A 72,089-nucleotide genomic window follows, 5' to 3' on the forward strand; every position below is an offset into this window, starting at 1 on the left:
CGACTTCAAGACTCGTCCTTAAGTCGTAGTGTTTAAAAGTTCCCACACACTGATTTCTTTTATCTTGAGTGATTTAGTGATAGAAACTTTCGTGGTTGCTCGAGTTAACGAGGAAAGGAATAGAGACGTGCCGCAAGGGAGACGAACGTTGCAACCTTTTCCAAAAGCTTCTCAACGTTCAAGCTTCTAAAAAGGTTAGCAATCTTTTATGCTCATATTAGTTTTTATTTACATGTGCTTCCTCTTTGTCTAGGTTAGTAATGTTGTCGGTCGTTTTCGGAAAACCCGAGACGCCAAGAAGACATGCCGTTCAAAGGACCGATGGTCAGTCCGGAGGTCCTGAAAAGCGGCAAGCCTTCTGTCATGAGTTGAATGGCGAGTCCTCGTACCAAACTCTCACGCTCCTCGAGTCGAGCCTCGAGTCGTTCTCCTCGAGTCGAGCCTCGAGTCGCTCCTCGAGTCGAGCCTCGAGTCGTTCTCCTCGAGTCGAGCCTCGGGTCGTTCTCCTCGAGTCGAGCCTCGGGTCGTTCTCCTCGAGTCGAGCCTCGGGTCGTTCTCCTCGAGTCAAGCCTCAAGTCGCTCCTCGAGTCGTTCTCCTCGAGTCGAGCCTCGGGTCGTTCTCCTCGAGTCGAGCCTCGGGTCGTTCTCCTCGAGTCGAGCCTCGAGTCGTTCTCCTCGAGTCGAGCCTCGAGTCGTTCTCCTCGAGTCAAGCTTCGAGTCATTCTCCTCGAGTCGAGCCTCGAGTCGCTCCTCGAGTCGAGCCTCGAGTCGCACCTCGAGTCGAGCCTCGAGTCGTTCTCCTTGAGTCGAGCCTCGAGTCGCTCCTCGAGTCGAGCCTCGAGTCGCTCCTCGAGTCGAGCCTCGAGTCGCTCCTCGAGTCGAGCCTCGAGTCGTTCTCCTCGAGTCGAGCCTCGAGTTTTTCTCCTCGAGTCGTCCTCCTCGAGTCGAACCTCGAGTCGTCCTCCTCGAGTCGAGCCTCGAGTTGCTCCTCAAGTCGAGCCTCGAGTCATCCTCCTCGAGTCGTCCTCCTCGAGTCGAGCCTCGAGTCGCTCCTCGAGTCGAGTCACTCTCATCAAGTAGAAACCTTCACATTTCACATAGAAAGCATGATATCCAAAGACCCCTAAAGGCCCACAAGAGTCCGACGAGACGAACCATGCGTCGCGCGCGCAGCACGCCGTGCCGGCCGGCCACACAGCAAGCCGCGCGCCGCGCCAGCAGGATGCGCGCCGCGCCAGGCAGACCGCGCGCCGCGCGAAGACACGCCCGCGCCGCGCGCCCGTGCGCCGCGCATCCCGCGCCGCACTTTGTGCGCCGCGCGCGCCGTGCGCCTCCACTTGACGGCGCGCGCGCCGTGCGCCTCCACTTGACGGCGCGCGCGCCCCTAGTCCCACATGGACGAAAAAGAAGCCTCCTAAGGCCCTCAAACACCTATAAATACCCCCTCTCATTGAGGGGAAAGCCATCCCATTCATTCTCAAGGAACTTGAGACTTCTCTCTGCTTCTCAAGATGCCATCCTTGGCCTGAAGCAGATTCTCCTCGATTTCTCGTTCTCAGAGGTTCTGAAGCACTCTCGGGGACTTCCCGGACGTCGCTCCCTCTGATCGAACACCCTCCAGTGCTCAAGCACGCTCCTAGGGTTCTCGACTAGAGTCCTCCTGCGCGTCTAACACGCTAGACGCGCACGCGATCTCCGAAGTTCTAAGACGCCGCCGAGGACTCCTCCGCGCCTCGTCTCCTTCGTCGAGTACTCCTCTCCACCAAGGTTCTACGCCTCACACTGCGTTACATACACGCTTGAACTACGTTCTGACCTGATCCCACACACGGGTACGTAGGCAGCCGACACCCAAGGCACGGTCACTCCTCCTCCTCACCCCCTACCTCTCCCGAGTGGCGGGTTGATCGGAGAAAGCCTAGCTCGAGACTTTCGAGTTCACACTCTTGGCCCGGGTGCGATCACTTGGTCCGGCCTTGGATCGAACCGCCCGAGGTTTTCAATACTTGTTCATTTTCGTGCGACAACATTTTGGCGCTAGAAGGAGGGGACTTCCCGACCTGTTCAGCCCGAAATCCCTTCTGTTCATCTTCTTCTTTTCTTCTGCGAACTCAACTTTCTCGAACTTGAGAAGCAATGAGTAGCCAACCACCCGTACGTTCTGAGGGCGTTAACAACCCCGACAATGTCACTGGGACCAAAAAATATTTCTTGCGCTCCCGAGCGCATGGTGACGAAGAGTCGCTCCACGAAGAGAGCTCGACCCGCTCACCATCTCCATCTCCAGATAGCAGGGACGACCGCATCATGGAGTTGGAGGAGAATATCCGCCAACTAAAGGCGAAGAACGCGAGGTACCACAGCCGACTGGCTGCGAAGCAACCCGCGCATGACTCGATAATCCCCAACGGGGATCCTGAGAACCTCAACGAGGAAAGCCGCGATCGCGACCCTGATTACGAGGGTACTGGTGAGTCGGAGGATATCGAGACTTCTCTCACGAAGGACGGGGGACTCCCCGCCGTCTTTGAAGCCGGTCCATCGAATCCCTTACCCCATATGGGCGACGCGCCGGCAGCTTCTCAAGAGGGGAATTCCCGACGTTCAGCCCTCGACCGGCTAGGTCCGAGGGAGAATGCTGCGGAAAGTCAGGGCACGCGGAGAGCGTGCCGTCGCAGACGAAGCCTGCGCCTCCGTATGACCAGCCCTGATCTTAGGGATCACCTCACTGCTCAACGCATTGGGTGTGGCGATGACCTAAGAGAGCGACTAAGCTCTCGGCCAAACATCCCCGTGGCAGCCCCAACTAACGGGAACCGCCGCACGGGTCAAGGGTCAAATGAAAGGCGATAGGTGACTCCTCCCGAACAGGGAGTTACTCCGACTACCGGTCTCGATGTGATCACAATGATCCACAGTCTTCTAAATGAAGTACGAGATCTCCGAGAACACGGAATAGGCGGAAGTGCCTATGGGGTCGTTGAGGAGAATTCATCGCCTTTCACGGCTCAGATATCGGCCGAGGTATGCACGGGGAATTTCAAACTCCCGAATCTCGCCCCCTACAATGGAAAAGCGGATCCCGCTTACCATATCCAGCACTATGAAACCTGGATGACGATGCAGGGTGTCGCTCCCGGCGCTATGTGCCAAGCTTTTAGTCTTACCCTCGCCGGACCCGGCTTCGAGTGGTTCAAGAACTTAAGGCCGGGAAGCATCCGATCGTTCAAAGACCTGAAGGACATGTTCCTAGCACGCTTCGCTACATCTATGGTCCAAAAGAAGACCAAGATGTACCTGTGGTCAATCAGGCAAGAGAATTGCGAGTCTCTTAGAAGATACCTCGCCCGATTCACCGAAGAATCGAATAAGGTCGACCGCTTTGATGACAATGACGCAATCACTGCCATCATTGAAGGCTTGCGCACAAGTGACTTCCTTAAGTCCATTGTCGGCCGTGTCCCTTCTACCATGGCCGAGTTAATGACTCGAGCCAAGACCTTCATGGGAGTCGAAGATTACCTCGATGGCCGCAAGGGCAAGAATCAAAGCCCTAACCGCCGAGACGAGCCTAGCAACGAGCAAGGCAACTCCCGTAAAAGGCGAAACAGAGGGGGTTAGACTTCTAATAGCCGACCTCTGATGCCCCAAAAGCCGCGACTTGCGGAAGACTTTAAGGGCTACTCGTCGTTCACGCCGTTGAACACGACGCCGGAACAAATCCTAGCTTTGGCACGTGACAAATTCACTCCCCCGGCTCCAATGAACAAAGATCCCGCGACTCGCGATCGATCTAAATATTGCGAGTTCCATCAGGAATATGGTCACTTGACCTCCGAATGCTATAGTCTTAAAAGGCAGATCGAGGCACTGATCCAACGGGGTGAGTTAAAAGAGTTCGTGTTACGCATGATTAGCGTTGCGGCCCCCCCCCTCCAACAGACAACAGTCTGGCAAAGGAGGAGGAACAGCCGCTTCTGCTGACCGAACCGCGGCTACTGCCAACGCCAATCCACAACTCCACGTGGTGACCACCATATTGGGAGGTCCACAAGATGGAGATTCAGCCCGACAACGGAAGAAATTCCTTAGGACCGTGGCTCAAGAAGACGCTGTTATGCACGTCAACCTTACGTATGAAGAACCTCCGTCCGTGCCTCATGAGACGATGTACTTCACCAATGAAGAGGCCAAGCGAGTTGTGCATCCGCATAATGACGCAATTGTGCTCAAAGCCCAAGTGGCAAAATAACTTGGTGAAAAGAGTTCTCATCGACAACGGCAGTGCTGCCGACATAATTTTCAAGTCCACCCTAGAGCGCATGAAGCTCGGGGGGCTACGCCCAACTCCGACCCAAACGCCTCTATTCGGGTTCACTGGGGAGAGAGTCATGACCGAAGGCATCATTGATCTGCCGGTCACCTTCAGACGCAATTGAAGTCGTTCACATGGTCTCATTCCTAGTGGTTGATCAAGAGTCGCCCTACAATGTAATCATTGGGCGACCCACGCTGAACCGACTAAGGGCCATTACTTCAACATACCACCTACTGGTGAAGTTCCCTACCGAGGATGGAATCGGCATCATGGCTGGAGATCAATCCCAAGCCAGAATATGCTACATCCAAGGAATCGATGGAAAAACCGCTAGAAAGACGGTTAACACGATCTCCCGAATAAGAGATAACGTCGAGTCGACCAAGGTCCTCCGCGAAGTCCACAAAGACATCTGCGCGACACCCAAGTGCAAGGCGCCGACGTCTTCATCCCAAACAGGGAGGGACCCCACAAAGTCTGCCAAGTCATACATGACGAGACACGCTACATCAAATATACGGACACCGATCCGTCGCCTGTGGAATGCGGAACACTTGAAAAAGTACTACCAGTAGCCAGCGCTTCCCCCCATTTTATTTATTTGCTTTCCAACATTCAATAAGGCCTACGGGCCAATGTTTTAGGATTTCATATTTTTGCAATATTAATAAAGTTTGAGGTATTTCTTTCAAAATCCGCTTTATCAAAGTTTTTCGATAACGTTTATAAACCCAAAAACTCGGGGGGCTAGTGACATAGGCAACGGTAAATACACTCAAAATCCTCAAGAAAGTACGCTCCACAAAAAGAAAGCACGCTCCACCAAAACAAAACACCCGAACATAAACGGGACGAGCGTGCACTTAAGACGCCTCCACGGTGCGCCGTAAGACATCCATGAGATGCAGGCTGAAGACGCATCTGCGGCGCTCCATAAGACATCCCAGAGATGCAGGCTGAAGACGCCTCCGTGGCGCGCCATAAGACATCCAAGAGATGCAGGCTGAAGACGCCTCCGCGGCGCGCCATAAGACATCCTAGAGATGCAGGCAAAGACGCCTCCGCGGCGCGCCGTAAGACATCCCCGAGATGCAGGCTAAGACGCCTTCGCGACACGGCATAAGACATCCCAGAGATGCAGGCTAAAGCCGTCCCTCGCGACGCACCAAAGACGCCTACATGGCGCACCCAAGACGCCTACATGGCGCACCTAAGACGCCTACATGGCGCACCAAAGTCGTCCCTCGCGACGCACCAAAGTCGTCCCTCGCGACGCACCAAAGACGCCTACATGGCGCACCAAAGCCGCCTACATGGTGCACCTAAGACGCCTACATGGCGCACCTATGACGCCTACATGGCGCACCTAAGATGCCTACATGGCGCACCAAAGCCGTCCCTCACGACGCACCAAAGACGCCTACATGGCGCACGTAAGACGCCTACATGGCGCACCCAAGACGCCTACATGGCGCACCAAAGCCGTCCCTCACGACGCACCAAAGACGCCTACATGGCGCACGTAAGACGCCTACATGGCGCACCCAAGACGCCTACATGGCGCACTTGAGACGCCTACATGGCGCACGTAAGACGCCTACATGGCGCAACCAAGTCGTCCCTCGCGACGCACCTAAATAGCCTTCGTGGCGCATCTAGGCCATCCCTCGCCATGTGCCTATGACGCCTAAACGACGCACAAAACCGTCTCTCACGATGCCCTCTGAGTCGCACCAAGGCGTTGTATGTGATGACTAATCGCAATGCACTTGAACCGCCACAAGGCGCACCTAAACCGCCGTACAAGGCGTAAGTCCTACCATCATTCGCCACCGTCAGCTGAGCGGGATCACACTCGCCTTGGGAGACTCCCCATTCCATGCGAGCTAATGGAAGCTGCTCGCAAAGACTTGCGAACTCCGCCTCTGAGCAAGAACCTCGCCTGGCCCGAGCTAGCTGAGACCTCGCTCGAGCAAGCACCTCCTGAGAGAGTCCCAGGCAACGAATGAGGTCGTGTAGAATCTCCTCGAGTCGAGCTTCGCTCCCCGAGTCGAGTCGTCCTCCTCGAGTCGAGCTTCGCTCCCCGAGTCGAGTCATCCTCCTCGAGTCAAGCCTTGCTCCTCGAGTCGAGTCACTCTCCTCGAGTCGAGCCTCGCTCCTCGAGTCGAGTCATTCTCCTCGAGTCAAGCCTTGCTTCTCGAGTCGAGTCATTCTCCTCGAGTCGAGCCCCGCTCCTCGACTCGAGTCATCGTCCTCGAGTCGAGCTTCGCTCCCCGAGTTGAGTCATTCTCCTCGAGTCGAGCTTTGCTCCCCGAGTCGAGTCACTCTCCTCGAGTCGAGCTTCGCTCCCCGAGTTGAGTCATTCTCCTCGAGTTGAGCTTCGCTCCCCGAGTCGAGTCATTTTCCTCGAGTCGAGCTTCGCTCCCCGAGTCGAGTCATTCTCCTCGAGTCGAGTCTCCTCCTCGAGTCGAGTCATTTTCCTCGAGTCGAGCCTTACTCCTCAGGTCGAGTCGTTCTCCTCGTATCGAGCCTTGCTCCTCGAGTCGAGTCACTCTCCTTGAGTCGAGCCTTGCTCTTCGAGTCAAGCCATTCTCCTCGAGTCGAGTTCCGCTCCTCGAGCAAACACCCGGAGCGACCTGAAGAACATGTCAGCCAAAGTAGAGACCCGCGCTCGCGTCTGGGGAATAAGGGCCGATCTTCCGAACACAGACGAAGAAGCGTCACCAGGGCGGGAATGGCGGATGCCCCGTGAGACCGACTTATGCTTGATGCGTGGCCAAACTTTTAGCGTTGATCCCCGAGCAGTCGAAGCCCTCCGGTGCGGCAGAGCCTTTCACCAGGTGCCACTCCGTCTTCTCGAAGCATCGGCCCGCAGCATCAACCTCCGTCTTCGAGACCTCGGAATGAGCACGCCGTTGCAAAACGCAAAAGTGCAGTTGCCTTCCAAGCTGGCTGAGACGGATGCCATGATCTTCCCCTAACATGTCGCAATTAGAAAGTAATTGCCATGCTAATCACCATCAGGTCCCATGGACTCCGGGTTGATGATATCATCAAACAATATGCCATCGAAGAAAGACTTGGACATGACATCGCCCAAAGATCAACCAGCCATGACGCGTCGGTCCGCCTCTGCTCACGCGCACGCCCTACCTGCGCACGCATGTCCCTGTTGCTCCGGCGCTAGAGCGATGGATGTGACCGCGTCCCCCTCGCCCACGTTGAGCTACGCCTCCTATTCGCTTGGATCCTCCTCCACGTGCTGAACACACAATCGTGTTGTGAGAGACAGAAAAGCGGAAGAGAATACGTGCATTTGTGAGAATATTCTGTATAATCACAAAGCTTCGCGACAACGAAGCCCTGGGAGATAAATTTTCCTCAAACACCCGGCGGAAACAACTAAAAGTTCACCGCCCAGGGCCTCCCGAGCAATAAACTTGGGGGGCTAATGTTGTCGGTCGTTTTCGGAAAACCCGAGACGCCAAGAAGACATGTCGTTCAAAGGGCCGATGGTCAGTCCGGAGGTCCTGAAAAGCGGCAAGCCTTCTGTCACGAGTTGTCTGGCGAGTCCTCGTACCAAACTCTCACGCTCCTCGAGTCGAGCCTCGAGTCGTTCTCCTCGAATCGAGCCTCGAGTCGCTCCTCGAGTCGTTTTCCTCGAGTCGAGCCTCGGGTCGTTCTCCTCGAGTCGAGCCTCGGGTCGTTCTCCTCGAGTCGAGCCTCGGGTCGTTTTCCTCGAGTCGCTCCTCGAGTTGAGCCTCGAGTCGTTCTCCTCGAGTCGAGCCTCGAGTCGTTCTCCTCGAGTCGAGCCTCGGGTCTTTCTCCTCGAGTCGAGCCTCGAATCGTTCTCCTCGAGTCGAGCCTCGAGTCGTTCTCCTCAAGTCGAGCTTCGAGTCGTTCTCCTCGAGTCGCTCCTCGAGTCGAGCCTCGAGTCGCTCCTCGAGTCGAGCCTCGAGTCGTTCTCCTCGAGTCGAGCCTCGAGTCGCTCCTCGAGTCGATCCTCGAGTCGTTCTCCTCGAGTCGAGCCTCGAGTCGCTCCTCGAGTCGAGCCTCGAGTCGCTCCTCGAGTTGTTCTCCTCGAGTCGTCCTCCTCGAGTCGAACCTTGAGTCGTACTCCTCGAGTCGTCCTCCTCGAGTCGAACCTTGAGTCGTCCTCCTCGAGTCGAGCCTCGAGTTGCTCCTCAAGTCGAGCCTCGAGTCATCCTCCTCGAGTCGACCCTCGAGTCGTCCTCCTCGAGTCGAGCCTCGAGTCGCTCCTCGAGTCGAGTCACTCTCATCAAGTAGAGACCTTCACATTTCACATAGAAAGCATGATATCCAAAGACCCCTAAAAGCCCACAAGAGTCCGACGAGACGAGCCATGCGTCACGCGCGCAGCACGCCGTGCCGCGCCAGGCAGACCGCGCGCCGCGCGAAGACACGCCCGTGCCGCGCGCCCGTGCGCCGCGCGTTTTGCGCCGCACTTTGTGCGCCGCGCGCGCCGTTCGCCTCCACTTGACGGTGCGCGCGCCCCTAGTCCCACATGGACGAAAAAGAAGCCTCCTAAGGCCCTCTAACACCTATAAATACCCCCTCTCATTGAGGGGAAAGCCATCTCATTCATTCTCAAGGAACTTGAGACTTCTCTCTGCTTCTCAAGATGCCATCCTTGGCCTGAAGCAGATTCTCCTCGATTTCTCGTTCTCAGAGGTTCTGAAGCACTCTCGCGGACTTCCCGGACGTCGCTCCCTCTGATCTAACACCCTCCAGTGCTCAAGCACGCTCCTAGGGTTCTCGACTAGAGTCCCCCTGCGCGTCTAACACGCTAGACGCGCACGCAATCTCCGAAGTTCTAAGACGCCGCCGAGGACTCCTCCGCGCCTCGTCTCCTTCGTCGAGTACGCTTCTCCACCAAGGTTCTACGCCTCACATTGCGTTACATACACGCTTGAACTACGTTCTGACCTGATCCCACACACGGGTACGTAGGCAGCCGACACCCAAGGCACGGTCACTCCTCCTCCTCACCCCATACCTCTCCCGAGAGGCGGGTTGATCGGAGAAAGCCTAGCTCGAGACTTTTTTCGTTCACACTCTTGGCCCGGGTGCGATCACTTGGTCCGGCCTTGGATCGAACCTCCCGAGGTTTTCAATAGTTGTTCATTTTCGTGCGACAACAAGTAAAAACTGTTTTACTTGAAAAATAAATTTTTTAAAATTCCGCCGCTTACCGAAGTGTTAAACTTTTTCTTAAACCCTAGATCAATTCCAACAAATGGTATCAGAGCTATGGTCAAAGATATTCATGTACATGTATTTAAAAAAATGAGCTTGAAAATCGTTTTCGAAAGTTTACTAATTTTGTGACAAGTTAGAATTAATTTCTTAGATTTTTTTTAATTTAATGCTCTTTCCTTTAATTTAAAAATCATGTTGATTTTCTATGAGTTTGATATGTTATTAAAACACATTAGAATCAGTTCTAAAAGTTTTTAATTTTTTATATTGAAAAACGTGTTTTTAAGTTTGAGAAAATTTCGAGTAAATTTTGTGACTAGTTTTCTTGTCTTACTACTTTCTTATATTTACTTGAATCGTTTTATGCATGTTGTTTTTTCTTTTATACCATGTTATTACCTTGCTAATAAAACCCAAATAAAAGCTTTAACAACATCCTAAAACGTTCTATTACACTCGATTCTTTTTCGCACCTAAAAAAAGATCGAACTTTAATTATTTCTTTTTCTTTGAGCTGGAGTAAAACCCGCAGTAAAAGTGGCATAACTCTCTGCTCAGAAATCGAAATTTAATGATTCTTTAATCAAATTAAAGGTCTGTCTGTCTTCTTTTCAATTCCACCAGTTTTGGGTCAAAAGGACATAGGAGCCGCCAGTTATGGTGATTTTATTCCTAGGTGCGCGGCTGTTCCGAAAGTCCAGTTTTTTAGAATTCTGGATTTTCAGCCCCACTACCATGAGTTATAGAACTCTAATGAGAAAAATGTCTTGAGCAAAAATGTTTTTCATAAGATTATAAACATGATGTGTAAGATTAAAATGTTTTTGATTTTTGAAAGTTTAATTGAAATTGAATTTTTACAAAACTAGTTTGAATTTTGAAAAACCGTTTTCGTTTTCAAACTTGAAAATATTTTGTCATCCAAATCAAATAAGTTTTCAAAATGTTTTCAAAACTATATCTATATCACATATGTTCAAAATCTATATGCTCTTGAAAATTTGAGTGGGAGTTCTCCTTGTAGACGAGCCGAAAAATAAAAAGATGTGTAATCTCAAACTTTCAAGTGTTCGAGTGAGTTGAAGTTCACACTTCCCTCATGCACTTTCCCGAAATAGAAAATAGGAAAAGATCCGAGTATGTCCCTTGTGCCTTTATGCACTAACACTGCTCTGAACATGAATATCTAGGATTCTTTTCTAGTTTTCCGCTCTATCGCTCTATAACTAGGAAAACCGTTTCCGAACTTATAAGAGTCGATGTACCAACTCCAAAAACTAAGTGGGAGGGTTATATCTATTGTTTGTGACCCACGATCCCAAACACTAATGAAAATTGTAATTGTCGCTCGACTAAGAGTCACCCCCGTGGCCCTCTCTTAAATGAGAGTACTCAAGGGCGCTTTGCACTGATCATTGCTCAATGAGCTAAATCCGAAAGTGAGACAATGACACAAGACCTCCCCTCGGCGGATTGTTTTTCAAAGTATATCTTTTGGACTAAGTGGTTGGTTACACACTTAGACTCAATCCCTAGTAATCCTCCCTCGAGGCCCTGCGAAAGGATGTGAGTGATCAAACCAATTTAAAATGTGGCTAGTCAAAATTGGTGTATTGACATCTTGGCTAAGCATTAATGATGTGTCATTTACTTATAAATGGAGATTTTTTGCGGCCTTCCCTCGAAGGAGTAAATTATCGTTTGGTTTATAACACGTTTGGATTTTATCAAGTCTTAAATAGAACTTAAATCCTAAACCAAAGACTAATCATAAACTTGTTTCAACTTTATTAAGCAACATGTCTCGCAAACATCCCTCAATCATCCTTTCCTCGAACAAACTCGAAAACAAAAACTACGTTAATTAAAAACATAACCTTGACATAATACCTACCTTTAACAAGCACAAATGGGTACTCACCACCCCGTGTCCTCCACTGACGAATGATGATTCGACTCAAGAGGACAAAGGCGCCTTGGCGGCTTGGCTCTGCTCCGATGAGATTGTGAGGTGGTATATCTTAGCATCAATGAACAATGTGTTGCAACAACAACATCGTGACATCGAGACTGCCGCCGACATGCTCAACAATCTCCATGAGATGTTTGAATGGCAAAGGCCTCAAGCAAGGCAACAAGCAGTCCGACAGTTTATAAACTGTCACATGAAGGCTAGGACTCCTGTTGGAGACTTTATGATACTGATCATTAGTTATCTGAATAAAATGGAAATCCTAGGATCTGAGATTGATGGGAAGAATGTCATAGATATGATCTTAGAAACTCTCCCCGCATCTCTTGATACCTCCAAGATGAACTACTCCATAAACAAGCCAGAGTACACTGTTACCAAGCTTATGAAGGAACTTCACACTGCTGTAGGTCTCACTAAGAGAAAGACGAATCAAGGAGAGGCACATGCTACTGAGCAAAAAGCCTCCGCCTCTGGAACTAAGAAGAGACCTCACAAGGCCGATAAAAAGAACTGTCCTGCCTATCTCAAAGCAAAGGAACATAGTATTGTACTAGTTACCGAAGTATGCTTAGTAGCTGATAATGTATCAACGCGGATTCTTGACTCCGCTGCTACTAACCATATTTGTTGTTCCTTGAATGGTTTCAAGAAAACCAAAAGCTTAGAGGAAGGCGAGTTCTGTTGGGGTGATGGGAGCCTGGTGTCTGCGAAGGTTGTGGGATCCGTGACGCTGTCTTTTGAAGACCGCACTTTAAACTTGAATAATGTTTATTTCGTTCCTACCTTTGGGAAGAACTTAATATCCGTTGCTCGTCTTCTTGGGCAAGATTATTGTTTAAAGTTCATTAAGAATGGAATTCGTATTTTATTTCCTTATAATTTTTTTGTCACTTATGCATGTATGAAGAATGCTCTTTTTTTTACATTTATCCCACTCAACCTTCACTTTTAGACACCGAAATAGATAATGATCTAATTAGGGAGCCAAAGAGGATCAAACTTTCTGACTCCTCCGATCTAACAAACTCAACGTATCTCTGGCACTTACGACTTGGTCATATCAGTCTAGACAGGATTAAGAGACTTGTGAGGAACGGTCCACTCCAAGCCTCTGCAATAGGGTCACTACCTACTTGTGAATCTTGCATAGAAGGAAAAATGACTAAGCGACCTTTCTCCGATAAAGGTCGAAGAGCCACTGAGCTGCTAGAACTAGTACATTATGATGTATGTAGTCTGCTCAGTCAACAGGCCCGTGGTGGATACGAATACTTCGTCACATTCACCGACGATTACTCAAGATACGGTTTTGTCTATTTGCTCAAACACAAATCCGAGACCTTTAACGTATTTAAGGTCTTTAGGGCTTTAGTGGAAAAGCAAACTGGCAAAGTGATCAAAACCCTTCGATCTGATCGAGGTGGTGAGTATATGTCTGGAGAGTTCGATGACTTTCTTAAAGAAGAAGGTATCGCTTCTCAGCTTACCGCACCTGGCACACCTCAACAAAACGGAGTGTCAGAGAGAAGAAACCGAACTATTATGGAGATGGTTAGATCAATGATGAGTTACTCATCACTCACTCTTTCCTTTTGGGGATATGCCCTCGAAACAGCCGCTTATATTCTGAACCAAGTTCCGTCCAAGACGGTTCTTGGTACTCCTTATGAACGATGGACTGGCCATAAAGTGAATCTTGGCCGCATCCAAATTTGGGGTTGCCCCGCACACGCGCTAAGGCAAAAGACTAGCAAGTTGGCTAATAGGTCAGAATTGTGTCTATTCGTTGGATATCCAAAGGAAACCGAAGGTTTTACCTTCTATAGTCCAGAGGATGATAAGACTTTCGTCAGCACGAATGCTCGTTTCCTTGAGAAGGACTTTATGAAGGATGCAAAACCTAGAAGCAAAATTGTGCTTGAAAAAAAGTTGGGTGTGGAAGCTTCTACCTCATCCGTAAGAACTGTTCTTAACCCAACTGAAACACAACCTAACTCTTCAGAATCTCGTCAAGTAGTACTTCGACATAGTGGGAGGGCTACTCAAAAGCCTGACAGGTACATGTCTTATGGAGACTCTCTCGTAGCCGTCTCTGACATGGATGATCTTGTTTCCTATAGCCAAGCGATGGCTCGTTCTGAATCAAACCATTGGCTTGACGCCATGAAAGTTGAGATACACTCGATATATGTCAACAAAGTCTGGAAACTTGTAGACCTTCCTGAAGGGATTAAACCCGTAGGGTGTTAGTGGATATACAAGAAGAAAATGGGTCTCGATGGGAACGTCGAGACGTTCAAAGCACGACTAGTGGCTAAGGGTTATACCCAACAAGAAGGGATTGCCTATGAAGAAACCTTCTCGCCAGTCGCGATGCTTAAATTCATCCGCATACTCCTATCCATAGCTGCAGCAATCGACTATGAGATCTGGCAAATGGATGTCAAGACAGCCTTCCTGAATGGCAATCTTGACGAGCGCATTTACATGGCTCAACAAGACGGTTTCGTGGAAGAAGGTCAAGAGACCAAGGTTTGTGAGTTGCTTAAGTCCATTTATGGATTAAAGCAAGCATCTAGGTCATGGAATATTATATTCAATGAAACTGTGAAAAGCTTCGGCTTTGAAAAGTCAATAGATGAGCCTTGTGTTTACAAGTTAATACACGAAGGCAAAGTTGTGTTTCTGGTACTATATGTCGATGATATATTACTCATAGGTAACGATGTGGGTAAATTATCTGAGGTTAAGGTCTGGCTAGCAAAGCAATTCGACATGAAGGATCTAGGAGAAGCCGCGTACATTCTGGGGATCCAAATCTTTCGAGATAGGAAAAACCGGACCATGTCGCTCTCTCAAGCATCTTATATTGATAAGGTGATGGATCTCTTCTCGATGCAAGACTCCAAGAAGGGCCAAACACCCTTTAGGCATGGAGTCTCACTCTCTAAGGACAAGTCTCCCAAGACTGCACAAGAGATTGAAGACATGAGGAAAATTCCTTACGCCTCTGCCGTAGGAAGCCTCATGTGTGCTATGCTTTGCACTAGACCTGATATATGTTTCGCCGTTGGCGTAGTTAGCCGTTTCCAATCTAACCCTGGACCAGAGCACTGGATTGTTGTTAAGCATGTTCTTAAGTATCTTCGAAGAACTAGGAACTTGATGCTTACATACTCAGGTACTGACCTGACTATGACGGGATATACCGACTCCGATTTTCAAGCGGATAAGGATTCCAGGAAATCCACTTCGGGATCTGTGTTCATCCTTAATGGTGGAGCTGTTGTGTGGAGAAGTATTAAGCAATCTTGCATTGCTGACTCCACAATGGAAGCAGAATATGTGGCTGCTTGTGAAGCATCCAAAGAGGCTGTATGGCTTAGAAAATTCCTTAAGTATTTGGAAGTTGTTCCAAACGTCGACGAGCCCATGACCCTTTATTGTGATAATAGTGGGGCTTTCGCTAACTCAAAGGAACCTCGAAGCCATAAGCGCTCTAAACATATTGATAGGAAATACCATTTGATTCGAGAGATCGTGCAGCACGGAGACGTGGAAGTGAAGAAGATCTCAACGGTGGACAACCTAGCAGATCCATTCACAAAGGCCCTAGCGAACAAGGTCTTCGACCAACATCGAGAGGGATTAGGCATGAAGGATTACACACATCTTCTTTGAATCAAGTGGGAGTTTGTTGTCAATGGTGCCCACAAGAAGAGTTGTAATCTTTATATTGTACATTTGATGTAATAAAGTCTCATGAAGACTCTTGCTTGTAATTGCTTATTCATTAATAAAAAGTTGAAACGTTCATTCATTCTTCCGTGTCTGTTTGAAGCTTTATGATAAAAAAAATTAGTCTTTAGTCCATAAACAAACTAAACAACTTACGAAGAGACAAATGTAGATTTGCATGAACAAACTCTTCGTAGTTTGCTTAAAACGATGTACTCGCAATCTAAGGGTCAAAGGACTATTGACCTCGGTATGATTGTTAGAAGAATCTATGATGTCTGCTTATGAGGCATTGAGAGTTGGAGACTCTATAGTTCTTCTAGGTATCTTCCGAAGGTACTGAATTGACCAGTGCACTTCTAGAGACAAGACAAGAACAAACCATTTAACCTCTTATGTCTCGAAGTCACTAGGTATGAATTGCATCGTGCTTACCTTAATCATGAAATGAGACATGTCATTTCACACCTTACGTATTCTCATTTGAGAAAGTCAAAGTTCGGACTCACTATGTGATTTCGAACAAGGCCTATTGGTGAAATACTAAGTTGTGAGAATGTCATGAGTTACTTTGTGAAGTTCTCATAGATATGGAATTCATGTACAAGATTGCTGAAATGTAATGTATATCACCTCATGATTTGTTCCTTGGAGTGTGAATAAATGAACTGGCCAGTGTCCAAATTGAGTCCTGACTCTTTTGGATGAAATAATGTGACTTGTTAGCTCCTCATCAATACATTGTTTCTTACTTATTCACAAGCGACAAAGGAGTTGAGGAAATAACAGCTAGAAGGGTAAAATGGTAATTTTGTAAATCCCGACTAGCTGATGATATTCATGAAGGGTAAACACTGATAATATTCTGTGGATCCGCTCATTACAATTAGGTTGAATTCTTGAGTAGAAAATAAATTCATTTGAACCGAGAGATTTTCAGTGTCAACTCTTTAGTGGAGTCAGTTGACATTAAGCTGAACTTGGAAAAGGTTTTCTGAACTTTTGAGTCCAAGCGTTTAGCTCAAGCTTTGTTCATTTGGATCCATGAGGTCACTGTCACGAATCACATCGAGAAGGAATAGTTAAACTGGAAGCTAAGTCAAAACAAGAACGAAAATTGTCAAAAGGGTTTTTTTGTCTTTTGAGACATAGGATGAAATGAATGTCAATAAATTTTTTGACATGGTCATTTGATGACATGCATCACTCGGCCAAAATTAGATTTATTGGGCCTTGTGGATTAATTTCATTTTATAGGAATTTTATTGAAAATTCTTAATGAGCCTTTTCGATGTTGGCATTGAATAAATGGAAAAGCTTCTAGAAGTCGTTTCTAGACAATATGGGCGCCTACTACCCAAGGGAAAGAGAGAATATTTTGTGCATGAATGTATGAAGATACTTGCCAAAAGAAAAAGATGAAACAAATTTCGTCAAAGAGGCAAGAGGGAATTCGGCCACATGGGTCAAGGGAGAAGCAAATAAAAGAGGAAACAAATCCAAAGACTTGCTTGGCAAGCCTTGGCCGTGTACCTCATGAAAGAAAAGAGGAAATTGGCTCATCAATATGTGATATTCTATAGAAGAGGAAACTACCTTATTTAAGGTGAGACCTCTCCTATAAATAGGAGCCTCATTCCACACATTTCATTCATCCAAAGTTTTAGAGATTGAGAGCTTCTCTCTCTAGACTTGGCCGCCCCTCTCCTCTCTCTCTCTATTCAATTACGTTTTTATTATTTTGGCACCTAGGTCCTCATTTGACCTAGTGTTTAGCTCTGCGACTTCAAGACTCGTTCTTAAGTCGTAGTGTTTAAAAGTGCCCACACGCTGATTTCTTTTATCTTGAGTGATTTAGTGATAGAAACTTTCGTGGTTGCTTAAGTTAACGAGGAAAGGAATAGAGACGTGCTGCGAGGGAGACGAACGTTGCAACCTTTTCCAAAAGCTTCTCAACGTTCAAGCTTCTAAAATGGTTATCAATCTTTTATGCTCATATTAGTTTTTATTTACATGTGCTTGCTCTTTGTCTAGGTTAGTAAAAACTGTTTTACTTGAAAAAGAAATCTTTTAAAATTCCGCCGCTTACCGAAGCGTTAAAATTTTTCTTAAACCCTAGATCAATTCCAACAACAGGTTCCCCGCGTTCCCCGCCCGCAACCGATGCCGTTTCCCGCCCCCCGAAGCTGTTCCCCGACCCACCACGCGCGGTATGTATATATATATGTATATGTATATATATTATTAGGTATAAATATTTATATATTTAAATTAGTTATATATATTTATATAAGGTATAAATATTTAAATTAGGTATAAATATTTATGTAAATTAGAGATATAATTATATATATATATATATATAATTTAGGATTAGATATATAAATAGAATTTAGGGTTAGGTAAAATTTTGTTAATTATGAAATAGAATTTTGTTAGAATTCGTAATTAAAATTGATTAGGTAAAATTATGTAAAAATGAATAAAAATTGAAATTATAATTAATTTTGTTAAAGTTGGTTATGGATTATGTATTTTAGTAATCGAATCACTGATGTTTGATTTATTGTTAGTTTTAGGACGTTTCTATGCAGGTTTTAAAGTTAAAGGCTTGATGCCGGGTTGTTAAGTTTATAGGGGAGGTTCTGCCGAAATTTCGGTAGGATCGTTTGTTTTGAATTTCAAATGGCTACGGCTACAGAAGCTGGAGGCAGCGGAGGCGGGGATGACTACTTATCCCGTCTCCCGAATTATTGCGAGTCGGCGCCTGTACGCGATGGCGTCGAAGAAGAAGAAGACGAGGATATCGAACCGGCCGTGCGTGGGCCGACGCTCGGGATTCGATCTGAGCGTGCACGGCGTCCCGGGGTGAAGGAAGTCATTATTTATAACGAGGAGTTTCAGTCGTTCTTGCAGCCAGAGCGAGAGATGGATCCGGATCTCACAACGTTTGCGAACACGCTCGGGTTGGTCGTCTGAGACAAGATCTCGCCTACGGTCCCTGTTGGAATTGATCTAGGGTTTAAGAAAAAGTTAAACACTTCGTTAAGCGGCGGAATTTTAAAAAATTTCTTTTCAAGTAAAACGGTTTTTACTAACCTAGACAAAGTGCAAGCACATGTAAATAAAACTAATATGAGCATAATAAATTTACTAACCTCTTTAGAAGCTTGAACGTTGATGAGCCTTCGGAAGGTTGAAAACATTCGTCTCCCTTGCAGCACGTCTCTCTTCCTTTCCTCGGCAACTCGAGCAACCACGAAAGTTTCTATCACTAAATCACTCGAAATAAAAGGAATTAGTGTGTGACACTACCAGAAATTCGGCCTCTAACTACTGCCGAACGCCGTAGTCATTTTAAATCCACTACAGTTTACTGACTGTCATCTATTGCACTGGAGTCTTATCTCTTTGATTATGACTCCAGTGTTTGGCCGTAGTGTATCTGTTTTATAAGACTGTAGTTAAAATATATAACTACATTGTTTAGATGTAGTCTTACTAGTGGCATCTATAAACACTACAACGTTATGCTATAGTTATATAGAACTCAATTACATAAGATAAAAAAAACTACAGTTTTAACAAGTAGTCTTAATTGAGTCAATTAGACAGACTACGGCGTTTTTGTGGCATCTATTGCACTGGAGTCTTATCTCTTTGCCTATTACTCCAGTCTTTTCTGTTGAAGACTACATTTTTATAATGTAGTTGTTCAAATTTTGAGTCAATAAACACTACAGCTTTAAAGAGTAGTTATAATTAATTGAGTTGGACAGACTACGACGTTTTTATGGCATCTATTGCACTGGAGTCTTAACTCTTTGTCTATGACTTCGGTCTTTTTTGTTGAAGACTACATCTTTTAGGTGTAGTTTATATTCATGAAGTTATATTTTAACAATATAGACTACATTTTATCTATGTAGAGAAATTCTTTTTAATAAAAACATATATTTAAATAAATAAATAAATAAATACATTTATATTAAACACAATAATAATATCCAAAAAATCTCATATTTCATTAAATCAATAATAAATATCATTTACATAAATATCCAAAAAAAACACCAAATAATGATTTCCAAAATAAATTCCAAATTGTACCTAATGAGTTCTATACATATAATATTCTAACTAGGATTGAGGCAATAGACATGGTATCTTTTCAGGAAAAAAAGAACAATATAGCTTTTCATGAATGTGACCTTAAGTAAAGTTTCAACCATGAATACTTAAGTTGATGTAAACAAAGCAAATATAAGAAACTTACTAACAGTTAATGGTCTAAGAAACAACTAGATATCAGAGAAATTAACACATCACAGCATCGACAGCCCTGTGAGCAACGGCGCTTCCGGTGCCAAAGGCCATTCCTGCACAAAAGGGATAAAAATAGCAGACACGTTCATTTACCAATTCACTGCGAAGATGATCTGTAATGCATAGATTAGATGGTTTCGGTTTGCGTCGAAGAATTCGAAGCATACCTTGAGCGATCGTGGATCCAATACCGCTTAGCATCCCACCACCACCGCCTTGTTGGACGGGAGCCGGGGGAGGTGCACTAGGACAATATGGAGCTTTAGACGCGACAAAAGTCGTATCTAAAGCTCCCAAAGTCGCGTCTATTTACGTAGTCGAGGCAGTATCGAGTATCTCGTGACAACTACGTACGAAAGATGATTGTAATCGACACATCAAGTATATGTATCCTATGCAGGATAAAGTTTTGACGAGTAGTGTAAACCAACTATGACATTCAGTAACAGATTTTTTCAACGGACTGAAACCATCAATACTTATCTGCAACAGATTTTTTCAAGGACATTATAAATTATATTACAAAATAATTATATTTTCAATCATACATTACAATACTTATTATAACCATACAATACAGAAAAAAAATAAGTAGATACTTTCTATTCAATTGAATTCAATGTGGAAAAAGAGATGGTTTGGTTGTCCTTCTTGAGAATACTTTAATGCTTTCCCGGATCGAGTTCTAGAGAAACAAGATCTTTATTGTTATCTAGAGATGCATTGAAGTCTTATAGAGTTGAATTTCATGACCTTGACAAGCTGACTTAGAGTGTTATTTTACCTACCCCTATACAAAGATAAACTCAGTAAGGTTTAAAACGCACAAAAAAAATCAAATAAAATCAAGTAACAATGAGGATTTCTGGGTGATCATATAAAACCAACAGCAAATAAAAAAATTTATATAAGTACATTTATACTTGCACTCTGACATACATTTATATAAGTTAAATTAAATTTTCAACTAACCTTTTAGTGACAATCCTATTTTGGTACAAGGAAGCAAATAAAAAACAACAACACTGCATTATTTGGTTTCATGAACTTTTAGAGAACTTTAGAGAACAAGTTCAGGACTTTTAGAGAACAAGGTTTCATAAACAACAACAACAACCTTTTAGAGAACTTTTAGAACTCAATCTAGTCCAGGACTAAGGACAAATAATTAAATGGCCTAACATGTCTCTGAAAAAAAAAATGGCAAGCATCTCAAAAACCCAAATAGATGAACACAACACACTAGTAACTGGCAAGTGAAGATGGATTCGATGTTGATAATTATACTATGTAGAATATAGTGCATCTATAGTTTCCTGTATTTATTTTTCCTCTCGGTTTATTCACTTCGTAGCTGATATTTATGAGAAGGCATACCCTTGAAATTACAAGTAAAAATCTACAGAACTCCCATATTCAGAGCAAATAAATGAAAGAAACATCAAAGTAGCAGAAAATGAAATGGCAAAACATATCCCAAAACAAGTTATTTTTCCACCACTACCAAAATTCTATAAACCATTTCTATTAACTATGAACATGTAAACAGAAATTGCCAAATTGCTGAATATAAAAATTTGCCGGTTGCTTATTAAAACGTCGACGCAACTATATAAATTGTAGACTTCTTTTTTCTTGAATCCATATAAATTTGTCAACTTTATTCAATTTTTGTGACTTTTTTTTTTCCAAAACGGAATGCGTTTTTGTATTTTATGCCTTGGTAATTTCCAAATTATTACTAAAACATATATAATATGTTTCTCTTAGAATACAGAGGTTGTTGACTCTGCGTCAATGCTCACTCTGTCAACATTCCGCTTTTCTTTATTTATTTTATTAATTTTTTGGGGCACGTGAGAAAAAGGTGAGAGAGAGACAAAGTAGTAACGAAAACGTGAAGTTTTTGAAGATGAATCTTGAGATGCAACTAATGCAGGTATATTCCCAGTTCAAACTTCAAACCATATTACCTTTTGCATCTCCTCGGGTGATGAATATTTTTTACCCGTGTGGTCAAACGCTCCCGTTCGTAAGACATACTCGGTGCTTAATGCGAGTGAATTAACCCAATGCCCATGCCCCTGAAACAAATTTCACAAAAACAGAGAGAACTTCGTGAACAAGAAAAGTTTAAGCAAAACATCTCATGATAAATAAAACAAATAGTGTCTGCATCGAAAATGATAAATCCAATGGGAGTTGTTAACAATAGCGTGGAGCAACAAAAAAGAAAAGATAAAACCTGAGTAAACTAAAGTACGAGCACATGAACCAAAGTTTCTTGATTTAGAACACACATACACACAGAAACGCAAAAACCAGTGTTTCCCATCAACTATCAGTATTCAATAATACCTTGTACAATCCAAGTTTTTTTTTTTTTTTTTTCTTTCAACCATTTAAAGTGACAAATTGAAAAAATTAAACTTCCTGTAGAAACATTAATCAAAGCACATTTACGTCGTTACCTTTAGTTCACGAACTAACTTTCCTTGTGTAGTTTCCCAGACTTTGATTGTACAATCCCTTGAGCTGCAAGAACAGTAGTTTTTATTTATGCAATAACAGCTGCAATTTATTAAAAATAAATTGCTAGGAGCAATGACATTAGGTACCAAAGCTCTAAAAGGTAAATGGCTACAAGTGATTTCCACAAAGCATAATGAACAAAAGGAGAACAGACTTGGGAGCAATGGCACTGATGAGGAACTGAGGATGATCAAATACAGTCAACCCCTAAATCTTTCATTAAAAGAGATCACATTATGCAAATGTTTAACAATCTTCCACATATATTATTATCCTCATCATCCTCTTGCATTTAATTCTACTTGACTTGCAGATGGCGATAAGCCAAAGTAGATGAAAACATCATTCACCGTACAAGAGCATCAATTAGGTCATAAACTAGAGCATGCCCATGATTATTATTGTAAGACTAAATCGAAACATACCCTGTGTAAATCATCCCATCTCCACCCCATTTGACACAAGTCACGGCGAGTGTGTGACCACTCAGACAGATGACACATTTCTTCAGTACGGCGTCCCATATTCGAGCATCGCCATCCTTGCTTGCACTTACAAACCGTCGACTTGGCGCATTCAAATGAATTGGTTCCCAGGAAATACCAGAAATAAAGGCCTTGTGGCCCTACAACCCACAATCCATATAAGAAACATTACCTTTTCACGTCCAAGAGCTAATAATAAATCTACGGAGAAAAAAAAAAAGGATTGAGAGTTTACAGTAAGTGGGTTTCCCAATGCTTTTCCGGTTTGTGGATCCCAACATTGAAGTTCTCCAGCCTTACTTCCGCTAACAATATACGCGCCGTCAGGTGACCAAGCAATAGAAAGAACCCAACTCTTGTGACCTGAAAAAAAAAAATATCTGGTCAATATAAATAATAATATGTAAATAAATTTCAGCTAAACTTTTAGTGACAATCCAATTTTCGTACAAGGAAGCAAATAAAAATAAAAATAAAACAACAACAACACTGCATTATTTGGTTTCATACCTGTACATGTAAACAGTGGTGTTTGTGTATTAAGATCCCATAGTCGAAGAGTGGTATCATCTGAACCGCTAGCAAGTTGCTGACTAGCAGGACTGAAGGCAACTGAAAGTACAGAGTCTGTATGACCTGCATAATAACAGGAAGAAAAAAAATTGAGAGAAGGAATAGAATGAAAAAGCCATCAATTGCAAAGCCATCTGAAAAGACTGGATTTTAACTGACTTCAATCTCATTCCAACAACGCTAAGAATGCTGCGAATCTCTTTGCTGTAATTTCACATCCTTTTAAGTCTTTTGATCATCATCAAAACAACAAAGCGATACCATACGACTAAAACTAAAAGAACGAATACTTTTATTGCAGAGAATTTGTATCACATACCGGCAATTGTTGATGAACAATGATTACGGAAAAGTCCATGTGGTTGATAAACTATCGAGAGCACCTTCTCAACGGAAACTGCAAAAACCAAAAACAAATAAAATAATATGAAATTAAAGGTCAAGTCTTTAACTATAACTTGAAAATAAACCAAACCAAATCATGGTTCAATAAAATTGACCAACCTTTCTTCTTCTCCAAATAATCTCCAAGAGTTACAACAGTTCTTGGTCCAAATACACTCACAAACAAATAAAAATACTGCGATCATACAAAAAAAAAAAAAAAAAAAAAAAAAACACTCTTCGCGGACCTCAAATCTGGACAGAGGGAGTGAGAGAGACTCACCACCACAGCAGAACAGCGGAGGGCTCTGAGTGAATGAAAGACAGGGGATCGATTGGCGGTCGACTGGCGAACCTGAGACTTCTAGGGAATCGTGCGCGCGGTCGTCTTCTGAGACAGAATGAGAGAGTGAGCGACGCAGATAGAAGGAGAGAGATCGACTCACCTCAACGAGCGGCGGAGCGGCGGCCGGAATCGCGAGGAGAAGACAGTTTTGAATTTTTGGGAATCACCGGGCTTGGGTTGGGAATGAAACCTGGGTTCGGAACGAGGGCGTGAGAGAGTGACAGAGTTTGAGAAAACGAACGTGCGAGACAAAACCGAGCAAATAATCTGAACAAAAAATTAGAAATTGAGCAAATAAAACTCCAACTCAACACTTAAACATCGAGACCCATGTATTAATCCAATGATTCAAGCTTCAGATTGTAAAAACCCCAAAAATTAAAATCCAATTTTCGGCCAAAAAGAAGATAAATTCATAAACACAAACTCTAATTAGAAATAAGCATAAACCGTGCCCAAGCATAAGCAAACCACGAAACTCAAGCTAAGAAATTAAAACCCCTAATCAGAAACACTAAAATCGGACCAAAGAGGAAAATATTTTCAAATCGAAACTCCTACCTTGTTAATGAACGAGCCACGGGCCACGAACTATCTCTCGGAATCTCTCTGGCTCACTCTCCCTCGCGAAATCGCCCAGAGCAAAGTCCCATTTCTTTTTTTTTTCTTTTTTTCATTTTGTTGTTCTTGGTAGTAATGTGACGAGAATAGAAGCAAAGAGAAACTTCAAAGGCTTCAAGTAGGCCTAAAGGCGGTCGAGCGCATGACAGAGGTGATGAGACGGATGCAGTGCGTGTGAGAGAGGGAGAACGGGATGAGAGTGAGACTTTGATGAATAAAAAAATGGTAAATTGAAATTAGTATAAGTGAATATAGTGTTGTTTCTATACTTGGTGGAATTTGAAGTTTTCGTTCACCGCCAAAAACAAAATCTTTTGTGGAAAATTTCCCTCCAACTAAAATTTTGTTAATTTTTTATATTTTAAGTATTACAACTCCTTTTTTACCTTTGACTGTAGTGTAAATGTGTCAAAATTTTGTGGAAAATTTCCCTCCATTTAAAAATGGTGAAATTTTGATCATTTTTAATTTTTTGAGTATTACCACTACTTTTTTAAATTAGCTGTAGAGAAAAATAGACCATTCTCTACAGCTTTATATTCGACTGGAGTCTAATATAGGCCTAAAAAAAGGTGACCGTAGTCTGTATTGAAAGACTCTATTAAAAGGTTAAACTGGAGTTAAAAAAAAAACTGTAGTTGTATCCCATATTTCTGGTAGTGTGGGCACTTTTAAACACTACGACTTAAGAACGAGTCTTGAAGTCGCAGAGCTAAACTCTAGGTCAAATGAGGACCTAGGTGCCAAAACAATAAAACGAAATTGACTAGAGAGAGAGAGGAGAGGGGCGGCCACAAGGTCTAGAGAGAGAGGCTCTCAATCTCTAACTTATGTGGAATGAATGAAATGAGAGGAATGAGGCTCCTATTTATAGGAGAGGTCTCACCTTCAATAAGGTAGTTTCCTCTTCTATAGAATATCATATATTCATGAGCCAATTTCCATTTTCCTTCATAGAGGTGCACGGCCAAGACTTACCAAGTAAGTCCTTGGATTTGTTTCCTCTTTTGTTTGCTTCTCCCTTGACCCATGTGGCCGAAATTCCCTATGCATGTGTGGGAAATTTGTTTCCTCTTTTTATTTTGGCAAGTTTCATGATACATTCATGCACAAAATATTCTCTCTTTCTTTGGGTATTATGGGCGCCCAACATCATTCTAGAAGGAGCTTCTAGAAGCTTCTTCATTTGTTCATGACAACATGAAAAAGGCCCATTAAGAATTTTCAATAAAATTCATATGAAATGAAATTAATTCACAAGGCGCAATTGAACTAATCTTGGCCGAGTGAAACATCTCATTAAATGACCTTGTCAAAAAATTTATTGACATTCATTACATGCTATGTCTCAAAAGACAAAAATACCCTTTTGACAATTTTCGTTCTTATTTTGACTTAGCTTCCAGTTTAACTATTCCTAATCGATGTGATTCGTGACAGTGACCTCATGGATCCAAATGAACAAAGCTTGAGCTAAAATACTTGGACTCAAAAGTTCACAAACCTTTTCCAAGTTTAGCTTAATGTCAACTGACTCCACTAAAGAGTTGACACTGAAAATCTCTCGGTTCAAATGAATTTATTTTCTACTCAAGAATTCAACCTAATTGTAATGAGTGGATCCACAGAATATTATCAATGTTTACCCTTCATGAATATCATCAGCTAGTCGGGATTTACAAAATTACCATTTTATCCTTCTAGCTGTTATTTCCTCAACTCCTTTGTCGCTTGTGAATAAGTTAGAAACAATGTATTGACAAGGAGCTAACAAGTCACATTGTTTCATCCAAAAGAGTCAGGACTCAATTTGGACACTGGCCAGTTCATTTTATTCACAATCCAAGGAACAAAGCATGAGGTGATATACATTGCATTTCAGCAATCTTGTACATGAATTCCATATCTATGAGAACTTCACAAAGTTACTCATGACATTCTCACAACTTAGTACTTCACCAATAGGCCATGTTCTGAATCACATAGTGAGTCCGAACTCTGACTTTCTCAAATGAGAATACGTAAGCTGTGAAATGGCATGTCTTATTTCAGGATTAAGGTAAGCACGATGCAATTCATACGTAGTGACTTCGAGACATAAGAGGTTAAATGGTTTGTTCTTGTCTTGTCTCTAGAAGTGCACTGGTCAATTGAGTACCTTCGGAAGATACCTAGAAGAACTATAGAGTCTCCAACTCTCAATGGGTCATAACCAGACATCATAGATTATTCTAACAATCATACTGAGGTCAATAGTCCTTTGACCCTTAGATTGCGAATATATCGTTTTAAGCAAACTACGAAGAGTTTGTTCATGCAAATCTACATTTGTCTCTTCGTAAGTTGTTTAGTTTGTTTATGGACTAAAGACTAATGTTTTATCATAAAGCTTCAAACAGACAAGGAGGAATGAATGAACGTTTTAACTTTTAATGAATAAGCAATTACAAGCAAGAGTTTTCGTGAGACTTTATTACATCAAATGTACAAAATAAAGACTACAACTCTTCTTGTGGGCACCATTGACAACAGTCCCAAGGTGGACGAATGCGAACGTGTGGCCGACGAAGGAGGCCGAGATCCGAGCAGCGATTCGAGACAAGTACGACATTCAAGTCGATGGTGACACAACCGGGAAGAAGAAGGCGATTGTCGATGCGGCAATCATTCGAGACGCGAAGACTCGTCTTCGCGATTGGAGGCATACCTTACGGTCATGGTTCGACATCGACTGCAAGAGTACCGTACAGGTGGCGCGGTCGACGAAACCGAGGACCGTTAAGCTCGACACCGAATGGGAGACACTGATACAATGATATACGAGCGATGAGTTTAAGGTAATCAAACCATTTACGTTAAATATGTGTTTACTCTTTTATTATACAATTTATTATTTACGTGTACGTTTATTTAAATTACAGGCCATACAAGCGAAGAACAAGGCGAATCGCGCGAAGAAGAAGACGAAGGCTCGACAAGGGACGATTGGGTTCTCGACCCACCGCATGAAAAACGTAAGTTTTATGTTTATACGATACATCAAATCATTAAAACTATCTAACACTTGAAATTTTATTTACATGCAGAAGAGCGCCGAGACAGGCGCTTTCGAGAGCTTGTTTGCGAACTACAGGCGCCAACATCAGTCCGACAAGTCCGAATGGCTGACTGCTGAAGCCTCGGCACGTTATGTAAGTTTATATTCATTTTGTCTTATTTTTTTATTAATATATACTAACTAGTTAATTATATCAGGATCGACTGGTCGATAGGTTCAACATGTTACGAGCGGAGGCTGAGGAACAAGGAGCGAACGTTGATATTACCGTCCTAGAGCAGCAGGCGATCCGCAATATTATGGGTTCGCAGAGTGATCACTTGACCGGCGTCAGACGCTTGGTGCCACAGGGAGCGCGGATGGCGGCTGAAATCGCCGAAGTCTACGGTTCGGAGGCTGGGACTTCGCATTCAGGATATATCTCGCAGGAGGTGTTCACGTCGACTTCGCCTCGTTCACCGAGGCAATACAAAGTCAGTCAGCTGATCAGCACATTATTTCGTCGAGCCTTGCAGAGTATCAGCACCAGCAGAGCATTTCACGTCGAGACGGAGGAAAAAAAGGTCTACGACGCAAAGGTCACAACTAGTCTTTTATTCGATATTTTGTGTAGAGCAGATTATTATTTACATGTATTTTTACATATTTCTCGTTTATCGAAATCGTAACTGGATTTTATATATAAGTTGATTTCGATAATATAACTTGATTTTTATTATAGAATTTCATAAACGAAAAAAAAATAAAAAAATTAATAATTACCGACGACAAAGTCGTTGCTAATTCTAGTAATGAGTGAATTTATTAGCGACAAATATTCCGTTGCTAATTCGCGCGGAAAATTTTCCCGCAAGAATTAGCGACGACTAAATCGTCGCTAAATGTAGTCCACAAAATTAAAAAAATGTTTTCGTTTATACATTTCGAGACGACATTATCGTCGCTAATTTCGTCGCTAAAGATTTAGCGACGACTAATTCGTCGCTAAATATATTTAGGCACGGACATTTAGCAACGATAAAAATCGTCGCTAAAAAGATTTAGCGACGATTAAGGGGTTTTTACCGACGAAAAAAATCGTCGGTAATGGCTCTAGTTGTTGTAGTGAATCCATATCAACAACATAAAATCCATATCAACAACACGAAATTAAATCAATAACCACCTTACAAAACTTAGAAAATCATACCTTACGTACAATGTTAAAGAGAGAGAGGCGGCGAGAGAGAGAGAGGCGCGAGAGAGTGGGGGCGGCGAGGACGTGGCGAGCGAGAATGGCGGCGAGGACAAGGCGACGGTGAGATTTCGGGGCGGTGAGGACGTGGCGAAGGAATTTGGAAGAAAAAATCAGGACAGAATCGGCCGAAATGGTTGTCTCGCGTTTGTATTTTGAAAAAAATGAGAAAAAAAACTGAAAACGGCCTTTTATAGTGAAAACCTAAAACTCCTGGCTGCGGTGAGAATATGTCTTCGCCGCGGCGAGAACATCCTACAACGGATTTTATAACCGGTGTAGGATCGTCTCCCCGCGGCGGGATTCCTTCATCGCCGCGGCGAGGCAGTTTCATAAAAAACTGCTTGGCCACGGTATCCTTCTCGCCGCGGCGGAGAATATTTCTAGCCGCGGCGAGGTAATGTCGCCGCGGCGAGAGATGACTATCGCCGCGGCGAATGGATTCTACAACGCTTATAACAAGCGTTGTAGAAAGAGTCGCTGCGGCGAGGTTGAAATCGTGCCGCGGCGAGGTTCATCCTTCTACAACGCTTTTACATTGCGTTGTAGAAAGTTCTCGCCACGGCATAAATCACGTTGTGGGAAATCTGAAATTTATTTAATTCTACCACGCTTAACCACAAGCGTTGTAGAATCACCAAGCTTCTACAACACTTAGCTATAAGCGTTGTAGAAACACCCTTGATATTCGCGAGCATTAATAACCAAATATTTGACTTGATTACGTGTAAATAGCCGATAGAAACTGAGCGGGAAAACAAAAGGGTAGTCTAGTCATATTTTGGCTGTAAATAAATCCTCCTGGCTATTTACCATTTATTAACAAAATGTGGGCTAAAAATAAATTGCCTATTTTCAAGAGGCTATATAGCTTAATTACCCTTTATTTATTTTGTTCTCTTGTCTACATGTTTATATATTAGTTTCGTTGTATATTTATTTAATTTAATCATGATGCAACTTGTCTATTTTTTCCCACCTTTTATTAGCAATATGGCTAACACTTTGATGCTAAACTAGAGTGCTTTTTTTTTTGGGAATTTCTTTCTGTTGAAGGGAAAAGAAATGTTTAGCACAACCTAAATCTTACCTCTTCCCGCTCCACCTTCCAATGGGGATCTCGGCCCACTTCCTCTGTCTCAAGTAACTTGACAAGACGAGATCGAGCTCAGGTATGTGAAGAAGCCACTCGTCAACAGAGGAACCACAAGCCCACCGAGTTCATGTATGTATTCGATTGATTGGTCGAATTAGTGTATTTACTCGTCAATAAATAAACGCTGCATTGATTGTTTGTATTCCTTGGGTCACTTTCAAGAGTTATTTTGTTTATGCTTTCTAATGCTTTATAATATATGAGGTAGAGTGTGTTCGCCTGAAACTGCTAAACAAGTATGTTCCTATGAAAAAACATATATCTTTTGCTCTAATTTATTTTAGTAAGCATACAAAGGAGGTAGCATGTGGTTTGCAATTTTATGACTCCTTCTGTAGGATCTTGTCTTTCAGCGAGCAAAATATTGGTGTATGAAGAAGTAAAGAATGTAAATGTTCAAGATAGGTAGTAATTAAGGTGTCTGAATTGTCAAAACACGGAATAATGAAAATAACGAGAAAGAGGGTATGTGCTTTTCCATTTATTATGTAGTTGGCTATAGAATGATAAACATCAGATACCTTGTTTTACACTCGACATACAAATGGAAGTGTCTTTATGACTAAAATGTTGGCCAAAAAATCTCACAGCCACTCCAAAATAAAAAATCGATGTTGCTATTTGGTTGAAATTTAAATTTATCATGAAATTGAAGAATTTCATTACAATGTTGAAATTTCGTGAATACTATTTTTCTTACTTTATTTTATGTCTCATTCATAAATCTTATTAAAGATAAAAAAAAGTGACAAAATTGATAAAACAATATTAATAACATTTATTTTTGAAAAATCATACGCACTAGGCCACTTGAAACGTTTGATTCACAATCTAGCCAACGCTTTAAGTATGTTTAAAATCTTGCCACATTTGGTGACATAACCTCATTAATCATATAGCATTTTACACGATTGTCCCTAGAATATTTATACGTTAATTTTTGTAAATTTTGATAAATAAGTAATTTACTAAAATAAACGAAACATTGACTAATTCCTTAAAATCAAGTTTGAAATTGACTAGATTGCTATGACTGTTTTTTCTTAATATTTTGCGGATGATCTACAGCTCCTCGGCCGACCCGTGAGCATCGCCTTCTCCCAAGATGTTTGCTCAACCCCCCCGCAACGCAACCTCAGCTTCCAGCTCCACGCTCAAGCGAGTCGCCTCCTCACGAGCTTGCTTTAACACTTACTCGAGTGCCTCGACCTCATGCATGGGCCGAACCCTCGCTATTGCAACAGTGTGCTTGACCGCGGCGTCTCCATGTCGGTCTGCATGTTGCGTGTGCGACGCAGCAAATCCTGGAAAATCTAATCGCTCCACTTCTGGTGTGCGAGCATCTGCGATGATAGGCGACGTGAGTACGACTAGGATAAACATGATAGTCTCAATCAATAAATCATCAACCTCAAAAACAAAAACAGAAGTATAGAGAAGTCTCGAGGGGCCAATGGTTAGGCCGGAGGTCCCACAGAGAAATAACCCAAATCCCCAAGTCGACTTACCACTCTTCGTGTCGACTTTGCGCATAACTCCTAGAGTCGAGTCCCGATCCACCAGTCGACTGACTAGTCCTCGTGTCGACTTTGCGCTTAACACCTCGAGTTGAGTTCGCTACTCGAGTTGAATCCCGATCCATGAGTCGACTGACTAGTCCTCATGTTGACTTTGCGCTTAACTCCTCGAGTTGAGTTCGCTCCTCGAGTCGAGTCCCGACTCACGAGTCGACTGCCTAGTCCTCGTGTCGACTTTGCGCAATACATTACAAAATTGATTTTGTATTATCTACCTTTTTGCACATATGACTGACATATTACATCATCGGTGATCTTAGTGCATGCACGTATCGTGGCTTGCGAAGTTAAAGATACACTACTACAAAACAAGGATTCTACAACGCTTAAAAACCGTTGTGGAATGATTCTACAACGCTTGTCAAGCGTTGTAGAATTCTGCATTGTAGAAGCTTCTACAACGCTTAAATATCCGTTGTAGAATCCAAGGGGCTTCTACAACGCTTCAACATCCATTGTAGAATCCAAGAGGTTTCTACAACGCTTAAATATCCGTTGTAGAATCCAACTTTCTACAACGGATATCTAAGCGTTGTGGAACCTCCTATAACGGTATACATCCATTGTGAAATTTCTAAATAATTAAAAAATCCCCGCCGCGGCGAGATTTTTATACAACGGATATTATATCCGTTGTAGAATCAACTCGCCGCGGCGAATATTACACGTCGCCGCGGCGACGTCAAATCTTAGCCGCGGCGACATGATTCTACAACGAATAATTATGCGTTGTAGGAAGGTGGTGAATTTTTTTTAAAAAACTCGCCGCGGCGAGACTAAGATTTCTAATTTGCCTGCTCTCGGTATCTTTTCTCGCCGCGGCGAATAATATTTCTCGCCGCGGCTCGAATTACTTGCCGCGGCGAGAAGTATAGTTCACCGCGGTGAGAGTATTTTTTTTTTCAATCCAAAATCTGTTTTTACACGATATACCAGCACCTGAAAATAATCTTCAATACCAAAAATAATATCCTCATCTTCAAAACATTCAAAATCTAATATATACATCTACAACCAATCCATAATTCAATAAAAAAAAACTAGCTAATCATCACAGTTAATAAATGTTTGTACATAACTTACCCATTCTTCCCTAACTCTCTCTAAATCCTCCTTTGTATAGGATTTCTTATTTTCTAATTTTCCTACACCTCCTACGACTATATCACGCATATAAGAAATCACAAAATACCCGCATTACGTGTTTCCCGTTTGTCTCGGAGCGTCCCAAGCCTTGATGTACGTTGATTGCCCGTTACTATGGGCGTTTTGATGCTCGAGCTTGAAATCAACAAGAACCCTATATAACACCGAGATTATAAGAGAAAAAACATCTAGAACGATTTATAATAAAAATTATTTAAGAAATCAAAATATTACCTTTTTATCAATCAATTTAAATCGATTGGGATTTTATTTCTCAACGGGTCAAAGAACATAGCGCAATTTCTCCAAAGGTCGAGGACAACGAGCATCCAATGCGCACCTTTGTTATACGGCATCAAAACTAGTTCACCAAATTTGCAATGTCGTACCACGTTTCCAACGTCCTTGACTCGTTTTGACAAATAAGCCTCCTCGTCGTCATTTTCGATGTACGAACTTAAGCTCGGATTTATAAAACAATAATTTCGAGTCTTCTTCGCCTTTTCTAGCCTCGAGCGTAGATAGCTATGACAAACAAATATTTAGTTGATCAAAACACTAAATATTGAATATTGATATTAAAATACGCATATAAAGAACACAGACTCTCAGTATTAAAAAAATCAAAATCTCGCCGCGGCAACGTATATTCCATGCCGCGGCGAGGGTAGTTCACCGCGGCGGGAATATCACCTCGCCGCGGCGAGACAAGTTCTTAAAAAACACAGACTCTCGGTATTAAAAAAATCAAAATCTCGCCGCGGCGAAGTAATATTTTAGCCGCGGCGTAGAGCACTCGCCGCGGCGGGGACTATACGGTGCCGCGGCGAGAATAGTCACACCGCGGCGAGATAGGTACCTAGACGCGGCGAAGAAGCACTCTACCACCTAATCATTCACTTTTTTTTTCCAATATTTAACCTGTTCTCCAACTAAAAATGATCATTCAATTAAAATTTCTACAATCAATAAAACAAACCAAACTAGTCTTAAACATATAACATCAAGTTTCAAACATATATGAAATCAAACACACCAAACGAGTCTCAAACAAAGACTGAAGTCTCAAACACACAAATAAAACACAGTAATCTAGTCATAAACATAAACAAACCAAGCGAGTCTTAAACTGAAACTAAAATTTAAAAAAGAGTTTGAAATTTATATGGAAGAGTTGGTGTTGTTGGTTCTTGAAATTTACTCGTCATTCGGTGGTGGTGGTGGTGGGTTCGCCGGATATTGAGGAGGTGCCATATGCGGTGGCCACTGTGGTGGTGCGTACGGATAGTCGGAGTACTGAGGATATGGAGGAAATAACACCTGATTCTCTTGGTTGATGTCCCACCGAGAGTAGAGATCGTTCAATTGATTGATGTGAGAGGCGCCATACTCCGCTTGTTGGTGCATGTACTGTTGCGTGTGTTGGAACCCCCCGACGAGATAGTTGGAGCAATGACCAATGTAGTCGATGGTGGCGGGGTCGATTACCGGAGGTGCTGGTAAGCGCAATAGGGGCTCCGCTTCCCCCTCTTCCCCCTCTTCCTCCGCTTCCTCCGCTTCCTCCGCTCGTGGATCCTCCCTAATCTTGTACCGCTCGATAATGGAATCCGTAATAGGCCCCATTGGACTGTTGATCGTATCCCTTTTCGAGCGTGGTACCCCCGCATTTGTACAAAGGCCGGTAATGATCGACGGATATGGCAAACCGTGTCGTTCATTAGTATAGTCAAGTTTCTTCATCCAAGTATAGATGAATCGACCGACGTTAATGGAAAGGCCTTTAACAATGCAGAACAACACCTGGATACGATCCTCGTCGAGAGTGGTGAAGTGCTTGATCGGATAGAGACGAGCGCAAACAAAGTAAATCCACGCTTTAGCGATCCTGGTGAGTTGGTCACGCTTGAGTACCCTTTTTCCTTTTTCAGTGATCCAATCCTCTCCCGGAATGCACAACACCTGCGACATCTCCTGATGGCTGCAACTTCTTAGCCATTCTCGATAGCCCTCGTTCTCGAAAGGCACATCTGGGGTCCCAAGAAGATCGTTGATAGCTTCGACACTCATATCGACCGGTTTCCCACGGACCGTCACAACATCACCTTGGGAGTCCGGCAAGTTTGCGTAGAATTCGTACACGAAGTTGACGTTCGAATCGAACTCGGGTACAGCACAGTACCTCCCCCAATCATGACCAACTATGCTGTTGCGGATTTGCTTTCCTATATCCGACGTATTGCTTACATTGAATCCTCTCTCATGGATAATGTTACGCGGCAAGATTTTGTCGTAGCGTTCCTCCGCGACCTTGCTAGTAAAGATACTCGAGTTGTATTTCTCTTGGGAGACTGTTGACGAGGTCGCTTGCTTTTTCCTTTACTCTGACCTCTGGAAGAGCTCGGAGCCTTGGAGCCCGCCGTGTTTTTAGTTCGACGCATTTTCAAGCTCCTACAAAACATAATCATAAACAATTATACAATTAACATATAACTAATTATATATCAATTCCAACAATATATATTTAAACATGACAAATTAAAACAATTCCAACAATCACAAATAATTCATAAACAATTCGACCAATCACAAATTCATGAACAATTCGATCAATCACAAATTCATAAACAATTCAATCTCAACATTAATATACATAACCATTTTAACCACTAACCTATGTAACAATATGTCAAACACAATCCGGACATTTCAATTTAACTCATATTCTCATTCAAATTCATTCATATCAACAAAACCCTAATTTCACTAAATTCACTCATTCAAATTCCACTAACCTAAATTCACTCATTCAAATTCCACTAACCTAAACCCTTAATTCTTTGTTCTAAAAAGAGAAAATCAAACAAAACCCTAAATTTGTGAACTAAAAAAATCAAACTATATGCAATTCGGGTAAACAACAAGAAATCCATATCAACAACACGAAATTAAATCAATAACTACCTTAAAAAACTTTTAAAATCATACCTTACAATGAGGTGGCAAGAGAGAGAGAGAGAGGCGCGAGAGGAAGCACGGCGAGGACTCGGCGAGAGAAAAATGGCGGCGAGGACAAGGCGAGAGAGAGTTGGCGGCGAGGACAAGGCGACGGCGAGATTTTGGGGCGGCGAGGACGTGGCGAGGGATTTTGGAAGAAAAAAACTGGAGAGATGCGGCCGAAAATGGTTGTCTCGTGTGTGGGTATTGGAAAAAATGAGAAAAAAAAACTGAAAACGGCCTTTTATAGTGAAAACCTAAAAAACCTCGCCGCGGCGAAAATATGTCGTCGCCGCGGCGAGGTGTTCCTACAACGGATATTATAACCGTTGTAGGAACGTCTCGCCGCGGCGAGATTCCTCACTCGCCACGGCGAGACAGTTTCTTAAAAAACTGTTTGGCCACGGTATCCACCTCGCCGCGGCGGAGAATATTAAATACCAAATTCTAACTTAATAATAACATAAATCAAATTAAATTCGAAACAAGTTGGGAAATAACATACCCGGTGAAGGCGAGGACGTGGCGAGCGAGAGGCGAGGTGGAGGCGGGGCAGGGGCGAGGTGGAGGCGGGGCTGGGCGATGTGGAGGCGGGGGGCAGGGGCGAGGTGGAGGCGGGGGCTGGGCGTGGTGGAGGCTGGGCTGGGCGATGTGGAGGCGGGGCAGGGGGCGAGGTGGAGGCGGGGCTGGGTGAGGTGGAGGCGGGGCTGGGCGAGGTGGAGGCGGGGGCTGGGCGATGAGGAGGCGGGGCTGGGCGAGGACGTGGCGAGCGAGAGGCGAGGTGGAGGCGAGGACATGGCGAGCGAGAGGCGAGGTGGAGGCGGGGCAGGGGCGAGGTGGAGGCGGGGCTGGGCGAGGTAGAGGCCGGGCTGGGCGATGTGGAGGCGGGGCAGGGGGGCGAGGTGGAGGCGGGGCTGGGCGAGGACGTGGCGAGCGAGAGGCGAGGTGGAGGCGAGGACGTGGCGAGCGAGAGGCGAGGTGGAGGCGGGGCAGGGGCGAGGTGGAGGCGGGGCTGGGCGAGGTGGAGGCGGGGCTGGGCGAGGTGGAGGCGGGGCTGGGCGATGTGGAGGCGGGGCTGGGCGAGGTGGAGGCGGGGCAGGGGCAAGATGTTCCTACAACGGATATTATAACCGTTGTAGGAACATCTCGCCGCAGCGAGATTCCTCACTCGCCGCGGCGAGACAGTTTCTTAAAAAACTGCTTGGCCACGGTATCCACCTCGCTGCGGCGGAGAATATTTCTAGCCGCGGCGGGATATATTCACCGCGGCGAAATATATACCTCGCGCGGCGACGAGTTTCTACAACGCTTTTGTTTAGTGTTGTAGAAACCACCCGCCGCGGCGAGGTATGAATTTCGCCGCGGCGGATTACATTTTTCTACAACGCTTTCGCTGTGCGTTGTAGTAAGTTCTCGCCGCGGCATAAAACACATAACGCCGCGGCGTGGATTCTACAACGGATTTTTAAAGCGTTGTGGGAAATCTGAAACACCATGTTTCACAACGCTTAACTATATGCGTTGTAGAATCTCCAAGTTTCTACAACGCTTAACCATATGCGTTGTAGAAACACCAAGTTTCTACAACGCTTATCCATAAGCGTTGTAGAAACACCGAGTTTCTACAACGCTTATCCATAAGCGTTGTAGAAACACCAAGTTTCTACAATGCTTGTCATAAGCGTTGTAGAATCACTAGTTTCTACAACGCTTGTCATAGGCGTTGTAAAAAGTGGGTTGTATAATCCAACATTTGTAGTAGTGATATAAGTTAGCTCAGTTGAAATCTGAGTGAAACTTAACATTTCATTCCATTGGTACGTTTATTATAACAAAATTACGGCCAATTGTGTATTTAACTTCCTTTCGAATTGTTTTTCATACCAAGGAAAGATAGTATACCTAAAATAAGAGTTAATTTATTTGCACTTGCCTATTATTGATGGAGTAATATGAAAGTAAACAGTATCCACGAAGCCACTGTTTGTCCAGAGTGAACTATAGCTCCCTCAAACAATTTTTTTTTTCCACTTTTTTTCCCATTTTTTCATATTAATTTTATATTATTTTATCTTAAAAATTTATAAACCAACCACATTTAAACTTTTTTTTGCATATTAATCCCACTAATCTACATTTTTGGCTTCGTTACCCAGAGACCATTGAAATTGACAAATTTTAAACAAGAAATAGAGATGAATATTATCAATAAGAAAAAGGTAAAAAAATTTAACAAAATTTTATTAGTGGCTATATAATATCATCAGTTTTTATGACGATAATTATAAATTTAAATATCTTTATAACGATAAATTGGCTAAATAGCCGATTTAAAGTTAATGATTTGCAAAATAATAAAAGTTTACCTAAAACTAGAGGAATAGCCATAATTTTTGGTAATCAGGTTTCAAAAATAAAATTAATCATAGGATTAAATATTTTTGAAAGTGATAAATTGTTCATAATAATTGTCAAAAAAAATTTAATGCTGGTGTAAAAAAAAATTGACAGCGTAACTTTGGCTATTTCGCGGAAAAATTGAAACTTGGACTATTTTGATAATCAATTAGTTAGAAATAGCTATTTTGTATAATTTTTCTTCAATAACAATGCCCAAAAAAAACCATGCTGATGATATATGCCAATTTTTTCGCTTCCAATAATAGGACGAGTATATAATATCTACCCTAAACTTTCTTCCGCCTAATTTATTATTATACAATTAATTGATGCAGTCAAGCAAGCATGACTGGGGCCGGAGGAGAGAACCAATTGGGAGTGCTCAACGCACTGGATGTGGCAAAGACTCAATTGTACCATTTCACTGCCATAGTAATAGCTGGAATGGGCTTCTTCACTGACGCCTACGATCTCTTCTGCATCTCTCTAGTCACCAAGCTCCTGGGCCGGATCTACTACACCGACCTCGCCAAGGCAAAGCCAGGCTCGCTGCCACCTAATGTGGCGGCTGCGGTGAACGGAGTGGCTTTCTGCGGGACTCTGGCGGGACAGCTCTTCTTCGGGTGGCTCGGAGACAAGATGGGAAGGAAGAGGGTGTACGGGCTAACCCTAGTCATCATGGTTGACTGTTCTATTGCCTCTGGGCTCCCCTTCTCCAGCAATCCCACCGCTGTAATGGCTGTTGGTGCAGAACCTGAGAAGAGAAAATATATGCACGTAATAGTGATAATATGTAGAACAACAAATAGCTTTGGTGCAGTGAAACATTCTGCTTTTCTGAGATTTTTCATTGCTATTTATAATGAGTACAAACATAACGTAACTGAATAAAAACATGGCTTTAGTGGCTACAATTTCGGCCACGATCACACAATTAATTTTGCCTCAGTCCTCCACTAGCCTAACAGACTTTCCTAAAGACCAGGACTTTATTTAAAATAAATAAATATAAAACTAAAGCAATCTACGTAAACGAGATTAAACCAACAAATCACCCCCTTAATCTCGTTACACAACATCAATTGCATCAATTTGCTTGACGCCTATCATGTGACTATTGGTCGGTGTCGAGGTACCGCACGTTGTCAGCCACATCCATGGGCACCGCTTTCTCCTCGTTCAGGTACACCGCCTCGGGCGCCTCTTCGGCAGCTTGACCCAAAGTACAGGTCTGCGCCATGAGCAGTGCCGGCTCATCGTCTTCCTCCGACTCGGCACGCGCGAGATTGGCCTGCTCTTGCTGCTCTCGGTCACGCATCGCCTTGCGGCACTCCTTAGCCCAATGGCCGGCTATGCCGCAATAGCGGCAATTACCCTTCTTGCGTTCGCCGTTGTCGCCTCCGTTTGACGATGACTTTTCCTTTGTCGGAGACTTGCACTTCTTGTCGCCACCGCCGAACGATCCTTGCCCACGCTCGCGTTGTCGCTGCCGGGCTTGCCATTCTTCTTCCGTGAGAAGTAGGCGCCCACCGGAAGGCAGAGGGTCGTCGAGTTCGCCGCGCTCCTCTACGACTAGGAGCCGCCCCGTGAGTTCTTCGATGGACAAAGACTTGAGATCCACCAGCGATTCGATCGCCATGGCCATCTGTTTGTATGCGCGCGGTACGCTTCGAAGGAATTTGAGCACCGCCTTGTGCTCGGTCACCGGATCGCCCAACACCTCGAGGTCGTTGACGATCGCTGTGAGTCGAATGCCGAAAGACTCCACCCCCTCGCCGTCTTTGAACGTGAGGTTCTCGAATTCGGTCCAACGTGTCTGCGCCTTAGCCTCCCGGACACGCTCGACACCGACCCGCATGATCTTGAGTGTGTCCCAAGCTTGCTTGGCCGTCTCCTTGACGCCAAGGGTACGGATCAGCTCCGGCGGCACTGCCCGGAGTAGTACCGACATGGCCCGCCTGTCTTCGCGGTGATCACCAGGACCGTCTTCAACGACATCCCACAAGCCTTGCGCTTGCAGTTGTACCTTCATGAGGATCACCCAATCTGCGTAATTTGTACGCGTGAGGAGCGGAAAGTGCGCTGCACCGTCGCTCTCCCTGACGACCCGCTCCACGGTGCGCAGCTCGTCACCGCCACCGCTGCTCAGCCGTGCCTTCGGCGGAGATGATGAAATCACTGCCTTGCTGTTGTTGCCATCTTCTCCTTGTCCTGCCATTGCCGAAGCGGATCGAACACCGATCGGCTACAGAGGTTTGGATCGAACACCAAGACGCTCTGATACCACTTGTTGGTGCAGAACCTGAGAAGAGAAAATATATGCACGTAATAGTGATAATATGTAGAACAACAAATAGCTTTGGTGCAGTGAAACATTCTGCTTTTCTGAGATTTTTCATTGCTATTTATAATGAGTACAAACATAACGTAACTGAATAAAAACATGGCTTTAGTGGCTACAATTTCGGCCACGATCACACAATTAATTTTGCCTCAGTCCTCCACTAGCCTAACAGACTTTCCTAAAGACCAGGACTTTATTTAAAATAAATAAATATAAAACTAAAGCAATCTACGTAAACGAGATTAAACCAACAATGGCGACTCTCTGCTTTTTCCGGTTCTGGCTAGGGTTTGGCATCGGTGGAGACTACCCACTCTCGGCCACCATTATGTCTGAGTACGCCAACAAGAAGACTCGTGGTGCGTTTATCGCAGCCGTCTTTGCCATGCAAGGCTTCGGTATTTTAGGTAATTATCTCACATATCATCACAAGTGATATTATTAATCAAATAGTAAACCTAACCATTAATATGTAACGATTATATATTTCAGGTGGAGGAATTGTGGCGCTGATCATGTCAGCAGCGTTTGATAAGAAATTTCCAGCACCAACTTACTTGGAACACCGGGTGGCATCCCTCCCTCCCCAGGCAGACTACGTGTGGCGTTTGATCCTCCTCTTTGGAGCATTCCCTGCGGTGCTCACATATTACTGGCGCATGAAGATGCCCGAAACTACCCGTTACACTGCTCTCGTGGCCAAGGACGGGAAGCTAGCCGCGGCCAACATGTCCATAGTCCTCCAAGTCGAGATCGAGGCCGAGGTAGAGAAGGTCGAAAAGCTTACCGATTCCGACTCCAACAGCTTTGGCCTCTTTTCTAAAGAATTTGCGCGCCGCCACGGCCTCCATTTGCTGGGAACAACCTCCACATGGTTCCTCTTGGATATAGCCTTTTACAGCCAGAACCTGTTCCAGAAGGACATCTTCACCGGAATCGGGTGGATCCCGGCAGACAACACCATGAATGCGATCCACGAAGTTTACAAGATCGCTAGAGCGCAAACCCTAATTGCCCTTTTTAGCACCGCCCCCGGTTACTGGTTCACAGTTGCGCTCATCGACTACATGGGACGCTTCGCGATCTAGATGATGGGGTTCTTCTTCATGATATGTTTGCCCTAGCCATCCCTTATAACCACTGGACCCAGAAAGAAAATCACATAGGGTTTGTGATCATGTACTCTTTGACCTTCTTCTTTGCTAACTTTGGTCCCAATGCGACCACGTTCATTGTCTCGGCCGAGATCTTTCCAGCCAGGCTTAGGTCAACTTGTCACGTGATATCGGCGGCCACTGGGAAAGCCGGGGCGATGGTTGGAGCTTTTGGGTTCCTTTACGCAGCACAAAGCATGGATCCAAAAAAGGTCGATGCAGGTTACCCAACCGGGATCGGGATCAAGAATTTGTTGATCATGCTTGGAGTCATCAACTTCTTGGGAATGCTATTCACCTTCTTAGTTCCTGAGTCTAAGGGAAAATCGCTCGAGGAGTTGACTGGAGAGAACGAGGAAAATGGCGAGCAGAACACAACTTCAACAAGTGTTAATCCAGTTTGAATTTATCTTGGAGACGTTTGGAATGGTTTGTGAAGACTAAGTTTTATTATTCTTTTTTGTGAAGAGCATGTGCTAAGGATATAATGTGAAATCTCAAAATCTAGTCCTTTAAGAAATCTTTAATTTTCTTAATTATATTAATATTTCAATTGTTATTTCATGTTGTTTCAATTACGCTTGTATTTAATTGATTAAGTTGAAATTTTCTGTTAATAATTTGCTCACAGAGATAAACCTACAAAACAAATTTACATAGAAATTAAAGATATTATCCATGTTAAGATCTGCTAAATAATTATATATACATATATATCTATGTACATATGTTTAACTTTATCAATATATATATATATATATATATAGATATGCATATAGAAATATTATAAATTCATATATCTACGTTTTTTTTTTTGTTATATCAGAATGCACATATCAACCTTAATATAAGAAAGAGGTATTAGTTTTACTCGTTATTTTGCGGGCAAATAGCAAGACAAACGTTACTTCATGCTGTTCGTGTTTATAAGATAGGGCATGCTATATGATAATGCATTCGCGGAGACTCCAAATACATTTGCGGTATCAACCTTCTAATATCAGAAGTTCTCTTTTTATGCAAAATAGAGATTTGTGTTGTAATTCTATGAAAAATAGCTAGATACAAACGTTACTTCTTGCTGTTCGTGTTTTTTTTTAATCCTAGTTTTTGTGCAGTTAGTAATTGAAATATTTTTTGTAATTCAGAGTATCAAAGAATTTCTTTATTGGATTTGGAGACGAAAAGAGAAACCATGAAATTTAATATAAATGAATCTCAACATTTACATGGAAGTGTAGCAAGACATTTATACCCTAATAAGTTACAACTAACTCATCGGTGAGCATCCCACAAGTAGCTATCCATCTTGGCAAATCGAATCAATTATATAAAACGATAATGAACAAATCGAAGACATAAAAGACACTAGATATACGACGCCGAAGCTTCACTAACAGACAACATCAAGCTTAACGGCGGTGTCGATGTTGTTGAGCTTGTTGTAGATCTCGAAGAACACTACTACAAAATGTGTTTTTAGATGAACGGAGACAATAGATGCGACATGTCACATTTAAAGGCATCACCGAGTTTCGAAAATATCACCTCGCAAGCGATTTCCATTGGGAAGACATAAGAATATAGAGAATGTAATGGTGAGGATGAAGATTTCGTTGAGCAGTTGATAAAAATAAGAGAGGGAGAGTGCTGTGCGTGCCGCAAGTGACTAGCAAGAAAAAATAGTCGCGTTCGATAATTGGTGAAAAACAAACGACCACAAAAAGAAAATCCAAATGTAACTAGTCGTGGGACAGATGTATTCACACTAACCTTTGTTCTTTTTCCGTAAATAAATGGTCATAAAAATATATGGCTAATTGTGACTTTAAATGTTTTACGGTTAGTAAGAAAATTAATGGAAATATTAACACAATTATTTAGATGTTATTTTTGTCAGCTATAAGTTTAAATTTGGATTGACATTTATTTGTTGACACGTGTTGATCCGTCTTCACTACAGTTCTAAAATCTCGCCGCGGCGACGTGTGCTTTTCGCCACAACGAGATGAGTTCTGAACCTTATACTATAAGAAAATAGGGTATTAGAGACTAATTATTTAGTCTCAGATACTTGACAAATAGTCTCGGATGAGTATTTGAGACTGATTTTCAGTCTCATAGGCTAGTCTCGGATACCTAGTGGCGGATGTTACTATCAAGGACTAAAAGTCAGTCTCGGATACGCCGCAATATTCATGACAAAGAATTAGTCACGGATACCAAATTTTTCAGTCCTTAATAAGGCCGGCCGAGAACTTGTTTTTAGTCACTAATAAGCCTGTTTAAGACTGACTTTTAGTCCCGAATAACGTGGGTATTATTTGTCTCGGATAACGTGAGTGATTGTTAGTCTCAGATAACGTGACTGGATGTTAGCCTTTTAAAACGGATTTTTAGTCTCGGATAAACTGATTTACGGACTGATTTTTAATCTCAGATAACGGATTTTATCTTTGATGTAGAGCTTTCGATATTGATTTTCAGTCTCCAATACAGTGGCATCTGTGACTGTTTATTATGTCTGGTCACCGTGCTTTGGAGACTAAATTTTTAGCTCTAAATATAATGCTTCTAAGAGAAGCATTTATGTATACAAGACTAATTTTCCAGCTTCTAAAAAAATTAGAGCGTACATATGAATCTAAAATAAGCTTCCTCAGAATAGCTTTCGTACCTACAAATTCGTAAATAAATTTATTTTAAAATCATGCACAATCGTCAAAACAATATTCATGAAAAACTAAGAATAAAAAATAATCCAAATATATCCAAATCTATACTGCAAAAAATCTAAGACAAATGAAATATTAAAGTTGAATCCGACAACCGCGATTTACTAACGCTCTTGACCTGGTATGCCGTTGGAGTTATCATTTCTTTGATCACCACTTTCCTTCATTGCTCGTAGATGAAACCATGGTCGAGTCAAAATCATCAAACTTAGTAGCTAGATATTCTTGTAGTCTCTTCAACTTCTCTTGATTTTGTTCCTTTTCCTCCCTAAGTTTATTCTGAAGATCGTCAATTTTACTCTTTAACTCTTCATTCTCATTCGAAGCTCTTAGAGATGGTTTGACCGCCAAAATGATTAACATATCTTTTTTTCGAAAAATCGGTCCATTCATTACGTCATATCCAGATTTTCTTGTTTTCTCTCTACCACAAACGCTTTTGATTGCTTCCTCTTCCAACTCATGCTCTAATGCGGGAGTAATTATCGTGTTTTCCGTTAGTAATTTGTCCATGGCATCTTTCTTGTGTTGAATAATTTTTTCGTATCATAAAATAAATGTATTAGAATAATTTTAACTTTAATAGAAACTACAACGTCCAAAAATAAATATAAATCAAATGTCATTCTTAGATATTGGTTGAATTCTTCATCATTTCTCCATCCACCTTTCTAAGGTTTATTATGAAAAACATTATATACTTGAAATGGAGTAGGCAACGTCTGGGTCTCAGGATTAATCTATCCTTAGAAAATAATATAATGAATTCAAAATAAGTATGCGAAAACAAGTTGTATAAAAAACTTAACAGAATCAACTAAATTGACATCTTACCATTTCATTTTTTCGATTAGCAATGGTTTTAGAGCCTCCACAACTACGTGTCACTTGCTTACTTCGATTAACTTTCATTTGAGCACATCTTTTCTGAATAAAAAAATGTAAATAAATTACAGCGCTGCATATCCAATGTACGTCCATAAAAAATAACAAGGTACTAAAAAGGTAGATATAACACAAAATGATAAATAAAAATGTTTAAAGTAATTAAGTTAATAAAAAGGCATGCTCATTGATTTTAGCATGCACCCATATCATATTCTGATCAAATCCCAATTAACATTTACCTTATGATTGTCAGACTCCCAAAGAATGCACAAGGCATTCCAATCCTCCTGGCTCCGAAAATCATCTTAGATTTTAGTTCTTGCAAGCTCTGGATTGGTCATTCCGCCCCAATGTTTCTTCAGAACACCCCGCGTACGTACCCATTGTTTTTGCATTTTATAATCTAGACGTAACATAAAATCTAGATCTTGGCATTGTATTTTGAATTTAAGCTGTATTGATATATATATATATATATATATTATATATATATATATATATATATATATATATTAAAAATATACATTAAGAAAAAACATATTTCTACATGTTTCTGGTTAAAGTACATATTTATAAACTTACCCCTATTCTTTCAATCATCTGATCTTTACTTTTCTTGGTACATCATCCCACCTGTGAAAGTTCATCGGACAATCTTGCCACATCCCAATCCCAATCTCTGTTGCCAACTGAGTAGATGATCTACCAAGAAAGTGAATCGTCTCTGTATCTTTGCTTAATTGAATTGGATCACCAGAGTGTGCTTCGATATCTCGTATAACACTAAGATTGAGATTGGGACCACGCCTCCGTGTTTTACTTATATAATCCATCAAGCAAGTATTTTTTTTAAAGTACTTTATAAACAGAGTATTAGAACAACTCGACACATTATAAATAAAGCATTAAGGATAGTAATATTTACCAGTAGTATCGGAATCCGAATCAAGCGTAGTACGCGTTGTATCACCAGAAGCATTAGAATCAGGCAGAGTATGCTCAATATTACCAGTAACATTGGAATCACGCAAAGTACGCCTACGTTGACGCTCCGGCTGCTCAATTGGTTCAGAGGAACTTCCATCAGCAGTTGAATCAGGCAAAGTACCCCTAGTTTGACGCTCCGGCTGCTGAATTAGTTCGGAGGAACTTCCATCAACAGTTGAATCAGGCAAAGTATGCCTAGGTTGACGCTCCGGCTGCTGAATTGGTTAAGAGGAACTTCCATTACCAGTTTTTTGAAGCCACGATCTTGGGCATTCTCTTCTAGAAACGACTCCTACTGCGGCAGTAACCACCATCACCACTATAAATAACCACATTTTGAACTGCAAAGAATAACATGTATCGTTCGTTAATAATCTATATACAGTACTTAAAAAAACATCAATAAGGAATACACAAAGTACAATGATACTAAGATTTGAGACTACAGTTAATTATGAAAGCTGATTATCATTAATAAAAATAATCCTTACATAAGTCAATTACAGTTTAAGAATGAAAACTAAATTGCTAAAAAAAATTGAAACTTAAATGCTTACATAATTAATCAACCTAATTGCAAAACTAATAAATTTCTAATAGTAAAGAAGTCGACTTATTCATCTTCATCATCCGAATCCTCATATTCAGTATCATCTCGTGAATTATCAACATTCAAATCATCTTCCATTGAATTTTCAAGTGGTCCTTGTATACTATCGTCATATTCATATCATCATCATCGTCGGTAGAACAATCTGTAGCCTCCTCTAATTGTTAAACTGTTGGTGGATCGAGCGCGCATCGGACACGAACGATCGCTCCGACGCGCCTCTTTTAATATGATTCCACCATATAACCATATTAATGCGGAAAAATAATTAATTACGCTGATCATAAGCTAATTAAATTATGGTTATAATTAACAAGATCTAGTTATGTTTAATTAATTTAATTCACGAGAGCATATAAGTCAAGCAACCGATATAGAGCGAAAACGAATACTTACAGTTTTTGGCTCACGAACTGAAAGCTTTCACAATCCGTCTTCGTCTTGAGTCGTCTTGATGAAGGACTCGAGGATGACACCTTAGTCTTCCGAAACGTAATCTCCGAGGCGAATAAGAAAGATGAGTGGGCACAGTCTTTATCTCACTAGATCACGAAACTAGGTGTTTCGAGATCTCGCTCTTATTTAACTAAGAATGGAAACGAATTTTCCGAGGGGAAGAGAAGTGAAGTGCTCGGCCAAGGTAGGCTAGAGAGCACGAAATTTTCACCAAAAATTGCTTCAAATAATTGCTTATTTTTGCCTTCTCATGAACCCCTATTTATAGTAGTAAAATGAGATATTCATGGAATCTTCCAGAATATTTTATTTCCTTTTATTGTGTTCACACTAGAGGATTTAATCTAGGCCCTTGGATCTCAACAAGTGAATCCTACTTTTTCTCTCATCCATCAGATCAATATCTATGGGATATTTAAATAGAGAATAATTTATTTAGTGAGATAATAAAGGAGAATATATTATTCTCCTAAGTTTTCTCCTAAATATTCTCCTAAATACTCTCCTTTAAATAAGGAGAAAATATAGGAAAATATCTTATATTATTCTCTCTCCTTTATTTAAACAACTAAAGAGAAAATATTGGTAAATACCAATATTGAAATTTCGAACTTGATGGCACACGGCCAAGGGGATTTGCGCAAATTCCTAGTGCCAAAACCCTAATTCGAATTTTTCATGTGTGCAAGGCCCAATTGCTTAAAAACCCAATTAATTATTTATTTACTTGGTCCAACAATAAACAAATAATTAATAATTGTTTATTTACTTGATCAAACAATAAATAAACAATTCTACTATAAATATTTATTTAATTCTGCGAATACCCGTTTTCCAGAATTAATGCTGTCAATCACAATTACAGCAAGTGAGATTAATAATGATAGACATTATTATACGAAAGTTCTTATCCGCCTTTATCAGAGCCGAATCGGGGACTATGGACCTAGTAATAGGAGCTTAACAAATCCGATGAAAAAGACGAAATAGTCCTTTCTCTTTGGTCCATCGATTCGTCTAATCTTGGTCAAATACTCCACCTTGTAAGCCAAGACTGAACTCTCCTTTATACTAGAATTATATTTACTCATCGTGACGAGTGTCCACTGATATAGTCAGTTCGTGATCAAGATCCTCCAGGTTCAACCCGTGTCAAGAGAAGTCAATTTTTCCGTTATACTTCTCTTGATACATATCAGCCCTAAGCATTGTTGCTTCCCCAGTGAAAGATTCTTTCGAACGTTACTTACTTCGAAAGTGCTAGCAATCCATCGGTTCTGGAATCAACCCTTAGGTGAGTGAACATTAACCTTCTTTCAGGAAGGCTGGATTCCGTATCTGTAAATCACTTCCCACTCGAATCATGCTCTGAGAAAACTCCCAAGACATAAGCTGTGATTAGCATGAATAGCCTTTTAGCGAATGAGTCAAAGAGCCCAGTAACATAACCCAGTGTCCATGATCACTTCAGGATTTAGATCAAGTCTCACTGTGACCATCATAGTGACCTCGGTTAGTGTGTCGTAACGGTCCTTAAACGACACATCTACACCAAGACCTGTCCAAGTCGTACACTTACCACAAGTGTAGAATGCTCCCACATAGTGATCAGCCTTCACCTATGTGTTCCACATATATGACTTTAGATATAGCTTTCCAGGCGTATATCAGTCATCGACCATGTTTTAGCACACCGCCCGAACTCAGGTGCCCAGCACGTGACTCAGTTTAATACGGAGGCTATGGAAGATAGTTGTTATTGATTCTAATTATTTAGAACTCAACCCACTAATCATATAATGCTAATAAAGTAATCTTATTATCGAATTTAGTAATCATTTATTCATTATCTTCAAGTGGGCAATATTCCTAACAATCTCCCACTTTGACCAGAGAAGATAAGTTTCCTTCAGCCAATTTAATTCTTTGCCATCATTATAGATGGTTTAGACCTTGACCCAGGATTGAGATTCCCATCATATGAATTACCACTTTTATCTATACTCTATCATTTATGTCGATCTGACATATGTCCCATTTTCATATCATTCTAGTTCATGCATTTTTGCAAGTGAGCTTTGACTTACCATTTGAGGTCAAGTCAAATTGTTCACAGTAAATAAATTTACTTTAGAACAAATTAACACTTCGCATACCTTTAGATTATACACCAGACTTTAAATCTAAAGATAACAAGTCTCCCTATCAAGGTGTACATCCCTTTGGTGCCAAAACAGGTTGCACCATTGCATGGTTTGATCTCATCACCACTTACTATTGTGTGATTTATTTGAACGTGTTTAAATAAGAACTTTATTGACCTATTTCCATTACTTGGTTATTTATAGTTCATCCTTGTTTGTCGTGTTCATATTCAATATATACACAGGACTTTAAGGATCTACTATATTTAAATAACTAAGTATCTCACTATTTCCAGAAATTACAGTGTTTACAACACATGTAGTTATTCTCGGAAATACGACATTGTCTAAGGTCTAAATATTAGTCCTTTTAAAGACAATGTCAATAGCCTCAACATTGAGCTCATACCTTATATCAATAAGTATGTTTGAGACATAATGGAACGAGCATGTCGTTTCTAAATTTAATTTTAGAAACAGTTAGCTCAGTCAATTTACTTGTGTCATAATGAGGTCTAGAACTAAAATAGTAATGACTTTATTCATGACACTTGTTTAGGAGCTATACTTATCGATCATTCTCAAAATATCGATTATAACAAACATCCATGTACAATCATGACTAGTTTGTTAAGTACTTAGGATCTACCTTTCATATTTCAAAAGGTTTAGTAGTATAACTACTTCGATCCATGTCTTTATGTTATTGGGACTTCATCCTCAAAGGACAGTTCATCTTCAATTTTGAAGATCCCTAATGAAGTGGTTCGTGGTATCAGAAAGAAGAGTATCATTGATGATAATGTCTCTCCTTAAGGGCTCAATCCCTTACCTTATAGCTTATAAAGCTTAAACCATTTCATTAATCCTTTTATAGATCTCTCTATTCCTTTAAGCTAATAGCTTAACATGTAGATCTATTAAACATGGGCTAATAACTTTCAGACAAGTTAGTATGATCGAGAGTGATATCTCAAGATCATGTCTTTCCAATTTAAGGAAAGTTAATTGTTGATGAGAGTGACAAGGATCCATTCTGGGACGCTCCCACTAGGTTATTGATTTTAACGACAAGATAATTCAAAATTATCATTCCTTTCAATTCATTGATTTATGTGGCAAGGTAATCATTGATTACTCTTCCACTTTAATTATTGAATAATAGCATATTCATTCCGGTTAAGTATGCCATCTTCAATGATGGGTTTAATCGTGTGAAGGATGTTGCTATTTATAGAACAACAAGTGGCTAGATTTCATTAAAGAAAGCTCCCACTCTTTTATTGAACAATAGTGACTAGAATCCAATTAAGGATGCTCCCACTCAATAATATTGGTTATTTAGTTAGTGGCTAGGTTCCATTTATGGATGCTCCCACTATGTCAGTGAATAAGAGTAGCTAGGTTCCAGCTAAGGATGCTCCTACTCGATTATTGAATTTTAGACTGGCTAGGTTCCAATTAAGGATGCTCCCACTCTAGAGTGACTAGGTTCCATTCAAGGATGCTCCCACTCAATCAATACGAATATTAGTGACTAGGTTCCAATTAAGGAAGCTCCCACTAATTTAATTCATCATCAACACTAACTTTTAGTTGTGTCTCCTTTATTACTTATTATTCGCACAAGTCATTGTCGAATAATGATAATATTTATTTAGACGCTTTCAAAGCTCTAAATAGTTCTTAAACAATAAAACATATTCAACATAAGAATTTAATGAAGCAATAAAAGCTAATTAAATTCTAACAGAGATAATAACTTAGAAAATATTTATATTTATTTATTGTGCTTCTATATAGCATATGAACGGAAAAACGTGACCTTCATATTCTATATCTTTTTCATAAGGACATAAGCATTCATGCATATTCAAATATCATAAAAGCAATCAAGGCATTCAATAGAAGGAAATATTTAAAGACACAACCATGTGTTCATAAATAATGTAATAAAACATAAAGAAAGAAAGATTCATCCTTTCTGGAATAACCATAAAGGCTACAGTCCAGAAAACCTCGGATTATTAAATGACACATCCCATGTTCAAAAATAAATCCAAAGATGAAAGTAATAAAACTAGCGGGAAATTAGATCTTCAAACGGAGCATGAGCTTCTCTACAATTCGGGCTTGAATCCGACATTGCTCAGCAAGCCCGTCTACACATGTGTGCTCCATCAGATCTACTCTGCAACAAGCAAAGAAGTATGCTCATGAATAATTATCCTCAAAACATTTTTAGGATATCTTTATTCATGAATTTTAAGGTACAATACCAGCATTCTTCTTATTTTTCTCAAGCTCGGCCAAGTACAAAGGACAATGCCTCTTCCAATGGCCTTCAGTGTTGCAGTGGTTGCATTTACCAATGCTTTCTCGCTTCTTTTCTTTTCCTTTTCCACTTCTCTTGAAGTTCTTCCTTTCCTTCTTAGCGGGACCTTTCCCCTTTGAAGTATTCGAACGTGCCTTAGATGACTCAGCACCAGAAGTCAACATCTTCTTGGTTTTAGGCGAAGAACTCTTGTCAGCATAGAGAGCTGACCCTTTGTTCTTCCCATGTCGAGTGATAGACTCGAAAGTCTGTAGTTCATTCAACAGCTGAGACAGTCCATACGTCAACTTGTTCATGATGTAGTTGGACGTAAACTGTATAAAGTCACTCGAAAGGGAATTCAGGATTATTCACACCTGAGTAACCTCATCCATCTGTGCCCCATGGAGTTCAGCTTCGGTGAAGTAGTTAGTCATCTTCATGACATGATCCCTCACCGGAGTTCCCGCAGTCATCCTAGTGCTAGTGCACTTACGGGTGAGCTCAATGCGGGCTTGCTCGCTTTGCATTCCAAACATTTGTTGCAACGAGTCAAGGATCTCCACAGCGGTCTCCTTCCCTTCCATCTTAGTTCGCAATGCATCAGATATGCTTGCGAGCATGTAGGCCACCGCCTTGTTATTGGCAGTAGTCCACTTGTCATAGTCCTCCCTCAAGTTCTTGGAGGCACCATGAGCAGGAAGATGAGGTCTGTCTTCAGTGAGGATAAAGCGAATGCTTTCACTCACAAGCACAATGTTGAGATTCGACTTCCACTTAGGGAAGTTATCTCCAGTCAGGACGTCTTTCGACAACAGGGCCATAATAGGGTTCGACATGATTACTAAAAACATAAAAAGCACATTTATTGGCAATATGAAAAGAAACAACTATCAATATAATTTAGGAAATAAAAACTATAATGCAAACATGCACGGGATAAAATACTAAACAAAAGAACCCAGTTTTTATATTCCAAGGTAATTCGACTAATAGCCACAGTCCGTTTCACTCTGGTGACGTAACGGAGTGCACCTAGTGAAAATGAGAACCATCTCAGATTAGTGAGCAATCATAGTACATGCACCTTCATAACTATGCTCACTAACTACCAATTTTATAGGAATCTTTGGCCACATGAGCAACCACCGGTTGGTTCATGCATGAGTCAACCCAACATTTCAGTGAAAGAAATCTAGCTCATACGCACTAGCGTAACTAGTACACGCAGAGATCAACCCTCCCACCTATCGTCAGAGACACAACCTTGATATTGGAATCAGAAAAGCCCTTCCGAATGGAACTGACCACCATGTTTAGAAAACCGCCGGTCACGAGGGGATCTTTCATCCTCACGGTGTTGTGTCAATGTTGGAGACCTACGACTCAATATACTTTCAGTATTTTAATTTTCCTGGCATTAACTTTAATCTAGGTGATCCACTCGAGTTAACTAAGTCATATTAAAAACTCGAGTGTTTCTAAGCTACCCTTAAAAACAGATGTTTCGATATAGCTTAGTGATTAGGAATTCGTGACATCTAGTCTTGATTATCCTAAAAGTATTCCATCACGGAAAAGCTCCCAGTAGAGAAGGTGAGACACTAGGTCTTCTTAAGTACCTCTCAGCTTAGCCTCTTATCGGCTTGGTGACAGAGCTCTCCGATCCGTTCAACTCATTCATTAATTAACTATCCTAATCCAATTAGACAATTTTAATGAATGAAAGCCCATGACAACCATTAATATACGATACATGATCTAAGTTATAGCATACAAGCATGGCATAGTAATTAAATAAACAAGCAAGAGCATGCAAGAATGGTTTGATTCGGATTGATCGTTTCCTATTTGATTCTATAAAGTAAATCAAGATGAGCCCAATCATATTGGCCCATGGATTCAATTGGGCCCATTCTAATGTCCCTTAGAAAAATAAATCAATATCAAATTATTTAATTTTTCTAATTTTTTTTTTTTTTTTTTTTTTTTTTTTTTATCGAAAAAATTAATTAACTAAGGGCACATTCCAATGTCCCATTTAAAATAAATCGATATCATAATAATTTATTTTGTAATGTTTTAAATAAAAAATCATTAGGGCTCAGCCCATACAATTATTTAAATAAAACATTTAAAAAACTTAATTTGTTTTTTTTTTCGGTAAATTTTTTTTTTTTTTAATGAGTGGGCCCGTGGGCCCACTAGGGTTTCCGGGCTGAGGCCCGGACGAATCCTCTAATCTTGACCTAGGTCAAGATTAGACTTGAGGCTGCACCGGACCGCCGCCGCCACGAGGGTGCGGCCCGGCACAAAAAGGACGGCCGAAACTTATCACAAAATTTTGTGACAAGTTTTCTTGTGGCGTAGTCGTGGAGGCCTTCTTCGTCCGTCATGCTTCTTCGTTTTGTGTCCGTCTCTCGCCGATCGGCGTGATCAAGAACGTCGCACCATCGGATTTCAACAATAATAATAATAATTACATAAAACCTATACCCTTTGAATTTCGGGTTTACAAAAAATCTAGAAAAGCGAGAATCAAATATTCTACGATCAAACCACGAATCACAATTCACATATCATATATTGAATTGCATGAAATTCACATCCACATATAATTTCATTCAAACCATATTTAAATTAATTACAAGAACGAATCGATTAATTAATCATAACATCTAGCTCTGATACCACTTGTTGGTGGATCGAGCGCGCATCGGACACGAACGATCGCTCCGACGCGCCTCTTTTAATATGATTCCACCATATAACCATATTAATGCGGAGAAATAATTAATTACGCTGATCATAAGCTAATTAAATTATGGTTATAATTAACAAGATCTAGTTATGTTTAATTAATTTAATTCACGAGAGCATATAAGTCAAGCAACCGATATAGAGCGAAAACGAATACTTACAGTTTTTGGCTCACGAACTGAAAGCTTTCACAATCCGTCTTCGTCTTGAGTCGTCTTGATGAAGGACTCGAGGATGACACCTTAGTCTTCCGAAACGTAATCTCCGAGGCGAATAAGAAAGATGAGTGGGCACAGTCTTTATCTCACTAGATCACGAAACTAGGTGTTTCGAGATCTCGCTCTTATTTAACTAAGAATGGAAACGAATTTTCCGAGGGGAAGAGAAGTGAAGTGCTCGGCCAAGGTAGGCTAGAGAGCACGAAATTTTCACCAAAAATTGCTTCAAATAATTGCTTATTTTTGCCTTCTCATGAACCCCTATTTATAGTAGTAAAAGGAGATATTCATGGAATCTTCCAGAATATTTTATTTCCTTTTATTGTGTTCACACTAGAGGATTTAATCTAGGCCCTTGGATCTCAACAAGTGAATCCTACTTTTTCTCTCATCCATCAGATCAATATCTATGGGATATTTAAATAGAGAATAATTTATTTAGTGAGATAATAAAGGAGAATATATTATTCTCCTAAATTTTCTCCTAAATATTCTCCTAAATATTCTCCTAAATACTCTCCTTTAAATAAGGAGAAAATATAGGAAAATATCTTATATTATTCTCTCTCCTTTATTTAAACAACTAAAGAGAAAATATTGGTAAATACCAATATTGAAATTTCGAACTTGATGGCACACGGCCAAGGGGATTTGCGCAAATTCCTAGTGCCAAAACCCTAATTCGAATTTTTCATGTGTGCAAGGCCCAATTGCTTAAAAACCCAATTAATTATTTATTTACTTGGTCCAACAATAAATAAATAATTAATAATTGTTTATTTACTTGATCAAACAATAAATAAACAATTATACTATAAATATTTATTTAATTCTGCGAATACCCGTTTTCCAGAATTAATGCTGTCAATCACAATTACAGCAAGTGAGATTAATAATGATAGACATTATTATACGAAAGTTCTTATCCGCCTTTATCAGAGCCGAATCGGGGACTATGGACCTAGTAATAGGAGCTTAACAAATCCGATGAAAAAGACGAAATAGTCCTTTCTCTTTTGTCCATCGATTCGTCTAATCTTGGTCAAATACTCCACCTTGTAAGCCAAGACTGAACTCTCCTTTATACTAGAATTATATTTACTCATCGTGACGAGTGTCCACTGATATAGTCAGTTCGTGATCAAGATCCTCCAGGTTCAACCCGTGTCAAGAGAAGTCAATTTTTCCGTTATACTTCTCTTGATACATATCAGCCCTAAGCATTGTTGCTTCCCCAGCGAAAGATTCTTTCGAACGTTACTTACTTCGAAAGTGCTAGCAATCTATCGGTTCTGGAATCAACCCTTAGGTGAGTGAACATTAACCTTCTTTCAGGAAGGCTGGATTCCGTATCTGTAAATCACTTCCCACTCGAATCATGCTCTGAGAAAACTCCCAAGACATAAGCTGTGATTAGCATGAATAGCCTTTTAGCGAATGAGTCAAAGAGCCCAGTAACATAACCCAGTGTCCATGATCACTTCAGGATTTAGATCAAGTCTCACTGTGACCATCATAGTGACCTCGGTTAGTGTGTCGTAACGGTCCTTAAACGACACATCTACACCAAGACCTGTCCAAGTCGTACACTTACCGCAAGTGTAGAATGCTCCCACATAGTGATCAGCCTTCACCTATGTGTTCCACATATATGACTTTAGATATAGCTTTCCAGGCGTATATCAGTCATCGACCATGTTTTAGCACACCGCCCGAACTCAGGTGCCCAGCACGTGACTCAGTTTAATACGGAGGCTATGGAAGATAGTTGTTATTGATTCTAATTATTTAGAACTCAACCCACTAATCATATAATGCTAATAAAGTAATCTTATTATCGAATTTAGTAATCATTTATTCATTATCTTCAAGTGGGCAATATTCCTAACATAAACATCAATGTCTGCAAGAGTTTCCACGTCGGCAACATTTTCTCGATGGAAGTTAATCCCATCAAAATCAGTAGTATCAAATGAGATTGGGCGCGATGAAGTTCCAACAGCTTTCAATAATTTTTCAACTTCTGCGTCTTCTGGAATATCCCATAAGTGCCTATGCGTAATTCTCTCTATGACTTTCCATTCGGAGTTTGGTTTGAGAGGATCATCTATATAAAATACTTGTTTAGCTTGGGAGGCGAAGATGAATGGGTCTTCTTTGAAAGTGTGCCGAGATGCATATATACTAATGAAATTTGGTTCAAATAACACATGCTTCCTCTGGAGATTGGTGTCGAACCAATTTCATTTGAATAAAATAACACGATATCCTTTTACGCACGAAAATTCAATGACTTCGTCAAGATATCCATAATAATAATCTTCAACGTCGTCATGGACACCTGGAACTGTAACTCTACAATTTTGTGTCATCCTACGATCATCTCTCGACTTGATTAGAAATTTGACTCCGTTCACTATATATCCTTGGTGTGAGGTGACTCAAATATCAGGATTGCAAGATAATGCCTATAACTCTTCGCTGACTTTTGAAGGATTTTCAATATACATTTTCCCGGTCTATTATCAAGTTAGAATAAAATAATTGAGTTATAAGATCTTAATAATTGAACATGATTAATCCATAAAAACATGATTTGAAATAATATTAGTGTAGTGGTTGTTACCCGTGAGGCAAACCAAGCATGGAATGTAGACTGGTGCATTTGGCTAAAATTTTATGATGGAGGATGATTGTTATGTAATAATTCCATGCGTTCTCTAATGGAAGAACGAATGAAAGCACAAATTAATTAGCTATGAAACTAACTAGGAATTCAATATCAAAGATAAAAGATACTTACTCGAGAAACGGTTAAACTTCCGGACAGTTATTCAAGATAAACCAACGTGCTTTCTTCATAAGAGTACTTGAAAGTACATAAAATTCTTGCTTCCCAATACCTCTACTGCTGAGTTTGAAAATATCCAATGTATAATTTTCACCAACATTTGATGACTTGTCATCATGTCTATCACGTTTGTCAAATTTTTATTCAATTCCTCGTAAAAGTGTGAGCAAAATGTTAGAGCTTCTTTTACAACATATCCTTCTGCAATTGAACCTTCAGGTCTAGCTTTATTTCTAACATATCTCTTTAAACGACCAAGGTATCTCTTAATCGGATACATCCACCTCGACTGTACAGGTCCTCCTAAAATAGCCTCGCTAGGTAAATGAACGCACAAGTGAACCGTGACTGTAAAAAAAGATGGGTGGGAAATGCGTTCAAGCTTGCAAAGAACTGGAATTATCCCTTCTTGCAATAGTTCCAACTCTCTCACATGTAGTGTGATAAAAGTCAGTTTCCTAAAAAAATGAGATAACTTCACCACCGTTTCACGAATTTGTTTAGTCATAAAAGGACGAACTGCAATAGGGATTAGTTGTTGTATTAAGACATGACAATTGTGCAACTTTGGCCCGTATATCTTACCTTGCTCGGCAATAACATATTTAGCTAGATTTGCGACATATCCATATGGAAAACGAACCGACTTTAGTAAATTACAAAATTGTTTTCTCTCATCTTTAGTTAAAACTACGAAGCATGTGGGTTGACCCAGAGGTTATTTTGTTTCACCAAGTGCAACTCCTTTCGTATCTTCATGTCTTTCAAATCTAATCGAGCTGTGTCTGTGTATTTTGTCTTTCCTTCTATGTTTAAAAGAGTTCCTAACAAATTCTTGCACACATTTTTTTCGACATGCATCACATCGATGTTATGACTTATTAGCAACTTAGACCAATGAGGGAGTTCGAAAAAGATGCTTCTCTTAGAACAATTCAAATCGTGTGGGTCCCATTTTCTTTTTTTTTTCCACTGTGATCCGGATGTTTTCCATGTTGACATCGAGTAACGTGTTCTAACTAACGCAAGCAATCATCTCCGCTGCTAGGTTTCGGAGCGAGCCTCTTCTCTATTCTTCCATTAAAATCTTTTGCATTCCTCCATGGTGTTTTACTTCGTTAGTCATATACTACTTGCATCGTGGTTGCATTTCAGACAAGCCTTGTAGCCGCTCGTGCTCCATCCTGACAAGTAGCCGTACGCTGGAAAGTCGTTGATAGTCCATAGTAGTGCAACACGCATGTTGAATCTCTATTTAGCTTCACAATCGTATGTTTCAACGCCTTTCTCCCATAGAAGCTTTAACTCATCAACCAATGGACGTAGATACACATCGATGATTTTTCCTGGTGAATCTCTTCCAGGAATTAACAATGACATCATTAAAGAAGCATCGACCATAGACTTCCACGACAGCATATTGTAGGGTATGAGCACAACGGGCCAAATACTGTATGAGAGACTCATTGCCCCAAAAGGGTTGAAGCCATCACTAGCAAGCCCTAGGCGAACATTTCTAGGATCTTTTGCAAAATCCGGAAAAATTGAATCAAAATGCTTCAATGCTTTTCCATCTGTTGGATCCCTCAGAACTCCCTCTTCTTTGGACCTGAGTTGATGTCACTCCATATCCTTAGCAGTGTGCCTTGAAGCAAATAACCGTTGAAGTCTGCTTGTGACGTGAAAATAATGTAATACTTTTGCCGGCAACTTCTTCTTCATAGTAGTACTATCTTCAACCCAACGACTAGTGCCACACACGGAACAAGATTGTAGATCTACATTTTCTTTAAAAAATAAAGCGCAATAATACATACAAGCATGGATAAATTCACATGCCAGTCCAAGAGTACGCAAATACTTTTTAGCCTCGTAGTGGTTCTTTGGAAAGCCTGCATCCTTAATAGCCCGGATGAATAAATTCAGTATCATATCCCTTGCCACATTTGTCATTTTACATGTTACCTTCACATGCATAAACTCTAATAAAAAGCCTAACATGTATCGCAGCCCAGGAATAAAGGCTTCTCTATATCAACAAATAACTTCTCCACATTTGGATTGTTATGTCGATCGGCGGACTCGGCACCATCCATAATGTTTTCACCATCAGCTTCATCGACAATAGGAAATGCATCACAAAGTAGATCATCAACACCGTCATTTGGTTCAGATCTCCATTCTCGCTGACTGCTTCATCTCTTGGTAGTTATTCAACATGTTGTATCCATAATTTATAGGTCATGTCATATAGATTATGTACGGTATAACTAGCAACTATATTCGGAGTATTTTTTCTTGCATTCACACACTTTTTGCATGGACTGAATATTCGACCTTCTTTGTCAACATATGCTTCAGCCCGTTTCGCAAAATCATAAGCCCCTCTAATCAACCTTGGATCGTACTTTTTCGTTATTGATATCCAACTCCTATCCATATTGTTCTTACTAAACTCCAGATAAGTTAGAACCTAAACCAACCTTGTTCAACACATTCTGATGAAAAAAAACTAAAGATTTTAATAAAAGTAGACGACTTAAGTCCATGTGAACATATACTTAAATATTTAGTAAGACACAATGATATAATATGATGTTGGTTGTATAATTAGTTAACTAGTCTACAATGTATTACAACAAAGGATCATTCAAAATTATTATAATATCGGGATATTAATAATAATACTACTAACATTAGTTGAGAAGTGATGTTATAAACGTTGTACTACTGTTTGACTCTGCTTATAAAAGGACATCATGTGCTCTCATTCTTACAGACGAAAATCAAGTCTTCAAACATTCATCTCCCTCTAGAAATTTTTTTTATATAAACAGAGGCTTTTGCCTAGTCTATAGTTGTGTTCACAAATTTCTATAGTTATGTTCACGCCTCTGGCGTTTTCAAGTACCCAGACAGACAGAGAGAAAAGGGAAAATGAGTCATTCTGTAGATATAATTTTAATAAATTACCTGAGGATAATATTTACAGCTCTATAAATTACATACATAGATGTGTATATTTCCAGCTCTATATGACAATAAGATTTTAAATCCTACACTAAAAAAAATATGTAAAAAGATAATTTTTTATAAAAAAAAAACTGACCGGCAACGAACAGCGTTAGGAAGAGTAGATCAGAGGCGGCAATGGATTGGCAGCTGACATCGGACAGCTTTATGAACAAGCATTGTAAAAAAAAATTAGAACGTTATCTAAGAAGCACATATGAAACAGGCAGCAAGATATTCACAGCATAAATGGCAATTAACGGTGTGAATAATGTCAATTAAACGGTGTGAATAAAAAATAAAAATAAAAACTTACCGGCAACGAGCAGCTTTAGGAAGAGTAGAACAATGGTGGCAACGGGCTCGGCAGTAGAGAATGAGCTCGGCAGCGGACAACGGACGACGGACAACTTTATGAACAAGCATTGTAAAAAAATTAGAATGCTATCTAAGAGGCACATGAAACAGGCAGCAAGATATTCACAGTACAAATGAAAATTAAACGGTGTGAATAATCTTAACTATATTACATCTTATACTAAATAACACATTCTTGTTGGGCTGTTACAATTTTTTTAGGCATGCTACGGCAAAATAATGACTACTATATAATATAAACCATGTTATTGTTTTTTTTTAATTAGAAATGTTATTCTTTATTTCTTATTCGGTATTGTTATTTCTAGAGAGCTTTCATGTCAACAGTCTTTGAATAAATTTCAGTCACCCTATCCCTGAAAGAAACTCCAAGAGTGGTAAATAACACCTAACTACACTGTTGTCGCACGAAAATGAACAACGATTAAAAACTACGGGTGGTTCGATCCAAGCCCAAACCAAGTGATTGCGCCCGAGCCTAAAATGTGAACTCGAAGGCTGAGTTGCACCGTCCAGACCCTGAGGTGTGTATTGGAGGGTGTGACCGTGCCGAATGTTGGCTACCTATGTACCCGTAGTCCTGGATCAGGTTAGAACATAGTTCAATGTTGGTGTGGTGGCTATCTGGGACTCGGAGGTTGAGAACCTAAGGCTTTAGAGAAGCACCTTGCTCGTAGCTTCTAGTGAAGACTTTAGAGAGCTTGTTTGACTCGTGGCTCAAGCTCTAACTCATGGGTCAAGAAGCTAGGGCGCAGCTTGTGAATTGTGAAGACTCCGGATGCAGAAGTGGAACGTGCTCCCTCTCGTCGAGGGGGGTTCTCGGATTTCTGAGCCGAGCCAGGAGATGATGAGAGAACTCTTGGAATGTCACAAGAGAGCGGTGAGAGGAGAGAAAAATATGAGAAAGAGTTTTTCCCAAAACTCTCAAAATCAAGGTCCCCCTCAGTTGAAGTGGAGGGGGGGGGGTATTTATAGAGTTAGTAGAGGCCATGGGCCGGCCCCTTGAAGGCCCACCGGATGGCCGGGCGCGGGGCGCTGCGTGCGCGCGGGTGGCCTCCTTGGCCAGGGTGCGGGGCGCGCAGGATGTGACGCCTTGCCGGGCGTGGTGCGCGCATGGGCGTGAGGCCCTGCCGGGCGTGGGGCACGCATGGTCCTGGGGGCTCGGATGGGAGGGCTATCGACGCCCGTTGTGGGATGTCTTGCTGGCACTGGGGCGCACGGCTGAGTAAGCAACACGCGCGCGACCGGGCACGCCCAGGCGAGGTAGCAGGGCGCGCGTGGGCGAGGGGGCAGGGTCCGCCTGAGAGGGCGGGCGCGGGCGAGGGAGCATGACGCGCGTGCGGGCCGAGGGCCCGATAGTGTTGCACACACGCGCGCCGGCGCGTGCACGGGTCAGGGCCCATCAGGCGAAGCCCGGTCAGCGTCGTGTGTTTTTTTTTCCGGTTTCCCAAAAACAACCGATAACATTAGGCCCCCAAGTCTATGGCTCGTGAGTCGTGAGTTCTGAAATTAAATTTTCAAGGGTGTTCAAGGTCCCTTTTATTTTTGGTCATGGGCTGACCCATGGTAGTCGGCCCATCGGAACCGGGCCGAGACTCGGGCGCTCGGCCGGACCACAAGGCCAGCATGCGGCATGCAGCCGGTAGGCCCGCGCGTGTGCAAGGCCAGGTGCACGGGCCGGGCCCTTGCGTGCGCGCGCATGGGAGGGGGGGGGGGGAGGAGTAGGAGTCCTACTCCTTCCTCTCCTATAAATAGGAGAGCCCCCTCCCCTTTTTCATCACACCGGGCAGCCTTAAGAAGTAATTTTTTTTTTTTCAATTGAAATTTGTTGGGCTTCCCGATTTTTTTTCCATCCTTTGATGGGGCATGAATTTTTTTCCCAAGTCGATGGTCCCGAGGTCGACCTTTCTTGCCCTTCTAAGGATTCTGGGAGGGCGGCAATAGGTCCCTTTGAGGAACTTGACTGGGTCCCGATTTATGTCGTGGAAGATTCTCGCGCGACCGATCAATGGCTCACTGAATTGGAGACTAATGCCGTGGCACTGGCCGAGCTGGCGGAGTCCGGGAGCAGCCCATAAACTAGGAGTGGCGCCGAAGGGGGGGGAAGAGGGGTCTCGCGACACGTGCTCGTCACGCTTGGTGATAAACTTGGTCTCCCGTGAGGCGTCTTTTGACGCCCCCTCGCCAAGCGGCGAGATGAGGTGGGCAAGTCTGCAAGGCTTCCTTGTTGTCAATTTTGCCCACAAGAAGAGTAGTAGTGTCTATTTGTATACATTTGATGTAATATAGTCTTATGAAGACTCTTGCTTGTAACTGCTTATTTATTAATAAACAAACCTAACAACATATGAAGAGACACATGTAGATTTGCATGAACAAACTCTTCATGGTTTGATTAAAACAATATATTCACAATCTAAGGATCAAAGGACTATTGATCTCTGTACGATTGTTAGGAGAATCTATGATGTCTGGTTATGGGACATTAAGAGTTGGAGACTCTATTATTCTTCTAGGTATCTTCCGAAGGTACTAAATTGACCAGTGCACTTATAGAGACAGAATAAGAATAAACCATTTAACCTCTTATATCTTGAAGTCGCTAAGTATGAATTGCATCATGCTTACCTCAATCCTGAAATGAGACATATCATTTCACTATGTGATTCTTAACAGGACCTTTTGGTGAAGTACTAAATTATGAAGATGTCATGAGTAACTCTGTGAAGATCTCAGAGATATGGAATTCATGTACAAGATTGCTGAAATGCAATGTATATCACCTCATGCTTTGTTCGTTGGAATGTGAATAAATGTACTGGCCAGTGTCCAAATTGAGTCATGACCCTTTTGGATGAAACAATGTGACTTGTTAGCTCGTCGTCAATACATTGTTTCTGAATTATTCACAAGCGACAAAGGAGTTGAGTAAATAACAGCTAGAAGAGTAAAATGGTAATTTTGTAAATCCCGACTAGCTTATGATATTCATGAAGGGTAAACATAGATAATATTCAGTGGGTCCACTCATCACAATTCTTGAGTAGAAAATAAATTCATTTGAACCGAGAGATTTTCAGTGTCAACTCTTTAGTGGGGTCAGTTGACATTAAGCTAAACTTGGAAAAGGTTTGTGAACTTTTAAGTCCATGTATGTTAGCTCAAGCTTTATTCATTTGGACCCATGAGGTCACTGTCACAAATCATATCGAGTAAGAATAGTTAAACTAGAAGCTAAGTCAAAACAAGAACGAGACAAGTTTTACCAAATTTTTAAAGGGTATTTTTTTTGTCTTTTTGGACATAGGATGGTATGAATGTCATAAATACGTTTTATGACATTGTCATCATGAAATATGTCACACGGCCATATTAGTGTAATTGGGCCTTGAGGATTAATTTCATTTCATGTTATTTTATGAGAAAATTCTTAATGGGATTTTCTTATATTTGTCATGAAAAAATAAAGAAACATCCAGAAGCATGTTCTAGACTCAAAATTTCGTGCATACCATAGAGAGAAAGAGGAAATTATTTTGTGCATTGATGTATGAAGATCCTTGCCAAAAGAAAAAAAGAGGAAACAAATATGCTCCATGGAGCATATATTTGGGCGGCCAACTAAGAGAGAACAAATACGGAAACAAATCCAAGGACTTGTATGACATGTCTTGGACGTCCATAATAGAGAAAGAGAAGGCAAATATTTGCTCATGAATATGTGATATTCTATAGAAGAGCAAACTACCTTTATGAAGTTAATCCCTCTCCTATAAATAGAGGCGTCATTCACATTGTTTTCTCATCCCACACAAGTTAGAGATTGAGAGACTCTCTCTCTAGAACTTGTGGCCGCCCTTCCCCTTTCTCTCTCTAGTTTTCTTTCGTTTTTGGTTTGGCACCTAGGTCCACACTTGACCTAGTGTTTTAGCTCTTCGACTCTTAGACTTGTTCATGAGTCGACGTGCTTAAAAAGTGCCCATACTTTTCTTTCTCGAGTGATTCTTGTGATAGAAACTTTCGTGGTTGCTCGAGTTCCCGAGGAAAGAAGAGAGACGAGCTGCGTGGGAAGACGAACGTTTCAAACTTCCTAAGGCTTCTCAACGTTCAAAATACTCAAAGGTTAGTAAACAAATATTGCTCATTAATAGTTTTAATTTAAATGTACTTGCTCTTTGTCTAGGTTAGTAAAAACGTTTTACTTGTTTTAAAGAAAATTTTTAAATTCCGCCGCTTGCTCAAAGCGTTAAATCCTTTTTTAACCCATATCAATTCCAAAAAATGGTATCAGAGCTATGGTCAAAGATATGCATGTACATGTAATTAAAACTATGAGCTTGAAAATCGTTTTCGAAAGTTTACTAATTTTGTGACAAGTTAGAATTTTTTTCTTAAATATATTTTTTTAATTTATTGCTCATGGCTTTAAATTAAAAATCATGTTGATTTTCTATGACTTTGGGATATTTTTTATAATGAAAAACGTGTTTTTAAGTTTGAGAAAATTTCGAGTTATTTTGTGACTAGTTATATTGTCTTGCTAGTTTCGTTTATTTACTCGTTTCGTTTTATGTTTGTTGTTATTTTCTTTTATACCATGTTATTACCATGTTAATAAAACACATATAAAAGCTTTAACAACTTCCTAAAACGTTCCGTTACACTCGATTCTTTTTCGCACTCAAAGTCCGAACTTTAATTATTTCAGTTTTCTTCGAGCTCGAGAAAAACCCGCAGTAAAAATGGCGTAACTCTCTTCTCAGAAGTCAAAATTTAATGATTCTTAAATCAAATTGAAGGTATTTTTGTCCTCTTTCCAGTGCAATTTGTTTTAGGTCAAAAGAACAATGGAGCCGCAACTTATGGTGATTTTACTCCGTGGTGCGCGACTGTTCCAAAAGTCCAATTTTTTAGAATTATTGAATTCCGATTTTAGGACCCCACTCCATGAGTTATAGAACTCTAATGAGAAAAGTTCATCGAACAATTTTTTTTATAAGTTAATAAACATAATTTGAAAGATTAAAATGTTTTGATTTTTGAAAGTTTGATTTAAATTGAATTTTTACGAAATTAGTTTGAATTTTGAAAAACCGTTTTCGCTTTCAAACTTGAAATATTTTTGTCATCCAAATCAAATAAGTTTTCAAAAAAATTTTCAAAACTATATCTATATCATATATGTTATAAAATCTATATGCTCTTGAAAATTTGACTGGGAGGTCTCCTCGTAGACAAGCCGAAAAATAAAAGATGTGTAATCTCAAACTTTCTAGTGTTCGAGTGAGTTGAAGTTCTCACTTCCCTCATTCACTTTCCCGAATAGAAAATACGAGAATGTCCGAGTATGTACCTTGTGCCTTTATGCACTAACACTTCTCTTCGTTGAACATGAAGATCTAGGATTCCTTTCTAGAAGTCCACTCTATCGCTCTATAACTAGGAAATTTGTTTCCGAATATATAAGAAACGATGTGCCAACTCCAAAAACTAAGTGGGAGGGTTATACTTGTTGTTTGTAACCCATGATCTCAAACAATGGGATTACTCTATGGTGTTTTTGATTCAATCATTGCTCAATGAGCTACGTCCGAGAGTGAGACGATGAAGACAAGGCCTCCTCTTGGGGTATTGTTTTTCCAAACTTGACCATTTGGAATAAGTGGTTGGTTGCACACTTAGACTCAATCCCTAGTAATCCTCCCTTGAGGCTCTTCAAAAAGATGTGAGTGATCAAACTAACTTGAAGTGTGGCTAGTCAACATTGGTGTGTTGACATCTTGGCTAAGCATTAATGATGTGTCATTTTAATACAAAAGAAGATTTTTTGCGGCCTTCTCTTGAGGGAGTAGATTATCATTTTGTTTGTAACACATTTGGATTTTTATCAAATGTTAAAAACTTAAATCCTAAACCAAAGACTAATCATAAACTTGTTTCAACTCTTATAGGCAATATGTCTCTCAACCCTCTCTCAACCTTTGTTTCCTCGAATAAACTCGAAGGCGAAAATTACGTGGACTGGAAACGTAACCTCGACATAGTCCTTATTGTTGACAAGCACAAATGGGTTCTCACCACCCCCAGTCCTCCTCAAACGAATGAAGATTCGACACCAGAGGAGAAAGACGCCTTGGCAGCTTGGCTTTGATCCAATGAAATTGCGAGGTGGTATATTTTGGCATCGAAACTGCCGCCGATATGCTCTACAATCTCCATGAGATGTTTGTAGGGCAAGGACGTCAAGCAAGGCAATAAGCGGTCTGACAGTTTATGAACTATCGCATGAAGGCTGGAACTCTCGTTAGAGATGATATGATGCTGATCATTAGCTATCTAAATGAAATGGAGATCCTTGGATCTGAGATTAATGGGGAGACTAAAATAGACATGTTCTTGGAAACTCTCCCCGAGTCTTTTGATACCTTCAAGCTGAATTACTCCATGAAAAAGCTAGAGTACACTGTTACCGAGCTTATGATGGAGCTTCACACCGCTGAGGGACTCACTTAGAAAAAAAGGACTTGAGGAGAGGTACATGCTACTGCCTCCACCTCTGGATCTAAGAAGAGATCTAACAAGGCCGAGAAGAAGAACCAACCTAAGGTTCAAAAGAAGAAGAAGACGCCAAAGGCTCCTAAGGTGGACAAGTCTAACGACAAGTGCCACCACTGCAATGAGCTTGGTCACTAGCGTAGGAACTGTACTGCCTACCTCAAGACTAAGGAAAAAGGTATTGTACTTGTTACCGAAGCTTGCTTAGTTGCTGATAATGTATCATCGTGGATTATGGACTCCGCAGCTACTAACCATATTTGCTGCTCCTTGACTGGTTTTAGGAAAGGCAAAAGCTTAGAGCATGGCGACTTCTGCTTCAACTAGGTGATGGGAGCGTAGTTTCTGTGAAGGCTGTGGGATCCGTGACGCTGTCTTTTGAAGACCACACTTTAAATTTGAACAATGTTTATTATGTTTTTTCCTTTGGGAAAAACCTAATATCTGTTGCTCAACTCTTCGAGCAAGATTATTATTTAAAGTTTATAAAGAATGGAATTCAAATTTCGTTTTTAAATTCTTTTTTCACTGATGTATGTATGAAGAATGGTCTTTTTTTTTTTACATTTATCCCACTCAACCTTCTCTTTTAGACAATGAGTTAGATATAGATCTAGTTAGGGAGCCAAAAAGGATCAAACGTTCTGATCCTTACGATCTAATAAACTCAACATATCTCTGGCACTTGAGACTTGGTCATATCAGCCTAGATAGGATTAAGAGACTTGTGAGGGGCGGTCCACTCCAAGCCTCTGCAATAGGTTCACTACCTACTTGTGAATCTTGCATAGAAGGAAAAATGACTAAGCGACCTTTTTCCGATAAGGATCGAAGAGCCACTGAGTTGCTGGAACTAGTACATTCTGATGTATGTGGTTCGCTTAGTCAACAGGCACGTGGAGGATACGAATACTTCCTTACCTTCACTGATGATTACTCAAGATATGGTTTTTTCTATTTGCTCAAACAAAAATCCGAGACCTTTAACGTATTTAAGGTCTTTAGGGCTTTAGTGGGAAAGCAACCTGGAAAACAGAGCAAAACGCTTCGATTCGATCGATGTGGTGAGTATATGTCTAGAGAGTTCGATGACGTTCTTAAAGAAGAAGGTATCGCTTCTCATCTTACCGCACCTGGCACACCTCAACAAAAGGGAGTGTCTGAGAGAAGAAACCGAACTCTTATGGACATGGTTAGATCAGTGATGAGTTACTCATCACTCCCTCTTTCCTTTTTTGGATATGCCCTTGAAAAAGCCCCTTACATTCTGAACCAAGTTCTGTCTAAAATGGTTCCTGGTACTCCTTATGAATGATGGACTGTTCGTAAAGTAAATCTTGGCTACATCAAAATTTGGCGTTGCCCTGCACACGTGCTGAGGCAAAAGACTAGCAAGTTGGCTAGTATGTCAAATTGGGTCTGTTCGTTGGATATCCAAAGGGAACCAAAGGTTTCACATTCTATAGTCCCGAGGACAACAAGACCTTGGTAAGCACGAATGCTCGTTTCCTTGAGGAGGTCTTCATGAAAGATGTAAAACCTAGAAGCAAAATTGTGCTTGAAGAAAAGTTGGGTGAGAAAGCTTCTACCATATCTGTAGAACTTTTCTTATCCCAACTAAAACACAAACTAACTCATCAGAATCTCATCAAGTAGTACTTCGACGTAGTGGGAGGGCTACTCAAAAGCCTGACAGGTACATGTCTTATTGAGACACTCTCGTAGCCGTCTCTGACTTGAATGACCTTGTTTCCTATAGCCAAGTGATGGCTTGTTCTGAATCAAACCTTTGACGTCATGAAAGTTGAAATGCACTGATGTATGTCAACAAAGTCTGGAAACTTGTAGACCTTCCTCAAGGGATTAAACTCATAGGGTGTAAGTGGGCATACAAGAAGAAAAGGGGTCCGGATGGGAACGTCGAGACGTTTAAAGCACAACCTGTGGCTAAGGGTTATACCCAACAAGAAGGGATTGACTATGAAGAAACCTTCTCGTCAGTCGCGATGCTTAAATCCATCCGCATACTTCTAACCATAGCTATAACTCTTGACTATGAGATCTGGCAAATGGATATCAAGACTGCCTTCTTGAATGGCAATCTTGACAAGCACATTTATATGGCTCAACCAGACGGTTTTTTTGAAAAAGGTCAAGAGACCATGGTTTTTGAGTTGCTAATGTCCATTTATGGATTAAAGCAAGCATCTAGGTCATGGAATAGTAGATTCGATGAAATTATGAAGAGCTTCGGCTTTGAGCAGTCAATAGATGAGCCGTGTGTTTAAAAGTTAATGCACGAAGGTAAAGTTGTGTTTCTGGTACTATATGTCGATGATATATTATTCATAGGTAATTATGTGGTTAATTTATCTGAGTTAAAGGTCTGGATGGCAAAGCAATTCGATATGAAGGATCTAGGAGAAGCCGCATATATTCTCGGGATCCAAATCTTTCGAGATCGGAAAAACCGGACTTTGTCGCTCTCTCAAGCATCTTATATTGATAAGGTAATGGATCGCTTCTCGATGCAAGACTCCAAGAATGGAACACCCTTTAGGCATGGAGTCTCACTCTCTAAGGACCAGTCTCATGTTAGTCGTTTTCAATCCAACCCTTGACCCAATCACTGAATTGCTGTTAACCATGTTCTTAAGTACCTTCGAAGAACTAGGAACTTGATGCTTACATATTCAGGTACTGACCTGACTATGACGAGATATACCGACTTCGATTTTCAAGAGGATAAGGATTCCAGGAAATCCACTTCGGGATCTGTGTTCATCCTTGACAGTGGAGGTATTGTGTGGAGAAGTATTAAGCAATCTTGCATTGCTTACTCCACAATGGAAGTAGAATATGTGGCTGCTTGTGAAGCATCCAAGGAGGCTGTATGGCTTCAAAAATTCCTTAAGTATTTGGAAGTCGTTCCAAACGTCGACGAGCCCATGACCCTTTATTGTGATAATAGTGGGGCTGTCGCTAATTCAAAGGAACCTTGAAGCCATAAGCGCTCTAAACATATTGAGAGGAAATACCATATGATTCGAGCAATCGTGTAGCGTGGAGACCTAGAGGTGAAGAAGATCTTAACGGTGGACAACCTAGCAGATCCATCCATGGTGGCACGTACGAGCTCAAGAACCTGGAACGGCTCGTGTTCACTCATCCGTGGAACATCGAGCATCAAAGGCAATACTACCAATAGAAGCTCGCTCTCGACTCTTCATGATTTTTTAATTTTATTTTCAATTTTGTTAAGTGACAATTTGGAGTTTAAATAAGGCCAATGGCCAAGGGATGTAATTCTAATTTGTTTTGACACAATAATGGGATTACATTTCGCCTCAAAAGCTTTGTCATGCGTTATTATAATTTCTAGTCTCCTCTACGAGTACACAAGAAACTCGAGGGGCTAACAGGTACACATCTTTCGCGCGACGCTCTCGCACGATTCCATGCCTGGCACGCCAAAAGGTAGCGAGATGTCAACGGGTCGCATCCGCGCACCAGACCGCTGATCCTAAGGTGACAGTAAAAACCCAAAACATGACACGCGTACCGATAGGTACCGCGCTTGTTGGGAACTGCGCTTGCTTCAAGCCCGTCCTGGCGCATAATACGCACGCTGACATTCAGCGTACACGCCAGGAAAGAGGCACGATAGCCATCCTGCTCGTGCGCCGAGAGGCAGCGAGTCACTAATGGATGTCAAAGGCTCGCACCCGCCGGACGAAACTGGTCTAGCCAGCGTCCACGGGAAAACTTGCCACTAAGTATGGCACTAAGCCGTGCAGACTGGTTACGCTAGACATAGTAAACCGAGGGTCGTGAGACACGCACTAGCCATATTGCCCGAATCGATTAAGCTAAGCATAGTAAATCGAGAAAATAAGACACATAATAAACCGGAAAAGCTTTAATTAAAACAATCAATGTTGCGGAAACAACCCAACGAAAGGAAAAAGAATGCGACAAATATCTGTAAGGAAAAAAAGACGAGCGCTAAACAAGTGCGCGGGAAATCTAAACAAGACCAACTACTTTTAACCAAAGTTGACCTGCTCCTCATCAATCTCTGGCGGAGAGACGCCCGACCCGTCGGTGGCCTCTTTGTCAGGTGGGCAGTTCGTAGACTGAGCAGCCTCTGCGGGAACCTAGGGATAGGGGTCGTTCTCCTGTGGCACGTCGTTAAAGGGGGAAACATGCCGTCGAAGAAAGAAAAGGTGGTTCCGCGAGATGCGTTCTCCTTCGCGGTCACGTCACGAACCCGTACGGCCACCGCGTAACGAGCCTCCTCTAGGGTGATGTCCTAGTCGTCCTCTAAATCCGCCTTAGCTCGCACGGCGTAATCCTTCACTTCAATAATGGCTTGCATCTCCACCAGCAGGGAGTCTCGTTCCCTCTCCGCCTTGACACGGGAGATCTCGCTCGCCAATAGTCGAGCATGGACGATCTTCAGCTCCTCGTCTCAGCCTGAGAGTAACGCTTGGAGTTTCCTCGTCTCCCCGAGAAAAGTGTCGGCCGACTGTTCCGCCTTCTCCCGAGACGCTTGCTCGGTCGCTCGCATTGACCTCTCGGTAGCCAGCTCTGCGCCTAG

The 72,089-nt window shown here is 41.5% G+C and overlaps 1 protein-coding gene and 1 pseudogene across 1 annotated transcript; one reads left to right on the forward strand and one right to left on the reverse strand.

Moving 5' to 3' along the window:
• Window positions 1–20,209: 20,209 nt before the first annotated feature.
• Window positions 20,210–38,503, reverse strand: LOC149393455 (notchless protein homolog). Its single transcript, XM_089618036.1, has 10 exons — window positions 38,404–38,503; window positions 24,088–24,210; window positions 23,835–23,942; window positions 23,487–23,564; window positions 23,105–23,230; window positions 22,830–22,957; window positions 22,535–22,734; window positions 22,049–22,112; window positions 21,551–21,661; window positions 20,210–20,367 (listed from the first exon to the last, which is right to left on the reverse strand). Exons 1-10 carry the CDS (start codon window positions 38,501–38,503, stop codon window positions 20,362–20,364), a joined length of 1,044 nt encoding a protein of 347 aa, XP_089474162.1. The 3' UTR covers window positions 20,210–20,361.
• Window positions 38,444–41,985, forward strand: LOC149393456 (low affinity inorganic phosphate transporter 1-like; annotated as a pseudogene).
• The last annotated feature ends 30,104 nt before the right edge of the window (window positions 41,986–72,089 follow it).

The sequence above is a fragment of the Urtica dioica genome, chromosome 6, assembly GCF_054948205.1.
Source record: "Urtica dioica subsp. dioica isolate 48M chromosome 6, U.dioica_male_clone48M_v1_H2, whole genome shotgun sequence".
In the NCBI taxonomy this organism is placed as follows: Eukaryota; Viridiplantae; Streptophyta; class Magnoliopsida; order Rosales; family Urticaceae; genus Urtica; species Urtica dioica.

What these genes read in the sequence shown, in the direction of transcription:
- LOC149393455 (XM_089618036.1), bottom strand. Translation starts at nt 38,503, where the DNA reads ATGGTACAATTGAGTCTTTGCCACATCCAGTGCGTTGAGCACTCCCAA. An exon ending in TCCGCTGTTCTGCTGTGGTG is followed by an intron (nt 23,565 to 23,834) that starts GTGAGTCTCTCT and finishes TGGTTTTTGCAG; the next exon opens with TTTCCGTTGAGAAGGTGCTC. An exon ending in ACCACTGTTTACATGTACAG is followed by an intron (nt 22,958 to 23,104) that starts GTATGAAACCAA and finishes TTTTTTTTTCAG; the next exon opens with GTCACAAGAGTTGGGTTCTT.